Genomic DNA, 56,674 nt, shown 5'->3' with positions numbered 1-56,674 from the left:
TGGCCCTTGGTTCAAACCCCAGTGTCAGTGTCGGGACCTTGGACACATTCTAGATGCTTAAATTAGACTATAATCTGTATTGAGCAAGGGGTTATGTGTACAGCACTGCATATAATTTAATATACTATATTATTAATTCTCTTATGACAAAACCAAAAGCGGTTTTGGATAAAGCAGGACGGTGTTTATCTGTTTGGTTTTCGGGTTTGGATGTCTCCCAAAAATGCAAATATGATCAAAACTGTATTTAAGTCATAACTGAGAAAACTGCTGAAAAACTGAGATGTTTCTATTAATGTAAGAGGTGATTCTAGTTAGCGGTTGGACCTTGACGGAATGTTTACACTTTTGCACAATCATCATTTATTTATATAGTGCCAGCAAATTCCGTAGCGCTGCACACTTTCACAATGCGCCTCTTCAGATTTTTCCACCTCTCCGCACACCGAGATGCACATCTGTGACACCAGACGACGAGTTTCCAGAATCTGCCTCCAGAACCAGCTGGTGGCGGTATTGCCCTTAGCAGCCCCCCTTTGTCCCTTGCAGCAGGACATGCTCGGCAGTTGCTCCCAGGTCTTGTGCGCGCAATAGTAGAGGATTAATTAGAGAATTGGCGCTGGCACAGGAAAATATTGGGACACTATTTGCAATTGTACTGAGGAATAATATACAAGGAAGTGCAGATACTCGCACAAGCCAGAGTACGGCCCAGTGTCCAAGCGGAGGTTTAGCTGGTGGAAAACCAGAAAAGGTCAATATCCAGGCAAAAGGTCCGGGCCGGAGAGGCAGAAAACAGGACAGTAGTCAGATCCAACGAAAAGGTCAGGGCAGACGGAAATCCAGAGAGTAGTCAGAACAAAACAAAAGGTCAGGGCAGGCAGAAGACAGGACAGTAGTCAGATCCAATGAAAAGGTCAGGGCAGACGGAATCCAGAGAGTAGTCAGAACAAACCAAAAGGTCAGGGCAGGCAGAAGACAGGACAGTAGTCAGATCCAATGAAAAGGTCAGGGCAGACGGAAATCCAGAGAGTAGTCAGAACAAACCAAAAGGTCAGGGCAGGCAGAAGACAGGACAATAGTCAGATACAAGCGGTAGGTCAGGGCAGGCGGAAATCCAGAGAGTAATCTGGGACAAGCAAAGGTCAGAACCAAAAAACAGAACAAGAATCAGGCAGCACAGTCCCAGCATTAACAAGTACTTTCACAGGCTGTGAAAGAAACAGCTGTCTGCACTAAAAAGGTACAGCCAGCCAATCAAACAGCTTCCAAGGCGCCAAGCCCTCTGCATCCTGTTTGCTGCAGTGCGATCACTTCAAACTATCTGCCAAACACGTGGGATGTGTCTATGATAATCAAGCAGCCAGGAGGAAGCTGCACAAGACGATGACTCACTCTCAGGCCCATCACTCCTGACAACAGATAGGAAGCAACTTCTGAGAGTAGAAAGTAGCTGCGCACCGTGATGCAACGGCAGCTGGAGGACCAAACAGGCTCCAAAGGTGCAAAACCCAACGCATTTCGCAGTGCTCATCGAGAGCACTTTGTAAATGCCGGACTGACCACAAAACAGGCCTTTCGTACTAAGACAACCACTAGAGTCCACAGATGTTAACTCTGGCAATAACGGAAATCTTCAGATCCTGAATTAGGGTTAGGTTAGTGTGTTGAGAGAAATCAGAAGGAAGAAACTTCTCGATGGAGGAATAAACTATTCAGCACCATCTAATAAGATCTGGCTACGGGAAGATTAGAAAATCCAGTAGATGGTTATTAGGCTTTACATAACTGTTAAAATATTTTGCCCATATTAACTTAGTAAGAGGGGTATCAGGAGCCCAGGGAGCAGAAGAGATCAGCTGCCGGTTAGACAAAATTAAATATATGATAAAGATGCAACTGGTCACACTGACAACGGAGCTGGCTATGTCTATGTACAATTAAGGTGTAGTTTCTATCTGTAAATATGGATGAAATTGAATGGGCTTACTCTGGCACACCAACGTTTACCGTGCCCTGTGGGCAGAGCTGGTCCTGCCTGTAGTTGGCGCACACACCGTGAAGCCTCTTTAGCACTCTGCGTTGTATACACAGAAGTGCCCCCCTCACCCCCCTCGTACACCATCAGGAGTGTCATTATTCCACCTAAATGCAAAGTTTGGCTCACACACAGGCCCGGCGCTCCCATTAGGCAACCTTAGGCAGTTGCCTAGGGCGCCGGGTCCTGCAGGGCGCCTCTGCCGCTGACTAGATTTGAAAATCTAGTCAGCAGAGAGAAGTGGGAGAGAGGTGCAGCGGCGGCGCTGTTTTTTCAATGTCCGCCGCTGCCACTATAATTTTTTTCAGATGCGCCCGGGCTGCACACCTGATCACTGACACGTGACACGTGATCAGGTGACATGTGTTTACCCGGCGGCGCCTGCTGTGCCCCCTGTGATGCATTGTCACTGACAGACAGTGTGAGTAAATTTACCCAGCGCCCCCCTCCCTTCCCAGAATGCCCCTGGCTGCTCCACCCCTCTCCTTTGCTGTAAAGAAGCTGAGGAGCGGTGGGCAGCCATTAAGGAAGAGCCTCCCTGCATCTGACTATCCTTCATCATCAAAAACGGAAAGTATATTTAATTTTATTTTTTTTGGGATATTATTAATTTTATTTTCTAAAAACTGGAGTACCCAAAGCCCAACTGTGGAGTAAAAAAAAAATGTTGGGGGTGGTATTGGATTTTTTTTTGCACTTTATGCCTTATGTTTGATTTAAAAACTATGGTACATAAAATAATTATTTTATTGCACCTCATGCTCTATATTTGACTTGCTTCAAGTCAAATATAGAGCATGACGTGCCAATAAAATCATGGTGCTGAGGGGTGGGGGGGGGGGGGACAGTGGACATGGTGCTGCAGGGGGGGATAGAGGACATGGTGCTGCAGGGGGGGGATAGAGGACATGGTGCTGCAGGGGGGGGATAGAGGACATGGTGCTGCAGGGGGGGGGACAGAGGACATGGTGCTGCAGGGGGGGATAGAGGACATGGTGCTGCAGGGGGGGGGCAGAGGGACATGGTGCTGCAGGAGGGGGGGCAGAGGACATGGTGCTGCAGGGGGGGGGCAGAGGACATGGTGCTGCATGGGGGGGCAGAGGACATGGTGCTGCAGGAGGGGGGCAGAGGACATGGTGCTGCAGGGGGGGGGCAGAGGACATGGTGCTGCGGGGGGGGGGGGGCAGAGGACATGGTACTGCTGGGGGGGGGATAGAGGACATGGTGATGCAGGGGGGGGGGCAGAGGACATGGTGCTGCAGGGGGGGGGGCAGAGGACATGGTGCTGCAGGGGGGGGACAGAGGACATGGTGCTGCAGGGGGGGGGGGGGCAGAGGACATGGTGCTGCAGGAGGGGGGCAGAGGACATGGTGCTGCAGGGGGGGGGGCAGAGGACATGGTGCTGCAGGGGGGGGGACAGAGGACATGGTGCTGCAGGGGGGGGGGCAGAGGACATGGTGCTGCAGGAGGGGGGCAGAGGACATGGTGCTGCAGGGGGGGGGGGCAGAGGACATGGTGCTGCAGGGGGGGGGCAGAGGACATGGTGCTGCAGGGGGGGAGAGAAGACATGGTCAAGCAGTGGAGGGGCCGGATTGCTGCAGGGGGAGCAGTGTGATGGGTCATTCTCACAAGTTTTTGTTCCCATATCTAATACTTGGATACTTCCCCTCTAGAAATCCTGCGATTGCCCCTGGACAGCAGTGGAGTCTGGACAATGTTCTCTATGAAACATCACGGCAGCCAGACCGCTGTAGGAGGTAAGGCTTATCTTTTTTTTTTAACCAAAAGTGAAGTGTGTGAGGGTCTGGGAAGTGGGTATTTGGCGTGTCTTGGGTTGGGGGGGGGGGGCGGTATTTGAAATTTTGCCTAGGGCGCTGAGAACCCTAGCACCGGCCCTGCTCACACATGCTCTTATTCAATTAACATCCAAAGTCACCGTCCTACTAAGTTACTATCACCCTTTTTGATTAAATAAAACATTTACATTTTTTAAAATTACTGTTTGGCATAGCCTCATAATGGGGGGGGGGTTGGGGGATTGCCCCTAAACGGTCCCATACTGGGTCATCTGCATTTCCTTTAAAATATTCCTAATAGGCTGCTGAGCAGATTGTCACCCCCATCCCACCCCTGGCCTAATTTATGGCTTAAAATTATAATGACAGTGAGGGGAAGGCACCTGTACTCTGGCCGACTTCTCCAACTGGCTGATGGACCCCCCCACCCACCTCCACCATGTGTTTTGGAGCAGATTTGTTCGCACAGGAGCTGAAACTTGTGACACCTGTAATCTGCTCGGCCGCCAGCAGGGGGAGGCAGCGCTCTCTGTAATCATAACATAAGTTGTACGGGGAGGAAACTACAACTCCCAGAATGCTCCAGACCAGGAAGAGCTCGCCGCCGCTGATTGGCTGTGTGTGTGACAGATGGACGGTGATTGGCTGCTGGGTGTGACAGGCGGACGATGATTGGCTGCAGGTGAAGCCTGGAGAATGCGGGTACATCGGCCGCTGACAGCCCGGGACATGGCAGCGTGGAGGCTGCTGCGGAGGATCGTCCTCCGGGCCCGGCCGTTGGGGACCTCCAGCAGGGGCTGCGTGTCCGAAGCTCCGGCCGTGGTGCCAGCAGTCACTCAGGTGAGATGTCCGCTATAGTTACCTGTCCCCAATACTGCCCCCCAGCACTGCCTCTGACACACTGCTCCTGCCCCTGACACACTGCTCCTGCCCCAGTACTGCCCCCAGCACTGCCTCTGACATACTGCTACTGCCCCTGACACACTGCTCCTGCCCCAGTACTGCCCCTGACACACTGCTACTGCCCCCTGAGGGTCCTGCCCCTGCCCCCAGTACTGCCCCTGACATACTGCTACTGCCCCCTGAGGGTCCTGCCCCTGCCCCCAGCACTGCCCCTGACTTACTGCTCCTGCCCCCTGAGGGTCCTGCCCCTGCCCCCAGTACTGCCCCTGACACACTGCTCCTGCCCCAGTACTGCCCCTGACACACTGCTCCTGCCCCAGTACTGCCCCCTGACACACTGCTACTGCCCCCAGTACTGCCCCCTGACACACTGCTACTGCCCCCAGTACTGCCCCCTGACACACTGCTACTGCCCCCAGTACTGCCCCTGACACACTGCTACTGCCCCCTGAGGGTCCTGTCCCTGTCCCCAGCACTGCCCCTGACACACTGCTACTGCCCCAGCACTGCCCCCTGCCACACTGCTACTGCCCCCTGAGGCTCCTGCCCCTGCCACACTGCTCCTGCCCCCAGTACTGCCCCTGACACACTGCTCCTGCCCCCTGAGGGTCCTGCCCCTGCCCCCAGTACTGCCCCTGACACACTGCTCCTGCCCCAGTACTGTCCCCTGACACACTGCTACTGCCCCCAGTACTGCCCCTGACACACTGCTCCTGCCCCAGTACTGCCCCCTGACACACTGCTACTGCTCCCTGAGGGTCCTGTCCCTGACACACTGCTACTGCCCCAGCACTGCCCCCTGCCACACTGCTACTGCCCCCTGAGGCTCCTGCTCCTGCCACACTGCTCCTGCCCCCAGTACTGCCCCTGACACACTGCTCCTGCCCCAGTACTGCCCCCTGCCACACTGCTACTGCCCCCAGTACTGCCCCTGCCACACTGCTCCTGCCCCCAGTACTGCCCCTGACATACTGCTCCTGCCCCCAGTACTGCCCCTGACACACTGCTCCTGCCCCCAGTACTGCCCCTGCTACACTGCTCCTGCCTCCAGTACTGCCCCTGACATACTGCTACTGCCTCTGACATACTGCTACTACTGCCCCAGTACTGCCCCCTGAGGCTCCTGCCCCTGCCACACTGCTCCTGCCCCCAGTACTGCCCCTGACACACTGCTCCTGCCCCTGCCCCCTGAGGCTCCTGCCCCTGCCCCCTGAGGCTCCTGCCCCTGCCACACTGCTCCTGCCCCCAGTACTGCCCCTGCCACACTGCTCCTGCCCCCAGTACTGCCCCTGCCACACTGCTCCTGCCCCCAGTACTGCCCCTGACATACTGCTCCTGCCCCCAGTACTGCCCCTGACACACTGCTCCTGCCCCCAGTACTGCCCCTGCTACACTGCTCCTGCCTCCAGTACTGCCCCTGACATACTGCTACTGCCCCTGACAAACTGCTCCTGCCCCAGTACTGCCCCTGACACACTGCTCCTGCCCCCAGTACTGCCCCCTGAGGCTCCTGCCCCTGCCCCCTGAGGCTCCTGCCCCTGCCACACTGCTCCTGCCCCCAGTACTGCCCCTGACACACTGCTCCTGCCCCCAGTACTGCCCCTGACACACTGCTCCTGCCCCCAGTACTGCCCCTGCCACACTGCTCCTGCCCCCAGTACTGCCCCTGACAAACTGCTCCTGCCCCAGTACTGCCCCTGACACACTGCTACTGCCCCCTGAGGCTCCTGCCCCCAGTACTGCCCCTGACACACTGCTCCTGCCCCCAGTACTGCCCCTGACACACTGCTCCTGCCCCCAGTACTGCCCCTGACACACTGCTTCTGCCCCCAGTACTGCCCCCAGCACTGCCCCCTGAGGCTCCTGCCCCCAGTTCTGCCCCCTGACACACTGCCCCTGACACACTGCACCTGCCCCCAGTACTGACCCCTGAGGCTCCTGCCGCAGTACTGCCCCTGACACACTGCTACTGCCCAGCACTGCCCCCTGAGGCTCCTGCCCCTTGACACACTGTTTCTGTCCCCAGCACTGCCCCCGACACACTGCTACTGCCCCCAGCACTGCCTCCTGAGGCTCCTGCCCCTGACACACTGCTCCTGCCCCCAGTACTGCCCCCTGAGGCTCCTGCCCCCAGTACTGCCCCCTGAGGCTCCTGCCCCCAGTACTGACCCTGACACATTGCTCCTGCCCCCAGTACTGACCCTGACACACTGCTACTGCCCCCAGTACTGCTCCCTGAGGCTCCTGCCCCAGTACTGCCCCTGACACACTGCTACTGCCCCCTGAGGCTCCTTCCCCCAGTACTGCCCCTGATACTGCCCCCTGAGGCTCCTGCCCCTGACACACTGCTACTGCCCCCTGAGGCTCCTGCCCCCAGTACTGCCCCTGATACTGCCCCCTGAGGCTCCTGCCCCTGACACACTGCTACTGCCCCCAGCACTGCCTCTGACATACTGCTACTGCCCCTGACAAACTGCTCCTGCCCCAGTACTGCCCCTGACACACTGCTACTGCCCCCTGAGGCTCCTGCCCCCAGTACTGCCCCTGACACACTGCTCCTGCCCCCAGTACTGCCCCTGACACACTGCTCCTACCCCCAGTACTGCCCCTGACACACTGCTCCTGCCCCCAGTACTGCCCCTGACACACTGCTACTGCCCCCAGCACTGCCCCCTGAGGCTCCTGCCCCCAGTTCTGCCCCCTGACACACTGCCCCTGACACACTGCTCCTGCCCCCAGTACTGACCCCTGAGGCTCCTGCCGCAGTACTGCCCCTGACACACTGCTACTGCCCCAGCACTGCCCCCTGAGGCTCCTGCCCCTTGACACACTGCTACTGCCCCCAGCACTGCCCCCTGAGGCTCCTGCCCCTGACACACTGCTCCTGCCCCTGACACACTGCTCCTGCCCCCAGTACTGCCCCCTGAGGCTCCTGCCCCAGTACTGCCCCTGACACACTGCTACTGCCCCCAGTACTGCCCCCTGAGGCTCCTGCCCCCAGTACTGACCCTGACACACTGCTCCTGCCCCCAGTACTGACCCTGACACACTGCTACTGCCCCTGTACTGCTCCCTGAGGCTCCTTCCCAGTACTGCCCCTGACACACTGCTACTGCCCCCTGAGGCTCCTGCCCCCAGTACTGCCCCTGATACTGCCCTCTGAGGCTCCTGCCCCTGACACACTGCTACTGCCCCCAGTACTGCCCCCTGAGGCTCCTGCCCCAGTACTGCCCCTGACACACTGCTCCTGCCCCCACCACTGCCGCCTGAGAGTCCGCTCCTGCCCCAGCACTGCCACCTGAGGCTCTGCTACTGCCCCAGCACTGCCCCCCTGAGGCTCCGCTCCTACCCCCAGTACAGTCCCCTGAGGCTCCGCTCCTACCCCAGTACTACCCCCTGAGGCTCTGCTCCTGCCCCCAGTACTGCCTCCCTGATGCTGCGCTCCTACCCTGGAGTGTGGGAGGAAACCGGAGCACCCGGAGGAAACCCACGCAAACACAGGGATTATATGACTCTCTCTCACTTTATAGACTGTAGCTGTAACATCAGCATCTGATACTTATTATATGTCGGGTGCTGAGAGGGGAGGTAAAAAGTATTATTGACTATGGAGCCCTAGAATTGGTAGGAGGACAGGAGAAGGTGACCGCGCAGACCATTAGCTTCCTATTAGTCTGAGTAGTGACCCTCCTGGCTGTGTGCACTGCCCTGGAGGGGTCCACAAGAAGCCCTTAGCCCGGTGTTTGGGATACACACACAGACCATTGCACTTTTGCACAGCTCTCTGATTTTTCATCCTCACACCAACCAGCAGTGTCTCCCAAGGACGTAGGGTATGTGGGCACCTGAAGTGAGCTAAGCAGATATTAGAGGCACAATGGTGCACAACCAAGATGTTTTATGGTGCTCATCAAGTGCACTTTGTAAATAAAGGGACTGAGTGTTGATGAGGTTATAACAGGTACTTTGAGGCAGAAATCCCAAAATCATTTTAAGCGTCGTTACCCTTTAAAAGATTTAGCAATATCTTGGTGTTTTCTGATAATCCCTTTACTGTAGATGTAATCAGAGATCAGATCATGGTCAGTGTTGGTAAATCAAGAGGAGGATCAGTGACTGATTAATGCTTAGTTTTCTATTGAAACAAATGTTTTGTTTCCCTTAGTTTTACTCACAGACCATTAAACATTGTATTGAGGATTATTAGACTTATTCTCATGTGAATTGTAAGACATTTCTGGGTTTTCCCACACACATCACCTCCAGCACTTTGTAATTATTAATGTCTGTTACATGGTAGTGACTGGGTGAGAAAAGGGATGAAAGCAATGTGGAAATGTTACTGGGGTAAGATTCACTGAAAGAACAGAATCCATGTTCTGATTACACTGTATATGAATATGTGTTACTAAATACTAATACTGGAACTAAATAACTTATCATTACTGAGAGTGCAGCCTATCCAGTCACTAGGAGCCAGTGACATCACTGAGAATGCAGCCTATCCAGTCACTAGGAGCCAGTGACATCACTGAGAATGCAGCCTATCCAGTCACTAGGAACCAGTGACATCACTGAGAGTGCAGCCTATCCAGTCACTAGGAGCCAGTGACATCACTGAGAGTGCAGCCTATCCAGTCACTAGGAACCAGTGACATCACTGAGAGTGCAGCCTATCCAGTCACTAGGAACCAGTAACATCACTGAGAGTGCAGCCTATCCAGTCACTAGGAGCCAGTGACATCACTGAGAGTGCAGCCTATCCAGTCACTAGGAACCAGTGACATCACTGAGAATGCAGCCTATCCAGTCACTAGGAACCAGTGACATCACTGAGATTGTAACCTATCCAGTCACTAGGAACCAGTGACATCACTGAGAGTGCAGCCTATCCAGTCACTAGGAGCCAGTGACATCACTGAGAGTGCAGCCTATCCAGTCACTAGGAGCCAGTGACATCACTGAGAGTGCAGCCTATCCAGTCACTAGGAGCCAGTGACATCACTGAGAGTGCAGCCTATCCTGTCACTAGGAGCCAGTGACATCACTGAGAGTGCAGCCTATCCTGTCACTAGGAACCAGTGACATCACTGAGAGTGCAGCCTATCCCGTCACTAGGAACCAGTGACATCACTGAGAGTGCAGCCTATCCAGTCACTAGGAACCAGTGACATCACTGAGAGTGCAGCCTATCCAGTCACTAGGAACCAGTGACATCACTGAGAGTGCAGCCTATCCAGTCACTAGGAACCAGTGACATCACTGAGAGTGCAGCCTATCCAGTCACTAGGAACCAGTGACATCACTGAGAGTGCAGCCTATCCAGTCACTAGGAACCAGTGACATCACTGAGAGTGCAGCCTATCCCATCACTAGGAACCAGTGACATCACTAACAGGTTACTAATTATTGAGGACTTTTCATTTTTTGTCAATTCTTCGTGTAGGATGGAGGGGGGGAGGTATTAGACCAGCGCTGTTTGTTTTTTTAACAGACCTCACTTTCTGTACAAGCTGATAATGCAGAGATCACTCTGAACGATGTCACCACTCCCATCAGTAAATCATAGTTTCCTACTCTCCATAATTTCTGGGAGTCCTCCCGGGAGAACGAGGCAACCTCTTGGTTCCTAATTGTCAGAATAGTAAAGTGGCGCGGGGCGGGGCTCAGGATGTGAATCGTGTGCCATCGTGCCCCCGCCCCCTGCTGTAATTGGTCGGAAATCGTGATTGATATTTTGAATGTGAACCGTCGTGCCCCGCCCCCAACACGCCCACCTCCCCCTGATCTCCCGGAGGAGTCTTTGCCAATGTTGGCCAAGTATGCATTAAATGCCAGTGGTTTGTTTTTTTTTCTACTTCATTGAACTTCTCCAGCGCTAAGAATAAGTGGTAGATATCTGTAGCACTTTATAGGTCTGTGCGGGATGAGTCCCACTCGTCTTAAGCCGAGTACACAATAATGTACTCTTACTTCAGATGTGATTTCTGTAACGATTTTCACCAACGACTGAAAGTCCCGATGATCATTCAGATTCCTGTGTACACACCGACACCATTTACCTTCACATCTGTGATCTTCTTCTCTATAACCATCTGCTGATAAGATGGTGACTCTGTACACACTACATATATCTGCTTACACTGCTGGTGGTGGGTGTGTGCACACTGCCACATTTACCTGACATTGGTGATTGTGATTTTTAGGTAGTTAAGAAAACCAGATCAACAAATGCGATGTATTTTCATAGGATAAAGACGGTGGGAGCTCCTGCCATATCTGACGGCTGTTTATCGTGTGATCTGCATGATAATTGCATAGGTGTGTACCCAGCTTTACATAACGCTGATTGTGTAGTCTGCATTCTGGTGTCACTAGTTTGTGTCCTCTCAGAGCACCAAGAGATTCCTCAGCTGGACCTGAAACACTGGGAAACTATTTTCACTCTATACAGCGACGGTCCCTGTATACATCTCTGGGGTGTAGTATTCAGGGCAGTCGGATACGTCTGAGTCCATATTCCAGTATTCTGCTCTCAGGACAGGGAAGGTGGCCGCGGTCTCAGGATTATTCTGTAGGCAGCGGATGGAATGAATTACAGACCTATTCTGACCCTGTATCTGTAACACCGGTTCAGGCCACTGTTGACTTACCGCTGTTGTAGAAGCATACTGGGATTTGTAGTTCCACAAACAGCTGGCGTGCCACTGGGTTCCGAGGTTGTGATAGAGGCAGTTGGAGAGACGCCATGTCTGTCACGCATGAGCCACAGGGTGAGGATAGCCCTGTGTGTACTGGGGGCAGGATAGCCCTGTGTGTACTGGGGGCAGGATAGCCCTGTGTGTACTGGGGGCAGGATAGCCCTGTGTGTACTGGGGGCAGGATAGCCCTGTCATTATGTCATAAGACCTGATTCACTACTGTGCGCGCTGGGTCTCAATGTAAAACCTACAGAGCAGTGACCGTGTCCGGTGCACAGTGAGGAGCACCAGCTGCAGATATTGTACGGTTGCTCTGGGCTGGATGACTATAGAGGCGTGAGATAGATGTAATCCTCAGGGTGAGGTGACACAATCCAGCTCTGCTCCTGTTCTGCAGCTTTCAGTGCCAGATACATTGTGTCTGCATCGTTCTACACCGCACAGTGATGTAACCAATGTCTGTGTGTAGTTTAATCCTCACAAGTAACTCCCTGAAACCCCTGCTGGCTCCAAGCATGGGAAATGTGTGTGTGTGTATGTGTGTGTGTGTGTATGTATATATATATATATATATATATTATTATTTTTTTTATTATTATATCCACAATAGATGGAATGCAGGAAAGTGTTGATATGTCACAACATAACGTATATATACATTTGTGCTTAAATGAAGCAGACTTTGGGCACTTCTACTGACACTAACGTTTAGCCGTGTATGACATTGTATGAAAGAGGCGTGCTCCTGAGTGTGTAGGTGCCAGGATGGGGCAGATGAGACACTTTTAGTCCCCTCTCCCCATTACCTGCACTAGATTTATTTTTTTTGTATCCAGTGATGCAATGACCTAGCTCCACCTCCTTTCAGTGATGTCATCCTTCACCCTTTGATGTCATCATTCCGCCCCCCCCACCACCATCACCTCCACTAAATGCCAATGGAAGACTTTTAAGTACAATAAGTGGGACACGTCTTTAGCGCTTTATGGGCACGTGTGCTCAAGTATTACATGTAGAACAGTAGTTCTATAGAATATATTATGATATCTAAATTATTAAACCGGCATCCAGTCAGCGGAAGCGACAACCTGAGACTCCTCCTCCTCCTGGAGAAACCTCAGAAGCACTCGCTGGAGTTGGGCGCTTACAGAATGTAGGGGGCATGAGACCCCCAGGAGTTCTGATAGTTGGGGGGGAGGGGGGTGGTTATTAAATGAATAAACGTCGAGCAAAGTTCTTCTTCTTTATCTTGCAGCACTGACAATTTTACACCAACTCTGGGTGTTTTAGGGGGTGCTCGAGGAATATAAAGGTGTCTGTTTATCAAAGCCCAGGAGCCTGGTGGACAATACAATGCCGGCTGGTGCCTGTATTATGGGCATCCTGTCTATGGATGGGGGGAATGTCTTCATTATCTCCTTATACGTTCCTGCTGGCTCTATCTGACTGGCTCTTGGATTCTGTGTCTTGTCCCTCGTTGTAAGGATAGTGCCACAGATGAATGCATATAAATCCTCTTACACGTGTGTGTGTGTGTATATATATATATATATATATATTAGTGCAGCAATGCACAGAGGAGTCTCAGCATAACTGAGGATAATTAAATCTTGTATCCTTGAAATGTTCCCTCTTCATGTGTCCTTAGTTCCCCTCTTACTGAGTCCTGTGACCCCTTTGATTCCTCCTCTGCTCTCTCACATGACCGTTCTCCACGGCGGCTCCTATAACACAATGACACGGCATTAGACAGAGATCCGCATCCTGTGCAGACTGTAAACTGCTCCGAGATTTAACAGATAATAAAATAACTTGAATCCACCTAGTTTTACTTTTTCTGTTCAGGATTAATTTCATGTCATTTCTGTGTCTAATTTAGTTTCTGCCACTTTCTGAATAAATCTTCATCCTCAGAGAATCTCTGTATTCTCATGCGGTGTTATTATGTATTATTACGTACATATAAGCTGTACATACAGGTGGAGCAGAGTGTATTGCAGAGATCCGCACACTGTAGCATATTTCAGTTTAATTTCAATGGTCATATGTGTTACTGAACATTACTGGTCATATATGTTACTGAACATTACTGGTCATATGTGTTACTGAACATTACTGGTCATATGTGTTACTGAACGATAACGGACCTTATAGGGTCTAATTTCCTTTCTATCTGTTCTGTTCTGTTTTGTTGCTGATTGCAGTATAAGTAATGTCAGTGATTTCTTTGTTTAAATAAACTACTCGAGGTGTAAATCTGCCCCAACTAATGTAATTAATGCTGAAACCTCCTTATCAGCCCACAAAACCCAACGTGGCCGCTCTCGTTCACAATGCTCCGTTACTGTACAGCTAATGTGTACCCCGCTGTCTGTGTTTTCACAGAGCAGTCCTGATTTGTGGTGTGGAGATATCACTGAGGACGGGGAAACGGGTTTACGTGCTAGAGTGTAAGCTTGCGTGCAAGGCCCTCCTACCTGAACTTCTGTCTGTTAATCCCCAGTTTAGTTTTATAATTCCCATTCGTATAGCGGATGCTGTATATATAAAAGGTAATAACAGTCTGATGATGATCATTATATAGAGGTGGGACCTAGGTCAGTAATTCTCTATAAGAGGTCTATGTGGGATCAGCCATAAACCTGGAGAAAACAGATAATTTCTCCGGAGAATCGCACAGTGTATGAAGGGGTTAACGCAGGAGATATCACAGCTGCATAAATCTACTTTTCCTGGGTCACCACGGTCCCCGTAGAACTGTACAGGGATTGTGATGTTGGTAATTTACTAAGCAGCGCTTTCCGCTATAAGCTAACGCCATCCCAGGATGGTGTTATCTTGTCTCTAGGGGTTCACATGACCCCCCTCCCTCTGCCGGGTCAAAATCTACACATATGTGTGATCTTTAGTCGCCCCTGCTCAGTTCAGATTCGTTATTCGCCCTGTGCGGCCGCAGTGTAATAATCAGCAGCAATATTTCAGTATGTACGGCAGCGATTTGCAGCTGGACACCGCACTAGGGGGCATATTTAAGAAAGCACGATAGTGCTTTTAACGGGTCATTAAGGTGCCTCCTGTCCTCCGCAAATTTATTAAGGGGGCATCGCAGCAGATATCATGGATATCTGCTGCTTTGCACTCCTCTTCGTTTTTGGGAGCAGTCACCATTCAACAGAATGGTGACTGCTCCTGGCCGCAATCTAACAAGTCCCGAAAAAACATTTTTTTCGGGAACTTGTCATGTTGCTGAAGCTGGCGTACATCATCGGAATGGAAGAAATCTAATGCTGTCAGCTCTGCTCCGAAGAGCAGAGCTGGACAGCGCATGTGTGGAGGGATCACATGATCCCTCCCTGTCACTCAGCGCTCTCTCTCTGCAACTATCGTTGCAGAGACAGAGAGGGGATCTGTGTGCGCATGTCCAGTTCTTGGAACTGGACATGCGCAATTGAAGAATGAAAAGAACGAGGAGAAGACCCGGAGGCAGCGCTTCCGAAGAGGGGGGTAAGTATGATTTTTTACATCACAGAAACAGCAGTTTTTCGGAACTGCTGTTTCTGTGCAGGGCTGTACATAAATGTGAGAAATGGTTCAATCCTTATCATTGCGATAAGGATTGAAAACTACTTTTCACTTTATGTGAATATTGATATATGTGCCCCTAGGTTAACTAATAGACCCCTAAGTATTGTGTGTGTTTACTGATCCCGTCACGTGTGGTTTGTGCGTCCGAAACCCTCTTCAAACGCGACCTTTAGATCCGTCCAGCTCACTGTAATGTGCTGCTGTTAAATATTCTCTCGCTCCTGCTCGGTCACTTTGCTGTCTGTAGATAAGGGCCTCAGCGTAGAGCAGTGTGCGCTCACAGACTGCGCAGTGTGACTTATAGTGCGACTGAGGGGAGGTTACATTATATTGTGATATATATCGGTGTGAGATCCACAGACCCCGCTCCTCTGTCACCAGAATCTGCTCCGTTCTCCGCATCGTACCTTCAGTATTACTGCTGCTGTGATATAATATCTGAGGGGGAGATGGGATGTTCTACATGGGCTGTAACTAAGTGGATTAAACTGTGATTTGTAGGTAAATTAATTGCTTTAAAAGATTCCTGCACACACTAAACACTGGGATATTTATATAGAGTTATTTAAAATCATTTCTATTAGACTCATGATAAAGTCTTAGCGTTGGGGGTAAAACATTTGCCTCAGATGACCCCGCACGGCTCTGATTAAACTTTGCTCTAATACTGATATTAAGGAGGGTTTCGGTTGTTTTATTTTAGTAGAAAGAAATAAACGAGGTTCTCCCTGGATTCATCAGGCTCGAGAGAGCGTTTAGTTGCGTTTAGTCGATCCTCTACACCCGTGTTTCCCAAACCCAGTCCTTAGGGACCCCTGGCAGGGCAGGTTTTCCAGGTGACCAGGGAAATAATTATACCAGCTGTGGATTTATTATTAATTTTTATTTATAGGGCGCCACAAAGTATCCGTAGCGCCGTACAAGGACAAACAATGGCACAGTACAAGTAACAGTAAGCACTATAACTCTGGGGGCTCAGGCACAGCATGAAAGAGAGGGAGGGAGGGGAAAAGTGAGTACAGGCAGGTAACTATTGCCCAAGAGGGTGGGCACGGATGACAGGTTGAGAGTCACTGAGGGGAGCGGAGAGGAGACAGAGGGCAGAGGGACCGAGAGGAGGTGAGCAGAGTAGCTGGAGAGCGCAGTTAAAAGTGATGGAAACAGAAGGTAGGAGAGCCCTGCCCAAAGGAGCGAACAATCTAAAGGGAGGGGAAGACAGACAGACACATGGATGAGACGGAGAAACGGAGACGGAGTCGAGGAAGGGGGAGAAGGGCAGAAGGGAAGAGAGAGAGAGGTAGCCGACCGGTGGGAGTTTAGGCATGAGACTGGAAGGCTTTTAGGAAAAGGTGGGTTTTTAATGTTCGTTTGAAAGAGGACAGATTAGGGATGTGTTACATTGTATCAGGCAGTAATAAATACACCTGTGCTCCAGCAAGGAGATATGTAAAAACTGCACTGCTAGGGGGTCCTAAGGACCAGATTGAAGAAACACTGCTCTAGACTGCAAGCTCTTGAGCACCAGGTCCTTTCTTCTCCTGTCTCACATCCGCACTTTCTTTGTCTGCCTGGTTTGTTCCTGTCTTGTGTCCTGTTCTATTTCATGTATGATTTTAGTTTAATCTTTTACGCTCCTGGCCCCCAGAGCGACATAACTAGGCAGACATGAAGCTGAGTGCATTCCAACCACGTCCGCGCGCCTTTGCCACCTCCGAGGGCTCCGCCCCTTCTTACACACGGGCCCAGTCCATTCATAAGAGGCCGCCCTATTGCAAAAGAGGAGAAAATAAAAACGCAGAGGATTTTGCAACAATTGTCTACAAATATAAACCGCGATTACTGATAGAACATTGTATTAGACATTTTTTTATAAAAAAAAAATGTTAAATTGAAGCAGATACAATATAACCCAAGAATTAAACTTTTATTTTAAAACTTGTTATTAGAGCCGTCTAGTAATAGATTGGATGCTGAATTACAAGAGGTCTCCAGTCTCCGCTGTTGCTGATTGGTGGCTGATGTAATTATGCGTGTCCAAGGTGTGGAGTAAATGCTAAGAGGAGAAGTAATTCTGTTTCTCTACTAGAGTGCGAGATGTATCCTGGTAAACAGTCTTCTGTACCACACTGCCCCTAACAGGGTAATTCAGTTATAGGACCACAATGGTGATGTGCGCTGGACTTTCACAGAAATATAACAATGTGCAGTGAGCAATTTTTGAAATATTTTTTATCTTTTCAGTACAGCTTATCAAAATACTTGGGGTTGTTTCACACAGGCTGCACTTCATGTGACTGGTCATATAACTGGCCCCACACAGGCTGCGCTTCATGTGACTGGTCATGTGACAGGCCCCACACAGGCTGCGCTACATGTGACTGGCCCCACACAGGCTGCACTTCATGTGACTGGTCATGTGATAGGCCCCACACAGGCTGCGCTACATGTGACTGGTCATGTGACTGGCCCCACACAGGCTGCGCTACATGTGACTGGCCCCACACAGGCTGCGCTACATGTGACTGTCTGGTTACCACTTATGAAATGCTGAGATAAATGATCATTATCCTGTAGTTTCAGGGCAGTTTCGGTGTTTACCACGATGTACATCAGTGTTTTGCAGCGATGCTCTCGGTGAGGCTGACTGTACTTGTTCTCATTGTTTTTGTTTTAAAAAAACAAATCCCTGGCATTAAATTTTCCCCGAGGACACTTTTACTGTTGTCTCAGAGATCTGTTGTTTGTTTTCTGTGTTACACCCTGTTTTGTTCTTGCTAATTTGGCGTAACCGGTATGAGTACAAGGACTGGTCTCGGGTCTGTGAACAGGTCAATGGAGAATCACAGGGAGATGTGGTGCTCTGCGCCAGGCTCGGGTGGGGACGCGTTGCTCTGCGCCAGGCTCGGGTAGGGACGCGTCGCTCTGCGCCAGGTTCGGGTGGGGACGCGTTGCTCTGCGCCAGGCTCGGGTGGGGACGCGTTGCTCTGCGCCAGGCTAGGTGGGGACGCGTTGCTCTGCGCCAGGCTCGGGTGGGGACGCGTTGCTCTGCGCCAGGCTCGGGTGGGGACGCGTTGCTCTGCGCCAGGCTCGGGTGGGGACGCGTTGCTCTGCGCCAGGCTCGGGTGGGGACGCGTTGCTCTGCGCCAGGCTCGGGTGGGGACGCGTTGCTCTGCGCCAGGCTCGGGTGGGGACGCGTTGCTCTGCGCCAGGCTCGGGTGGGGACGCGTTGCTCTGCGCCAGGCTCGGGTGGGGACGCGTTGCTCTGCGCCAGGCTCTGGTGGGGACGCGTTGCTCTGCGCCAGGCTCGGGTGGGGACGCGTTGCTCTGCGCCAGGCTCTGGTGGGGACGCGTTGCTCTGCGCCAGGCTCTGGTGGGGACGCGTTGCTCTGCGCCAGGCTCTGGTGGGGACGCGTTGCTCTGCGCCAGGCTAGGTGGGGACGCGTTGCTCTGCGCCAGGCTCGGGTGGGGACGCGTTGCTCTGCGCCAGGCTCGGGTGGGGACGCGTTGCTCTGCGCCAGGCTCGGGTGGGGACGCGTTGCTCTGCGCCAGGCTCGGGTGGGGACGCGTTGCTCTGCGCCAGGCTCGGGTGGGGACGCGTTGCTCTGCGCCAGGCTCGGGTGGGGACGCGTTGCTCTGCGCCAGGCTCGGGTGGGGACGCGTTGCTCTGCGCCAGGCTAGGTGGGGACGCGTTGCTCTGCGCCAGGCTAGGTGGGGACGCGTTGCTCTGCGCCAGGCTCGGGTGGGGACGCGTTGCTCTGCGCCAGGCTAGGTGGGGACGCGTTGCTCTGCGCCAGGCTAGGTGGGGACGCGTTGCTCTGCGCCAGGCTCGGGTGGGGACGCGTTGCTCTGCGCCAGGCTCGGGTGGGGACGCGTTGCCAGGCCACACACATCAGCTGTCAATTTTCTATTAAAAGATCTTTTCACAAAACAATCTTGTACACAGAGCTATAATTGTAAGATGTCTGTAATGTGATCTTTGTGAGTGACATCATTATATTACACCACTCCCGGGGTACAGGGCGCAGGTAGTTTGGGGTGAATGCTCTGTGACGAGGGTGCGCTCAGGGGTCAGTGCTGGTATAATGTTACAAGGAGCGTCTGCTGCTGTTTATCAAGCAGTTGTGTAATATCACAGTGACTAATGTTACACAACTGCTTGATAAATAGATGCAGTAGAAACGCCCCCCCCTGCATTGAGCTGCTCTCTGCTTCTACATTTATTGTATACAAGAGCTGGAAGCTACAACTACCCCCAAAGCTCTGATTGGCCGCTGGGGTCATAAGACCTATTTATGTATCAACAAATTGGGATAATCAGAAAATGGTTCCCTGACCCACAGAGCTTACAATCTAACTGGAGTTGGAGGCATAGACTGACACATAGGTAGAATATGGTGATTATTATGTGGAAGCAGCCACCATGGAGGAGCTCAGAGGGCGACGCTGGTTAGTATGTGATCTCTCAGCATTGTTGTCTCTGTCTCCTCAGGGTTTGTCGCTGGCGGAGAGGAAGAGGTTTATCCAGGATTCTCCGCTGCCGTTCTCCTCCTTCCTGACGGACAGCTTCGGCCGGAAGCACAACTATCTGAGGATCTCGCTGACCGAGAAGTGTAACCTCCGATGTGAGTACAGCCCCAGTCATCCTCCTTACACAGGGGCCCCCCAGGCCGGTCCTATAGTGGGGTACATCGGGCTAGGGCACTGGGCCACCTGCAGTTCTTTCCTTTAAAATGTTGTCTTGCCCCCGGGCTAAAATTTGCCAGCCCTCCCTGACCTTACATTAGCCAAGTGCCCGTTACATCTACAGTTAGAGCAGAGTTTATTACAGCATACTTCACAGTGTATTGGGGGGACGCTGTCTACGTGATTTGTAGGTCACTATTGGGGTGACACGGTGTGTGCGTTGGGGTGACGCTGTGTATGTTTTCTAGGTCACTATTGGGGTGACACGGTGTGTGCGTTGGGGTGATGCTGGGTGTGTTTTGTAGGTCAGTATCGGGGTGACACGGTGTGTGCGTTGGGGTGATGCTGTGTATGTTTTCTAGGTCACTATTGGGGTGACACGGTGTGTGCGTTGGGGTAACGCTGTGTATGTTTCGTAGGTCAGTATTGGGGGTGACACGGTGTGTGCGTTGGGGTGACGCTGTGTATGTTTTCTAGGTCAGTATTGGGGTGACACGGTGTGTGCGTTGGGGTGATGCTGTGTATGTTTTGTAGGTCACTATTGGGGTGACACGGTGTGTGCGTTGGGGTGACGCTGTGTATGTTTTCTAGGTCAGTATTGGGGTGACACGGTGTGTGCGTTGGGGTGATGCTGGGTGTGTTTTGTAGGTCACTATTGGGGTGACACGGTGTGTGCGTTGGGGTGACGCTGTGTATGTTTCGTAGGTCAGTATTGGGGTGACACGGTGTGTGCGTTGGGGTGACGCTGTGTATGTTTTCTAGGTCAGTATTGGGGTGACACGGTGTGTGCGTTGGGGTGACGCTGTGTATGTTTCGTAGGTCAGTATTGGGGTGACACGGTGTGTGCGTTGGGGTGACGCTGTGTATGTTTTCTAGGTCAGTATTGGGGTGACACGGTGTGTCCGTTGGGGTGACGCTGTGTATGTTTTGTAGGTCGGTATTGGGGGTGACACGGTGTGTGCGTTGGGGTGACGCTGTGTATGTTTTGTAGGTCGGTATTGGGGGTGACACGGTGTGTGCGTTGGGGTGACGCTGTGTATGTTTTGTAGGTCAGTATTGGGGGTGAAACGGTGTGTGCGTTGGGGTGACGCTGTATGTTTTGTAGGTCAGTATTGGGGGTGAAACGGTGTGTGCGTTGGGGTGACGCTGTGTATGTTTTGTAGGTCAGTATCGGGGTGACACGGTGTGTGCGTTGGGATGATGCTGTGTATGTTTTCTAGGTCAGTATTGGGGGTGACACGGTGTGTCCGTTGGGGTGACGCTGTGTATGTTTTGTAGGTCGGTATTGGGGGTGACACGGTGTGTGCGTTGGGGTGACGCTGTGTATGTTTTGTAGGTCGGTATTGGGGGTGACACGGTGTGTGCGTTGGGGTGACGCTGTGTATGTTTTGTAGGTCGGTATTGGGGGTGACACGGTGTGTGCGTTGGGGTGACGCTGTATGTTTTGTAGGTCAGTATTGGGGGTGAAACGGTGTGTGCGTTGGGGTGACGCTGTATGTTTTGTAGGTCAGTATTGGGGGTGAAACGGTGTGTGCGTTGGGGTGACGCTGTGTATGTTTTGTAGGTCAGTATCGGGGTGACACGGTGTGTGCGTTGGGGTGACGCTGTGTATGTTTTGTAGGTCAGTATTGGGGTGACACGGTGTGTGCGTTGGGGTGACGCTGTGTATGTTTTCTAGGTCAGTATTGGGGGTGACACGTTGTGTGCGTTGGGATGATGCTGTGTATGTTTCGTAGGTCAGTATTGGGGGTGAAACGGTGTGTGCGTTGGGGTGACGCTGTGTATGTTTCGTAGGTCAGTATTGGGGTGACACTGTGTGTGCGTTGGGGTGATGCTGGGTGTGTTTTGTAGGTCACTATTGGGGTGACACGGTGTGTGCGTTGGGGTGACGCTGTGTATGTTTCGTAGGTCAGTATTGGGGTGACACGGTGTGTGCGTTGGGGTGACGCTGTGTATGTTTTCTAGGTCAGTATTGGGGTGACACGGTGTGTGCGTTGGGGTGACGCTGTGTATGTTTTGTAGGTCACTATTGGGGTGACACGGTGTGTCCGTTGGGGTGACGCTGTGTATGTTTTGTAGGTCGGTATTGGGGGTGACACGGTGTGTGCGTTGGGGTGACGCTGTGTATGTTTTGTAGGTCGGTATTGGGGGTGACACGGTGTGTGCGTTGGGGTGACGCTGTATGTTTTGTAGGTCAGTATTGGGGGTGAAACGGTGTGTGCGTTGGGGTGACGCTGTATGTTTTGTAGGTCAGTATTGGGGGTGAAACGGTGTGTGCGTTGGGGTGACGCTGTATGTTTTGTAGGTCAGTATTGGGGGTGAAACGGTGTGTGCGTTGGGGTGACGCTGTGTATGTTTTGTAGGTCAGTATCGGGGTGACACGGTGTGTGCGTTGGGATGATGCTGTGTATGTTTCGTAGGTCAGTATTGGGGGTGAAACGGTGTGTGCGTTGGGGTGACGCTGTGTATGTTTTGTAGGTCAGTATTGGGGTGACACGGTGTGTGCGTTGGGGTGACGCTGTGTATGTTTTGTAGGTCAGTATTGGGGTGACCCGGTGTGTGCGTTGGGGTGACGCTGTATGTTTTCTAGGTCAGTATTGGGGGTGACAAGGTGTGTGCGTTGGGATGATGCTGTGTATGTTTTCTAGGTCAGTATTGGGGTGACACGGTGTGTGCGTTGGGGTGACGCTGTGTATGTCTTGTAGGTCAGTATTGGGGTGACACGGTGTGTGCGTTGGGGTGACGCTGTGTATGTCTTGTAGGTCAGTATTGGGGTGACACGGTGTGTGCGTTGGGGTGACGCTGTGTATGTTTTGTAGGTCGGTATTGGGGGTGACACGGTGTGTGCGTTGGGGTAACGCTGTATGTTTTCTAGGTCAGTATTGGGGTGACACGGTGTGTGCGTTGGGGTGACGCTGTGTATGTTTTGTAGGTCACTATTGGGGTGACACGGTGTGTGCGTTGGGGTGACGCTGTGTATGTTTTGTAGGTCGGTATTGGGGGTGACACGGTGTGTGCGTTGGGGTGACGCTGTGTATGTTTTGTAGGTCAGTATTGGGGTGACCCGGTGTGTGCGTTGGGGTGACGCTATGTATGTTTTGTATGTCACTATTGGGGTGACACGGTGTGTGCGTTGGGGTGACGCTGTATGTTTTCTAGGTCAGTATTGGGGTGACACGGTGTGTGCGTTGGGGTGACGCTGTGTATGTTTTGTAGGTCACTATTGGGGTGACACGGTGTGTGCGTTGGGGTGACTCTGTGTATGTTTTCTAGGTCAGTATTGGGGTGACACGGTGTGTGCGTTGGGGTGACGCTGTGTATGTCTTGTAGGTCAGTATTGGGGTGACACGGTGTGTGCGTTGGGGTGACGCTGTGTATGTTTTGTAGGTCGGTATTGGGGGTGACACGGTGTGTGCGTTGGGGTGACGCTGTGTATGTCTTGTAGGTCAGTATTGGGGTGACACGGTGTGTGCGTTGGGGTGACGCTGTGTATGTTTTGTAGGTCGGTATTGGGGGTGACACGGTGTGTGCGTTGGGGTAATGCTGTATGTTTTCTAGGTCAGTATTGGGGTGACACGGTGTGTGCGTTGGGGTGACGCTGTGTATGTTTTGTAGATCGGTATTGGGGGTGACACGGTGTGTGCGTTGGGGTGACGCTGTGTATGTTTCGTAGGTCAGTATTGGGGGTGACACGGTGTGTGCGTTTGGGTAACGCTGTATGTTTTCTAGGTCAGTATTGGGGTGACACGGTGTGTGCGTTGGGGTGACGCTGTGTATGTTTTGTAGGTCGGTATTGGGGGTGACACGGTGTGTGCGTTGGGGTGACGCTGTGTATGTTTTGTAGGTCAGTATTGGGGTGACCCGGTGTGTGCGTTGGGGTGACGCTGTGTATGTTTCGTAGGTCGGTATTGGGGGTGACACGGTGTGTGCGTTGGGGTGACGCTGTGTATGTTTCGTAGGTCAGTATTGGGGGTGACACGGTGTGTGAGTGGGGGTGACGCTGTATGTTTTCTAGGTCAGTATTGGGGGTGACACGGTGTGTGCGTTGGGGTGACGCTGTATGTTTTCTAGGTCAGTATTGGGGGTGACACGGTGTGTGCGTTGGGGTGACGCTGTATGTTTTGTAGGTCAGTATTGGGGTGACAGGGTGTGTGCGTTGGGATGATGCTGTGTATGTCTTGTAGGTCAGTATTGGGGTGACACGGTGTGTGCGTTGGGGTGACGCTGTGTATGTTTTGTAGGTCAGTATTGGGGGTGACACGGTGTGTGCGTTGGGGTAACGCTGTATGTTTTCTAGGTCAGTATTCGGGTGACACGTTGTGTGCGTTGGGGTGACGCTGTGTATGTTTTGTAGGTCGGTATTGGGGGTGACACGGTGTTTGCGTTGGGGTGACGCTGTGTATGTTTTGTAGGTCAGTATTGGGGGTGACACGGTGTGTGCGTTGGGGTGACGCTGTGTATGTTTTCTAGGTCAGTATTGGGGTGACACGGTGTGTGCGTTGGGATGATGCTGTGTATGTCTTGTAGGTCAGTATTGGGGTGACACGGTGTGTGCGTTGGGGTGACGCTGTGTATGTTTTGTAGGTCAGTATTGGGGGTGACACGGTGTGTGCGTTGGGGTAACGCTGTATGTTTTCTAGGTCAGTATTCGGGTGACACGTTGTGTGCGTTGGGGTGACGCTGTGTATGTTTTGTAGGTCGGTATTGGGGGTGACACGGTGTGTGCGTTGGGATGATGCTGTGTATGTCTTGTAGGTCAGTATTGGGGTGACACGGTGTGTGCGTTGGGGTGACGCTGTGTATGTTTTGTAGGTCGGTATTGGGGGTGACACGGTGTGTGCGTTGGGGTGACGCTGTGTATGTTTCGTAGGTCAGTATTGGGGGTGACACGGTGTGTGCGTTTGGGTAACGCTGTATGTTTTCTAGGTCAGTATTGGGGTGACACGGTGTGTGCGTTGGGGTGACGCTGTGTATGTTTTGTAGGTCGGTATTGGGGGTGACACGGTGTGTGCGTTGGGGTGACGCTGTGTATGTTTTGTAGGTCAGTATTGGGGTGACCCGGTGTGTGCGTTGGGGTGACGCTGTGTATGTTTCGTAGGTCGGTATTGGGGGTGACACGGTGTGTGCGTTGGGGTGACGCTGTGTATGTTTCGTAGGTCAGTATTGGGGGTGACACGGTGTGTGAGTGGGGGTGACGCTGTGTATGTTTTGTAGGTCAGTATTCGGGTGACCCGGTGTGTGCGTTGGGGTGACGCTGTATATGTTTTCTAGGTCAGTATTCGGGTGACACGTTGTGTGCGTTGGGGTGACGCTGTGTATGTTTTGTAGGTCAGTATTGGGGTGACACGGTGTGTGCGTTGGGATGATGCTGTGTATGTCTTGTAGGTCAGTATTGGGGTGACACGGTGTGTGCGTTGGGGTGACGCTGTGTATGTTTTGTAGGTCAGTATTGGGGTGACACGGTGTGTGCGTTGGGGTGACGCTGTATGTTTTGTAGGTCAGTATTGGGGTGACACGGTGTGTGCGTTGGGGTGACGCTGTATGTTTTCTAGGTCAGTATTGGGGTGACACGTGTGTGCGTTGGGGTGACGCTGTGTATGTTTTGTAGGTCGGTATTGGGGTGACACGGTGTGTGCGTTGGGATGATGCTGTGTATGTTTTGTAGGTCAGTATTGGGGTGACACGGTGTGTGCGTTGGGGTAACGCTGTATGTTTTCTAGGTCAGTATTGGGGTGACACGGTGTGTGCGTTGGGGTGATTCTGTGTATGTTTTGTAGGTCGGTATTGGGGTGACACGGTGTGTGCGTTGGGATGATGCTGTGTATGTTTTGTAGGTCAGTATTGGGGTGACACGGTGTGTGCGTTGGGGTAACGCTGTATGTTTTGTAGGTCAGTATTGGGGTGACACGTTGTGTGCGTTGGGGTGACGCTGTATGTTTTGTAGGTCAGTATTCGGGTGACACGGTGTGTGCGTTGGGGTGACGCTGTGTATGTTTTGTAGGTCAGTATTCGGGTGACACGGTGTGTGCGTTGGGGTGACGCTGTGTATGTTTTCTAGGTCAGTATTGGGGGTGACACGGTGTGTGTGTTGGGGTGACGCTGTAAGTTTTCTAGGTCAGTATTGGGGGTGACACGGTGTGTGTGTTGGGGTGACGCTGTATGTTTTCTAGGTCAGTATTGGGGGTGACACGGTGTGTGCGTTGGGGTGACGCTGTATGTTTTCTAGGTCAGTATTGGGGGTGACACGGTGTGTGCGTTGGGGTGACGCTGTGTATGTTTTCTAGGTCAGTATTGGGGGTGACACGGTGTGTGTGTTGGGGTGACGCTGTATGTTTTCTAGGTCAGTATTGGGGGTGACACGGTGTGTGTGTTGGGGTGACGCTGTATGTTTTCTAGGTCAGTATTGGGGGTGACACGGTGTGTGTGTTGGGGTGACGCTGTATGTTTTCTAGGTCAGTATTGGGGGTGACACGTTGTGTGCGTTGGGGTGACGCTGTATGTTTTCTAGGTCAGTATTGGGGGTGACACGGTGTGTGTGTTGGGGTGACGCTGTATGTTTTCTAGGTCAGTATTCGGGTGACACGTTGTGTGCGTTGGGGTGACGCTGTGTATGTTTTGTAGGTCGGTATTGGGGGTGACACGGTGTGTGCGTTGGGATGATGCTGTGTATGTTTTGTAGGTCAGTATTGGGGTGACACGGTGTGTGCGTTGGGATGATGCTGTGTATGTTTTGTAGGTCAGTATTGGGGTGACACGGTGTGTGCGTTGGGGTAACGCTGTATGTTTTCTAGGTCAGTATTGGGGTGACACGGTGTGTGCGTTGGGGTGATTCTGTGTATGTTTTGTAGGTCGGTATTGGGGTGACACGGTGTGTGCGTTGGGGTGACGCTGTGTATGTTTTCTAGGTCAGTATTGGGGGTGACACGGTGTGTGCGTTGGGGTGACGCTGTGTATGTTTTGTAGGTCGGTATTGGGGTGACACGGTGTGTGCGTTGGGATGATGCTGTGTATGTTTTGTAGGTCAGTATTGGGGTGACACGGTGTGTGCGTTGGGGTAACGCTGTATGTTTTGTAGGTCAGTATTGGGGTGACACGTTGTGTGCGTTGGGGTGACGCTGTATGTTTTGTAGGTCAGTATTCGGGTGACACGGTGTGTGCGTTGGGGTGACGCTGTGTATGTTTTGTAGGTCAGTATTCGGGTGACACGGTGTGTGCGTTGGGGTGACGCTGTGTATGTTTTCTAGGTCAGTATTGGGGGTGACACGGTGTGTGTGTTGGGGTGACGCTGTATGTTTTCTAGGTCAGTATTGGGGGTGACACGGTGTGTGCGTTGGGGTGACGCTGTATGTTTTCTAGGTCAGTATTGGGGGTGACACGGTGTGTGCGTTGGGGTGACGCTGTGTATGTTTTCTAGGTCAGTATTGGGGGTGACACGGTGTGTGTGTTGGGGTGACGCTGTATGTTTTCTAGGTCAGTATTGGGGGTGACACGGTGTGTGTGTTGGGGTGACGCTGTATGTTTTCTAGGTCAGTATTGGGGGTGACACGGTGTGTGTGTTGGGGTGACGCTGTATGTTTTCTAGGTCAGTATTGGGGGTGACACGTTGTGTGCGTTGGGGTGACGCTGTATGTTTTCTAGGTCAGTATTGGGGGTGACACGGTGTGTGTGTTGGGGTGACGCTGTATGTTTTCTAGGTCAGTATTGGGGGTGACACGGTGTGTGTGTTGGGGTGACGCTGTATGTTTTCTAGGTCAGTATTAGGGGTGACACGGTGTGTGCGTTGGGGTGATGCTGTGTATGTTTTGTAGGTCACTATTGGGGTGACACGGTGTGTGCGTTGGGGTGACTCTGTGTATGTTTTCTAGGTCAGTATTGGGGTGACACGGTGTGTGCGTTGGGGTGACGCTGTGTATGTCTTGTAGGTCAGTATTGGGGTGACACGGTGTGTGCGTTGGGGTGACGCTGTGTATGTTTTGTAGGTCGGTATTGGGGGTGACACGGTGTGTGCGTTAAGGTGACGCTGTGTATGTCTTGTAGGTCAGTATTGGGGTGACACGGTGTGTGCGTTGGGGTGACGCTGTGTATGTTTTGTAGGTCGGTATTGGGGGTGACACGGTGTGTGCGTTGGGGTGACGCTGTGTATGTCTTGTAGGTCAGTATTGGGGTGACACGGTGTGTGCGTTGGGGTGACGCTGTGTATGTTTTGTAGGTCGGTATTGGGGGTGACACGGTGTGTGCGTTAAGGTGACGCTGTGTATGTCTTGTAGGTCAGTATTGGGGTGACACGGTGTGTGCGTTGGGGTGACGCTGTGTATGTTTTGTAGGTCGGTATTGGGGGTGACACGGTGTGTGCGTTGGGGTGACGCTGTGTATGTTTTGTAGGTCGGTATTGGGGGTGACACGGTGTGTGCGTTGGGGTAACGCTGTATGTTTTCTAGGTCAGTATTGGGGTGACACGGTGTGTGCGTTGGGGTGACGCTGTGTATGTTTTGTAGATCGGTATTGGGGGTGACACGGTGTGTGCGTTGGGGTGACGCTGTGTATGTTTCGTAGGTCAGTATTGGGGGTGACACGGTGTGTGCGTTGGGGTGACGCTGTGTATGTTTTGTAGATCGGTATTGGGGGTGACACGGTGTGTGCGTTAAGGTGACGCTGTGTATGTCTTGTAGGTCAGTATTGGGGTGACACGGTGTGTGCGTTGGGGTGACGCTGTGTATGTTTTGTAGGTCGGTATTGGGGGTGACACGGTGTGTGCGTTTGGGTAACGCTGTATGTTTTCTAGGTCAGTATTGGGGTGACACGGTGTGTGCGTTGGGGTGATTCTGTGTGTGTTTTGTAGGTCGGTATTGGGGGTGACACGGTGTGTGCGTTGGGGTGACGCTGTGTATGTTTTGTAGGTCACTATTGGGGTGACACGGTGTGTGCGTTGGGGTGACGCTGTGTATGTTTTGTAGGTCGGTATTGGGGGTGACACGGTGTGTGCGTTGGGGTGACGCTGTGTATGTTTTGTAGGTCAGTATTGGGGTGACCCGGTGTGTGCGTTGGGGTGACGCTGTGTATGTTTCGTAGGTCGGTATTGGGGGTGACACGGTGTGTGCGTTGGGGTGACGCTGTGTATGTTTCGTAGGTCAGTATTGGGGGTGACACGGTGTGTGAGTTGGGGTGACGCTGTGTATGTTTTGTAGGTCAGTATTCGGGTGACCCGGTGTGTGCGTTGGGGTGACGCTGTATATGTTTTCTAGGTCAGTATTCGGGTGACACGGTGTGTGCGTTGGGGTGACGCTGTGTATGTTTTGTAGGTCGGTATTGGGGGTGACACGGTGTGTGCGTTGGGATGATGCTGTGTATGTTTTGTAGGTCAGTATTGGGGTGACACGGTGTGTGCGTTGGGGTGACGCTGTATGTTTTCTAGGTCAGTATTGGGGTGACACGTGTGTGCGTTGGGGTGACGCTGTGTATGTTTTGTAGGTCGGTATTGGGGTGACACGGTGTGTGCGTTGGGGTGACGCTGTATGTTTTCTAGGTCAGTATTGGGGTGACACGTGTGTGCGTTGGGATGATGCTGTATGTTTTGTAGGTCAGTATTGGGGTGACACGGTGTGTGCGTTGGGGTAACGCTGTATGTTTTCTAGGTCAGTATTGGGGTGACACGGTGTGTGTGTTGGGATGATGCTGTGTATGTTTTGTAGGTCAGTATTGGGGTGACACGGTGTGTGCGTTGGGGTAACGCTGTATGTTTTCTAGGTCAGTATTGGGGTGACACGGTGTGTGCGTTGGGGTGATTCTGTGTATGTTTTGTAGGTCGGTATTGGGGTGACACGGTGTGTGCGTTGGGGTGACGCTGTGTATGTTTTGTAGGTCGGTATTGGGGTGACACGGTGTGTGCGTTGGGATGATGCTGTGTATGTTTTGTAGGTCAGTATTGGGGTGACACGGTGTGTGCGTTGGGGTAACGCTGTATGTTTTGTAGGTCAGTATTGGGGTGACACGTTGTGTGCGTTGGGGTGACGCTGTATGTTTTGTAGGTCAGTATTCGGGTGACACGGTGTGTGCGTTGGGGTGACGCTGTGTATGTTTTGTAGGTCAGTATTCGGGTGACACGGTGTGTGCGTTGGGGTGACGCTGTGTATGTTTTCTAGGTCAGTATTGGGGGTGACACGGTGTGTGTGTTGGGGTGACGCTGTATGTTTTCTAGGTCAGTATTGGGGGTGACACGGTGTGTGTGTTGGGGTGACGCTGTATGTTTTCTAGGTCAGTATTGGGGGTGACACGGTGTGTGTGTTGGGGTGACGCTGTATGTTTTCTAGGTCAGTATTGGGGGTGACACGGTGTGTGCGTTGGGGTGACGCTGTGTATGTTTTCTAGGTCAGTATTGGGGGTGACACGGTGTGTGTGTTGGGGTGACGCTGTATGTTTTCTAGGTCAGTATTGGGGGTGACACGGTGTGTGTGTTGGGGTGACGCTGTATGTTTTCTAGGTCAGTATTGGGGGTGACACGGTGTGTGTGTTGGGGTGACGCTGTATGTTTTCTAGGTCAGTATTGGGGGTGACACGGTGTGTGCGTTGGGGTGACGCTGTATGTTTTCTAGGTCAGTATTGGGGGTGACACGGTGTGTGTGTTGGGGTGACGCTGTATGTTTTCTAGGTCAGTATTGGGGGTGACACGGTGTGTGTGTTGGGGTGACGCTATATGTTTTCTAGGTCAGTATTGGGGGTGACACGGTGTGTGTGTTGGGGTGACGCTGTATGTTTTCTAGGTCAGTATTGGGGGTGACACGGTGTGTGCGTTGGGGTGACGCTGTATGTTTTCTAGGTCAGTATTGGGGGTGACACGGTGTGTGCGTTGGGGTGACGCTGTATGTTTTCTAGGTCAGTATTGGGGGTGACACGGTGTGTGTGTTGGGGTGACGCTGTATGTTTTCTAGGTCAGTATTGGGGGTGACACGGTGTGTGCGTTGGGGTGACGCTGTATGTTTTCTAGGTCAGTATTCGGGTGACACGGTGTGTGTGTTGGGGTGACGCTGTATGTTTTCTAGGTCAGTATTGGGGTGACACGGTGTGTGCGTTGGGGTGACGCTGTGTATGTTTTGTAGGTCACTATTGGGGTGACACGGTGTGTGCGTTGGGGTGACGCTGTGTATGTTTTGTAGGTCGGTATTGGGGGTGACACGGTGTGTGCGTTGGGGTGACGCTGTGTATGTTTTGTAGGTCACTATTGGGGTGACACGGTGTGTGCGTTGGGGTGACGCTGTGTATGTTTTCTAGGTCAGTATTGGGGTGACCCGGTGTGTGCGTTGGGGTGACGCTGTATGTTTTCTAGGTCAGTATTCGGGTGACACGGTGTGTGTGTTGGGGTGACGCTGTATGTTTTCTAGGTCAGTATTGGGGGTGACACGGTGTGTGCGTTGGGGTAACGCTGTGTATGTTTCGTAGGTCAGTATTGGGGGTGACACGGTGTGTGCGTTGGGGTGACGCTGTGTATGTTTTCTAGGTCAGTATTGGGGTGACACGGTGTGTGCGTTGGGGTGATGCTGTGTATGTTTTCTAGGTCAGTATTGGGGTGACACGGTGTGTGCGTTGGGGTGATGCTGTGTATGTTTTCTAGGTCAGTATTGGGGTGACACGGTGTGTGCGTTGGGGTGACGCTGTGTATGTTTTGTAGGTCGGTATTGGGGGTGACACGGTGTGTGCGTTGGGGTGACGCTGTATGTTTTGTAGGTCGGTATTGGGGGTGAAACGGTGTGTGCGTTGGGGTGACGCTGTGTATGTTTTGTAGGTCAGTATCGGGGTGACACGGTGTGTGCGTTGGGATGATGCTGTGTATGTTTCGTAGGTCAGTATTGGGGGTGAAACGGTGTGTGCGTTGGGGTGACGCTGTGTATGTTTCGTAGGTCAGTATTGGGGGTGAAACGGTGTGTGCGTTGGGGTGACGCTGTGTATGTTTTGTAGGTCAGTATTGGGGTGACCCGGTGTGTGCGTTGGGGTGACGCTGTATGTTTTCTAGGTCAGTATTGGGGGTGACAAGGTGTGTGCGTTGGGGTGACGCTGTATGTTTTCTAGGTCAGTATTGGGGTGACACGGTGTGTGCGTTGGGGTGACGCTGTGTATGTTTTGTAGGTCACTATTGGGGTGACACGGTGTGTGCGTTGGGGTGACGCTGTGTATGTTTCGTAGGTCGGTATTGGGGGTGACACGGTGTGTGCGTTGAGGTGACGCTGTGTATGTTTTCTAGGTCAGTATTGGGGTGACACGGTGTGTGCGTTGGGGTGACGCTGTGTATGTCTTGTAGGTCAGTATTGGGGTGACACGGTGTGTGCGTTGGGGTGACGCTGTGTATGTCTTGTAGGTTAGTATTGGGGTGACACGGTGTGTGCGTTGGGGTGACGCTGTGTATGTCTTGTAGGTCAGTATTGGGGTGACACGGTGTGTGCGTTGGGGTGACGCTGTGTATGTCTTGTAGGTTAGTATTGGGGTGACACGGTGTGTGCGTTGGGGTGATGCTGTGTATGTTTTGTAGGTCAGTATTGGGGTGACACGGTGTGTGCGTTGGGGTGACGCTGTATGTTTTCTAGGTCAGTATTGGGGTGACACGTGTGTGCGTTGGGGTGACGCTGTGTATGTTTTGTAGGTCGGTATTGGGGTGACACGGTGTGTGCGTTGGGATGATGCTGTGTATGTTTTGTAGGTCAGTATTGGGGTGACACGGTGTGTGCGTTGGGGTAACGCTGTATGTTTTCTAGGTCAGTATTGGGGTGACACGGTGTGTGCGTTGGGGTGATTCTGTGTATGTTTTGTAGGTCGGTATTGGGGTGACACGGTGTGTGCGTTGGGGTAACGCTGTATGTTTTCTAGGTCAGTATTGGTGTGACACGGTGTGTGCGTTGGGGTGACGCTGTGTATGTTTTGTAGGTCAGTATTCGGGTGACACGGTGTGTGCGTTGGGGTGACGCTGTGTATGTTTTGTAGGTCAGTATTGGGGTGACACGTTGTGTGCGTTGGGGTGACGCTGTATGTTTTGTAGGTCAGTATTCGGGTGACACGGTGTGTGCGTTGGGGTGACGCTGTGTATGTTTTGTAGGTCAGTATTCGGGTGACACGGTGTGTGCGTTGGGGTGACGCTGTGTATGTTTTCTAGGTCAGTATTGGGGGTGACACGGTGTGTGTGTTGGGGTGACGCTGTATGTTTTCTAGGTCAGTATTGGGGGTGACACGGTGTGTGTGTTGGGGTGACGCTGTATGTTTTCTAGGTCAGTATTGGGGGTGACACGGTGTGTGTGTTGGGGTGACGCTGTATGTTTTCTAGGTCAGTATTGGGGGTGACACGGTGTGTGCGTTGGGGTGACGCTGTATGTTTTCTAGGTCAGTATTGGGGGTGACACGGTGTGTGCGTTGGGGTGACGCTGTGTATGTTTTCTAGGTCAGTATTGGGGGTGACACGGTGTGTGTGTTGGGGTGACGCTGTATGTTTTCTAGGTCAGTATTGGGGGTGACACGGTGTGTGTGTTGGGGTGACGCTGTATGTTTTCTAGGTCAGTATTGGGGGTGACACGGTGTGTGTGTTGGGGTGACGCTGTATGTTTTCTAGGTCAGTATTGGGGGTGACACGGTGTGTGCGTTGGGGTGACGCTGTATGTTTTCTAGGTCAGTATTGGGGGTGACACGGTGTGTGCGTTGGGGTGACGCTGTATGTTTTCTAGGTCAGTATTGGGGGTGACACGGTGTGTGTGTTGGGGTGACGCTGTATGTTTTCTAGGTCAGTATTGGGGGTGACACGGTGTGTGTGTTGGGGTGACGCTGTATGTTTTCTAGGTCAGTATTGGGGGTGACACGGTGTGTGCGTTGGGGTGACGCTGTATGTTTTCTAGGTCAGTATTGGGGTGACACGGTGTGTGCGTTGGGGTGACGCTGTATGTTTTCTAGGTCAGTATTGGGGGTGACACGGTGTGTGCGTTGGGGTGACGCTGTATGTTTTCTAGGTCAGTATTGGGGTGACACGGTGTGTGCGTTGGGGTGACGCTGTATGTTTTCTAGGTCAGTATTGGGGTGACACGGTGTGTGCGTTGGGGTGACGCTGTATGTTTTCTAGGTCAGTATTGGGGGTGACACGGTGTGTGCGTTGGGGTGACGCTGTATGTTTTCTAGGTCAGTATTGGGGTGACACGGTGTGTGCGTTGGGGTGACGCTGTATGTTTTCTAGGTCAGTATTGGGGTGACACGGTGTGTGTGTTGGGGTGACGCTGTATGTTTTCTAGGTCAGTATTGGGGTGACACGGTGTGTGCGTTGGGGTGACGCTGTATATGTTTTCTAGGTCAGTATTGGGGTGACACGGTGTGTGCGTTGGGGTGACGCTGTATGTTTTCTAGGTCAGTATTGGGGTGACACGGTGTGTGCGTTGGGGTGACGCTGTATATGTTTTCTAGGTCAGTATTGGGGGTGACACGGTGTGTGCGTTGGGGTGACGCTGTGTATGTTTTGTAGGTCAGTATTGGGGGTGACACGGTGTGTGCGTTGGGGTGACGCTGTGTATGTTTTGTAGGTCAGTATTGGGGGTGACACGGTGTGTGTGTTGGGGTGACGCTGTGTATGTTTTGTAGGTCAGTATTGGGGGTGACACGGTGTGTGCGTTGGGGTGACGCTGTGTATGTTTTGTAGGTCAGTATTGGGGGTGACACGGTGTGTGGGTTGGGGTGACGCTGTGTATGTTTTGTAGGTCAGTATTGGGGTGACACGGTGTGTGCGTTGGGGTGACGCTGTGTATGTTTTGTAGGTCAGTATTGGGGTGACACGGTGTGTGCGTTGGGGTGACGCTGTGTATGTTTTGTAGGTCAGTATTGGGGTGACACGGTGTGTGCGTTGGGGTGACGCTGTGTATGTTTTCTAGGTCAGTATTGGGGGTGACACGGTGTGTGCGTTGGGGTGACGCTGTATGTTTTGTAGGTCAGTATTGGGGGTGACACGGTGTGTGCGTTGGGGTGACGCTGTGTATGTTTTCTAGGTCAGTATTGGGGTGACACGGTGTGTGTGTTGGGGTGACGCTGTATGTTTTCTAGGTCAGTATTGGGGTGACACGGTGTGTGCGTTGGGGTGACGCTGTGTATGTTTTCTAGGTCAGTATTGGGGTGACACGGTGTGTGCGTTGGGGTGACGCTGTGTATGTTTTCTAGGTCAGTATTGGGGGTGACACGGTGTGTGCGTTGGGGTGACGCTGTATGTTTTCTAGGTCAGTATTGTATGCCTGAAGAGGGGGTTAAGCTGACCCCAAGGAGCGATCTTCTCACCACGCAAGAGATCCTGACTTTGGCCAGACTGTTTGTCCAGGAGGGGGTGGACAAGATCCGTCTGACCGGTGGAGAGCCGCTCATCCGTCCCGATGTGCTGGACATCGTAGGTGAGATCCGTATGATTCCACTACACACCTATACCCTGCAGGAGTGATGTGTACATTATGGTGATACCGCACCGTATCTCCGTATAGATCCACAGGTCCATCTAGTGACCGCTTACTGCCTTATAATCACTCGTCGTCTAGTATCGTATGTTTATAACTGTATAATTCTCTAGCTCTTCAGCTTCTGCAGAGATGGTTCCATGCATCCACTACCCCCTTAGTGAAGTACAGCAGCTTTGTACCGCATCAGTTTTAGTCTGGCAGCCGTGGTCCCTGGATCCCCAGCAGCTGATCAGATGAATAACTCATCTCACTTGTCCTCTGTTGGACGGTTTGATAGTCACATGTTAGAACTCGGAGAGATCACTGATGTTTCCTGCATGAAATAGATGGGAGTAATACCCAGATCTGTGCACCAGCGCCCTCCAGTGGTAGAACCTGTTTGCACATCCTAAACAGACACAAGTCACATTCTGATTGGTCCTCCCCCTACGCCCCAACAGCCACCCCAGTTTTCAGCCTTAGTAAAATCTTTTACTAGGAGGTAGATCAACATTAACATGCGGTCGCTTCCATAGGGCAAAGTTCAAAGTAAAGTCGTAACAATAAGATTAAAACCTGTTTTAAAAAGTAAACCATTAAATAAATGAATAGAAGGAATTATACTTTATTATTGGCCAAACCTGAACTAAACTGCACAAATATCTGTCTGTCGGAAGTCACAGAATCAAGTAAGCAGAATATTTTGTATTTATATGTTTAGAATAAGAAGTAAGTCCCTTTTATAGTACTTTTAATTGTAACTATATACACAGTATATATTTACTTCACTATAGTTTGAAATATAGCTAAATTCTCTTTTGTACAGTAAAAAAAAAAAAGTGTCGAAATGAAAGCATTATAAAAATGTAACAATGTTGCAGCGTCTTGACGTGAGCTCTGAATTAGATGTATCCTAGGTGCAGTATATATTTAAATATGTTTACGGACAGCTGTCAGTACATCACGGCCCTGGTCTCTAGGTCATCCCCTTCGTTCTGCAAGTCAGCATTCCACAGAGCACGTGGGAGGAATTCTAGTTACAAAGGTGAAAGGGTTTGGTGTTTACTGTGTCATAATAGCACTATAATAACATTATATATATATATTCTATTCAGTGTGGCCACTGAGCGCCCTCTCTCTGCAACACCTCCGGCCCGGCTCCCACTCGCTGTAAGGTGGCAGCCTGCTGTAGAGAGATAGAAGATGACTTATTTAGATATAAACACCTTTCATGATTATTATTTAGCTCCGTAATACACAGCGCTTCATAATTATTCACTTCAATTTCAATTGTCCTCCAACACAATGTGGGATAACTACTGCTCCGCCTGTGTATGGTGGAAGGAGGGTTGTGATGCTGGATGTTGGGATCGATCTGATGAAAAGGGGGTGATGAGAGTGTGGGCAACCTGTTAGACCGCGCCATGTGGGTGTTTTGTCTACACTAATCCGTACTTCCCAGGAAAGCAGCTAAAATATATCTTCTCTTTCTGCATTTACTGCTGACGCTTTCCGATAGATTTCTGTATAAATAAATTTGATTCCGGTTATTTCCTGAACAACGCTCCATCAGCAGAGAATTGGCCTCTTACAGTTCATGTGCTGCCCTGTGTCGTACACCGGCACCCGTGTGTGTCGTACACCGGCACATGTCTGACATGGCTGTAATCCTCAGGTGTTTTCAATGTTCCTTTAGATCTTATGGGTCTTATTTGTTTTTCTGTGGCCTAAGCATGTTGTTTTAGTTTCTAGGCCCACCCCTGATTCTTAATCTGTCCAATTATTTACATAATGAAGGATACATATATGTGTAGAATACATATGTGATGTGAATACTTGTATACGCAGCTATTAAATATATCCTTTTGTGTCTCTCTTTAACATAACATCAAAGATAACAATATAATTCACTGAGGGCTCTCGTAGGCTGAGGATAGTATACTTTACACTTTGCTGTGTTCAAACAATACTTGTATCTTCTCTGCTTCATTCTTCTCTTCCTCCATCAAATTTATCTTCGCCAAACACGACACTGGTCACAATACACCCAGCAACACGTTGGACCATGTTACCATCTTTGCGTTGTATGAATAAGGAATCCTGGACTCCCAACAATAATATACAATATGCAATAATGTTCTTTGGAATCTTATGAATTCACAGTGTGACTCTGGATCTGTATCTACTTCTCCACTGTTACATCGTGTGGGATCGTATTGCTTGTTTTTCATTTTCTCTGCACCTTTCCATGACTGCGAGTGACAGATATCACTTGTGCTTTATAGCAGAGTGGGGAAGAGTTTCCAAGAGCATCCATCCAACTCCCCTATATTAGACCAGTCCGGTTCATCCCTGTATCCATACCCCGAGTTCTCATATTGGCCACTAGTAACAGCCCACCCATCGCCTCATCTCCCAACGCCGGTTGCAAGTCATCCCGTTGGTTGCCGATGGGGGTCGGAAATTCTCTGCTGTATTAGTGGATCCCTATTCTGAGTAAGGATAAGAACAGATTAGTAGATCGGCAGTAAATGATTATAATATTATAGGATTATAATATACCGGCTGGTTCATAAACTGATCAATAGATTGTGTTTCACGCTGTTTAGTATTTAGCACAAGAGCTTTTAAAGACTAATTTCTCATCCTCCGTCGGTACCTGTTGTTGGCAGAAACCTATTATCAGGGCACTTGTGCTGTAATATGTATATATATTATATTCACCTGTATAGCGGTGATAGGACACCTTCCTTCTGCCCTAGGCCTCCACGATGCCCTGCACAGGGAGGTTCTGATGTTCCTCTCATGTGTAATGCTGATGCACGGTCTTTGTCTTTTGGAACGGGTCCCGATCTCCTCTTCTCTGTGCTCCTAACAATCGGCCTTGGTAATCTGGGCAATGACACTTTGTTTTTTTCCCCTTACTGTAGGACAACTTCGTAAACTGGAAGGACTGAAAACCATCGCACTGACCACAAATGGGATTAACCTGGCGAGGCAGCTGCCCAAACTGAAAGAGGCCGGATTAGATGTCCTGAACGTCAGCCTGGACACCCTGGTTCCGGCCAAATTCGAGTTTATTGTACGGAGGAAAGGTGAGTGCAGATCCAGGGATATAACGCGTCATTCTGTCTCTCCAGCCGTCTGCGTACATGTGCGACAGTCTGCACCTCGATATACCAGGAGACCCCCGAAGACCAGATAGACCAGGCAGCGGCAGAGATAACATTTTATCTGTGTCCAAAACTGTACTAGAAACTTCTAATTCTTACTTATTAATATTATGAAATTGGTGTCCAGTCATTGGTCAGTTTTACCCTGATGGTAAATCTAAATTAAAAACCAAAACCATTGACTCCTCAGATGCAGTACAAGTCATGTCCACTAGATGGCGGAATAAGACTGTCCCTGACCATTTCATCTGGTATTATTAAACACGGACAGAGACTTTCCCTGAATATTTCTTACAGCATTTTTACCACTCTCTCTGAGTAAACCATTTACGTTGAACCACATTAAGCCCAATATTCCAGTTCTGGACACTCCTTTGGCTAAAACCTTCTTGCAATAACTATCGGTCAGTGAAGGACTTTGTTGGGGTCCTTTTCTCTGATACAAACCCCCTATTTGCTGTGTTTGTCAGGAGGAGGAGCTCTGAGGGGTGGAGCCACTTTGGAATCCGAACCGCTAGAACAAAGGCGTGTATAAAATATGACCTCCCATTGGAGAGCAGCTGTACAATCAGGCAGCACATAGTACTCACTACCCGCTGGGCGGCTTCTATCCTCACACCCGATGCTAACCCCGACACAGAGAGCTCTCTGCTCCTCCTATTGTCAAACATTGCAACTTAGAAGATACTGTTAGGTAACTGTGGTACCCCGAGACAATGAACACACCTCAAAGTGCTAGTTCATTGATAGGAGACGGCCTCTAGGGTAGGTGACTGCTACCAGCAGCCCTGTATAGGCCCCAGCCTAGGAGACGGGCCCCCTGCGGGCCAGCTTAGGGGACGGGCCCTCCCCCCCAGCGGCCCAGCTTAGGGGTCGGCCCCCATCAGAGATCCAAGCAAGCACTTTAAGTTCACTATTTGGTACCCTAACCCTACCACTGGTTAATGTCCACTTCTTCCACACTGAGCTCCTGATTGGCTACATGAGCCCTATGACGGAGCTATTCACATGTTAAGAATATATATTGTAAGTGATAGAACATGTAGGTCCGTCGTCTTTTCGCCGTCATATAAATGGTTGTCTCTGTACACATAAGATAAATACTGTCTGTTTTCTCATCTAGCACACACATACTTGATAGCTTTATTTTTACACTGAAAATATAAAGTTGATCTAGGACATGCCCTACCCCAACTATAAATCTGTCCGCACATTTTAAATTTATATCCCCCTCCAATGCAACATGGTTTTGCCCAGGTGCAGAGTTACTTCTTTTTTATGCTTTGCTCTCCTGAATGACTCAGACCCTGTATGTTAATTACAATCTTCTTCTGGGTTACCTTTGTCTGAATGTACTACAGAGACACTTATATATAATAACGATACTGAGGGTTCTGGTCCATTCCCCAGGGTCAGTTTCTGTTCTCCTGCCGCTAATCGGGCTCTACGAGTTCTGTCCTGAGCACATTGGTCAGACCCCCTCCCTCCGAGCGCTGAATGAATGAACAGATGAATGGAGCTGTTTATAGACTGGGGAATGAATCTGGGCTCCAGCAGTAACTGTGCTGTGAGGGATAAAACTGAGTCATGTGTCTGATAAATAAGAAGTTTTATTACCAGTTTAGAGCGTTCGTGATTTCTCTGAGTGTTTTAGAAAGAAGTTGTAAATTTGTCGGTAACAACATTTCCACCGTAAGCAGAAAACTGAGGTGTTAAAGTTCTCGTCTGGCTCTGGGGTAAACGAGAGACAACGAGGTTAAAGGAGGTCTGAGCGGTACAGGCGGATGGTGGAGCGCGGAGTACAGGGCTGAGGGCTGACCCAGCGTCGCCCAGATAACGTCGCCCGCTGTAGATCAGTGATGAATCCAGGACCGTTCTTTCCTTTTCAGAACTTTGGGAATGTTCTGTGATTTCCCCGAAAACTAACATTACACAAGATACTTATATTGAGATTTCTTCTTTCCGGACCTCTTGTTCGTAGAAGTTTAGTGACCAGAGCTCAATGCGAATTGTCTGTTATTTTATTTATTTATATATATATATATATTGGTGTACAGCCCCTTTATTTAGTGAGACATTAAAATATATTTCTGCTGTCAGAAAGTCCTGTGCAACTTCAGCCCCTCTAGTGTTATGTGGGAATAGCCTAAAAACTGACAGTGACCCGATATCAGCCTCGAGATGATCCGTAATACATGTTAGTAACCACATAATACTCCTCTATAATATAAACATAAATCCTCCTTTGCTGTTGATGTGATGGACAACACCAGTCTGCAGAGAATCTACTGATTTATACCAGTGTAAAGTATGTAGAACGTGAGACTACAGCTCCCATCATCCTGAGCTGTGGATGATGTCTGTTGTAATCCTACTGTGAGAGGCTGCACCCAGGACACCCTGCAGAGCGACAGAGATGTCTGATCACTAATTCCTTGTCCTCTTCCTCTAGGATTCCACAAAGTCTTGGAAGGGATCAGACGGGCGGTGGAGCTGGGGTACAATCCTGTGAAGGTGAGAGCCCGGGGGTCGCAGATATTTGTGGCTGATGTAACATTCATGAGGCGTCTGTTTATAAACATCCGGTATTTACATTGTATTGGTAAAATGATTTCTCCTTCCCGTTATTTCGCTGCAAGAAGGCAATAAAAAATAAGTTGTAATAACAGAATGTTGGATACAATCCTGTATATTACAGAAGTGCTGTGTTATACGCAGGTCTGGGGGCTCTTGTCTACAAACCCGTTATTCACAACATTCTAATAATTGTTGCTGATTGATGATATGTTATAGATAGAACCATGATCACCAAGTGCTACGTCCTGCGTTTCACTATGACGAGCTCTGATAAACTGTTTAATGAGGAGGGTAGTGGCAGGTGGGGAAACACTGGCGTCATCGGGCGACTTTTTACCAAATTAAGCAAAGCTAATCACCCTTTATAATATAACCCTTCCATTCCCTCCAGTTCTCCTCTGTCCTCCTTACACTGAGCTGTGTTCTTGTACAACGGTGATACAATGTTTCCATCCTTTGTTTTTCTGCCTCCCTGGATTTTATTGGCCTTTGCAGCTGCTTGCCTGGCTCTGTGCAGCCGCTCAGTCTCTATCGTCTAGTACCACAAAGTCCTCTTCCATCTCTGTATTCTCCAATCTAATTCCATTTATTGTGCATTATGGAGTGTACACCCTACTGTAAACTATAAGGGTGTTAGGAGTCACGAGAAGCTTTTATACAGGTCACAATACATTGAGGATACTTTTAAGATAAATGTTATTATTAATGTTATGAATTTATCATTATTCTAAATATTGACGGCTTTTGGAAATGTATGTGTTACAGAGTGGAGCGCATGATCTTGTCTGTGAACGGCAAAATAGCGAGTTGATTATGTGACCTCAAGGAGCCGCCATGTTGGTTAATGAATTTTACTGTTTTAGAAGCGGCTAAATATTTGGCTCAACGTTGCTGTTTTTATTGCCTGTCTCTGCAGAAAACAAAGGGTCTAACCCTGGAAAGAACATTATTTTTGGTCTTTCCTCAAATATTATGTGATAAAATGCAAAAACCGTTTCCCGCCAAGAAATCCCAGCTCGGATCCCGGCGCACCGTGCGCTCCTATAATATCCCTGCTGGCTCCTGTCCATCGCTGGGAGCAGACGGGGGCCTCTCAACAAGCACTTTCTACCTTTTACATTAATGATTTTTTACTATGTGCTAAGATAAATAATCCGGGTGCATTGCTTGTAAACCGGCCCCTTTCAGGCAGATGTTTTCACTTTTTGTGTTTTAATTTGTTTAACAAGTGTGCTGGTATGTCTACGTTATTCCCCTACGTTTCCCTGGCCCGTAGCCGTGACGCGAGGGAAGCGATGTATAAGACGCCAGTGTCCATCACAAGGTGTCATTTTCCTCTCCGAATAGTAACTGCATCTAGTGCAGAATCAGAGGACACAGTGCTGTTCATTTATATTATATTTCTGATGAGCTGTACTTTCAACTGTGTTGCACTTTCTGTATCTGACATAGAGACGCCGTTGTACAAAGCACATTGTGGCGTACTACCTGTTATTGTGCTACAGCCGGAAGTTATAGTTTTGCAACATCTGAAAGGGAAAATGTTTTATGGTACCCTCTAGAAGCTCTGGACGTTAGAAAGGAAATAAATGCTTGAAAGTCATCTGGCGCAGAGGCCGGCCGCGGGGGTGGCCCGGGGCGGGGCAAGAGGCGGGGGCGGGGCAAGAGACCGGCCGCAGGGGTGGGCTCGCGCGGAGGAAGAGATAACCGAACACTTCAACTACTGTCCTGAGTTCTGTGTTGATCATGTTACACTCTTCTCCACACCGCTGAAATTCAGCATAGGAACATAGTTTTTGGAACCAAATAATTGGTTTTTGATTAGTAGAGTTTAAACAACCCGTTGTCCTCCGTGGAGGTTTTAATGACAGCGACCCAGCAGCTGTTCTGCAAATAAGAGGAACTCTGCTCCCCCGAGCCCCAGCTCCTGCAGCGGCAGTATTGGGTGTTACTCTCCTTCCCGATCTGTAACCTGTCACCGTGCGATAACTCGGCAAATACAGAGATTCTGTGTAACAAACGCAAACTAGTAAATTGTATTTCCCATTAGACTGTATTCGTCAGTTGCACCCTCACAAGTCCTTATTGGTGAACTGATGGGTGGAGATTTATGTTCAAAAATATTTTCTATGTCCAGAAATCCGTTTTACACTGTTCCAGTTTTGCCCTTGTTCTCCTGTGTATCCGCCTCTTTCTGAACAGTGTACTGTACTTGTGTTAGTGAGTTCTGTTTGGGTCCTGTGACCTCTGACCTCTGTCTCCCTCCAGGTTAACTGTGTGGTGATGAGGGGGCTGAACGAGGACGAGCTCCTGGATTTTGTGGAGCTCACGGAGAATCAGCCTTTGGAGGTGCGGTTCATTGAGTACATGCCCTTCGACGGTAAGTCTGCGTCAGTAATTCTGTTCACGTTGGAACACGGGCTGGCGGTGTTTGTACATAAAAGTGTGCACATCGCCCACACGCAGCGGAGGCAGACATTTTGTAGGCTAACCCGATAGGCCGCCTTCTCTCATATCGACTTGCTAGGAATGAGTGACCTGATAGGCTACGTTCTCAGTGATGTCATTGCTGTATAAAATATCCACCTCCACTGTGTGAAGACAGAAAGGGGCACTTTAAATCGGCCTTTCCACTTGTTGGTGCGGTAAACGATAGAACAATGTCCACTTCATTCTAAAAACAAAGTTCTCATTTTAATAGGCAACAAATGGAATTTTAAGAAGATGGTGAGTTACCAGGAGATGCTGGACACGATCCGTCAGAGGTGGCCGGAGCTGGAGAAACTCTCTACTGAAATGTCCAGCACCTCCAAGGTACGTAACCTCCTGCTGAGAGTCCCTCGTTGGTCCTGGGCCTCCTTCCTCCTTCTTGCCTACGTTGCTCTGATCTACGAGGACATTCGCTGTGCTCATCGTCATTCTTTTCTTGCTTCAAACCTTATGTATTTGGGTTTCTTAAATATTTATTTTTTATTTGACTAAATGTATGTTGCTTGTGCTAATCGATGACTTCTGTCCAAGCAGTCCGCTCCGGGGCGTTGGGTACGGCGTGCACGGTGATTGGTGTAAGTTACGGCTGGTGACATAGAGGTTACTGATCTGTATTCTGCATTCCGTTAGCGATTCTTGTGCCGTCTGTTGGGAATGTCCAGGAGCTGATTGTTATTCCGTGTGAGTGAGCACTTGCACTCCATCATCACTCCACTCCTCTATTCCTGACAGGCCTACCGGGTGCCGCATTTCCAGGGCCAGATCGGGTTCATCACATCTATGTCCGAGCACTTCTGCGGCTCCTGTAACCGGCTCCGGATCACGGCCGATGGGAACTTGAAGGTACCTTGTTGTTGTTGTGGGATATTGTGACTCTTGTTTTACTAATTTGCCTGCCAAAAATAAATGAAATGATTTAGTCTTTTATTGTTTTTGACCTAATGAAGTTTAAGCTGACTTTTTACACATATTTGCTATCGCCGTACTCACGAAGGACTTGTTGGGTAAATTCTGGGGTACATTTCTCGTATTGCAATAATTATCTAGACCTTCGTGGAAAAGTGGTTATTATTATTCCCAATTTTTCACATATAAGTTCTATAAATGTATTCTTTTGAATAGCCTACAAATAAAACCAAAACATCTCTAAGACCCTCCGGTCATTAAGTACTTCATAAAAATATTTTATAGAAAAAGAATCTTATAATAAAACTATAATTTATACAATGTAAATATATATTTACATTTAAAACTAACTATGACGTTGCCGCAAATATGTATTAAGTCGCTCCCTTAAATGTTGTACACACAAAAACAATTGTTTTCTTTTTTTGAAGTCCATAAAGTTTCACTCTAATTAAGAAATAATAAGGTGTTAACTGTCCTCCAGCATAAATTTCTTGTTGTTCCAGGTAAAAAAAAGTAAATCTTTAAGTGGAACGGAGTAAATTGCACCAACTGGTGAAGTACAAAACTATAAAAATTTGAACCACCAATTTTTTTGTGAATGGCTTCATACAAAATAGTGCAAAACTTTGAAGCCCCCGGTGTTATTCAGAGAACTCTCAAACGTCTGCCGTGCAGAATAACACTTTTCAGGAAGAATCCCCACAGCTTAGACTGCAGATCTCACATCCGGATATCACAGATCAAAGAAGTAGAGTGAAAAAAAAATAACTCTCTGACGCTGCAGTGATTTCATTCCTTTGTTGCCGTATTGTTGTCTAAACCAGTGTGTGAATCTCAGTGATGTCACTGGTTCCTAGTGACTGGATAGGCTGCACTCTCAGTGATGTCACTGGTTCCTAGTGACTGGATAGGCTGCACTCTCAGTGATGTCACTGTTTCCTAGTGACTGGATAGGCTGCATTCTCAGTGATGTCACTGGTTCCTACTGACTGGATGGATAGGCTGCATTCTCAGTGATGTCACTGGTTCCTAGTGACTGGATAGGCTGCACTCTCGGGGATGTCACTGTTTCCTAGTGACTGGATAGGCTGCACTCTCAGTGATGTCACTGGTTCCTACTGACTGGATAGGCTGCACTCTCGGGGATGTCACTGTTTCCTAGTGACTGGATAGGCTGCGCTCTCAGTGATGTCACTGGTTCCTACTGACTGGATGGATAGGCTGCATTCTCAGTGATGTCACTGGCTCCTAGTGACTGGATAGGCTGCATTCTCAGTGATGTCACTGGTTCCTAGTGACTGGATAGGCTGCACTCTCAGTGATGTCACTGGTTCCTACTGACTGGATGGATAGGCTGCATTCTCAGTGATGTCACTGGCTCCTAGTGACTGGATAGGCTGCACTCTCAGGGATGTCACTGGCTCCTAGTGACTGGATAGGCTGCATTCTCAGTGATGTCACTGGTTCCTAGTGACTGGATAGGCTGCACTCTCAGGGATGTCACTGGTTCCTAGTGACTGGATAGGCTGCACTCTCAGTGATGTCCCTGGTTCCTAGTGACTGGATAGGCTGCACTCTCAGTGATGTCACTGGTTCCTAGTGACTGGATAGGCTGCACTCTCAGTGATGTCACTGGTTCCTAGTGACTGGATAGGCTGCACTCTCAGTGATGTCACTGGTTCCTTGTGACTGGATAGGCTGCACTCTCAGTGATGTCACTGGTTCCTTGTGACTGGATAGGCTGCATTCTCAGTGATGTCACTGGTTCCTTGTGACTGGATAGGCTGCACTCTCAGTGATGTCACTGGTTCCTTGTGACTGGATAGGCTGCACTTTCAGTGATGTCACTGGTTCCTTGTGACTGGATAGGCTGCATTCTCAGGGATGTCACTGGTTCCTAGTGACTGGATAGGCTGCACTCTCAGTGATGTCACTGGTTCATCCCACAAATGGCTGCTCCCATTAAAGTCAGTACAGTTTAAATCTAATGTATTAATATTCCTCTCCTGTATCCTCTCTTTCCAGGTTTGTCTCTTTGGGAACGCTGAGGTGTCTCTCAGAGACCTGCTGCGTACGGAGGCGACCGAGAAGGAACTGGTACAGATTATCGGGGCGGCTGTAGGGCGTAAGAAGAAGCAGCATGCGGGTGAGTGTCTGAGTGACCCGCTCACAGCAGCGCGTTTTTTGTGTGTTCTCTGCACTAAATGTTTGTGTCCATCGCAAACACGTTATCACCACCCTCTACAGGGCGCTAATAGAATAAGAGATAAACTGCTGAATTTTCTTACATATGCAGTGACACAAACTTTTTTTATTGATTGATGTGTGACCTGTGTGCTGGGGCGCCTGCGTCCCTTGACCTGTGTGCTGGGGCGCCTGCGTCCCTTGACCTGTGTGCTGGGGCGCCTGCCTCCCTTGACCTGTGTGCTGGGGCGCCTGCCTCCCTTGACCTGTGTGCTGGGGCGCCTGCCTCCCTTGACCTGTGTGCTGGGGCGCCTGCCTCCCTTGACCTGTGTGCTGGGGCGCCTGCCTCCCTTGACCTGTGTGCTGGGGCGCCTGCCTCCCTTGACCTGTGTGCTGGGGCGCCTGCCTCCCTTGACCTGTGTGCTGATTCATGTTTATTATTTCTTATGCTCAGGTATGTTTAGCATCTCCCAGATGAAGAACCGTCCAATGATCCTGATTGGTGGGTGACAAAAACCTGTACGTATAGGGGGGGCACTGATTGTTATATGGCTATTTTAGTAGTTCACTTAGTAGCGGGGGGGGGGGTTAAATGTTGGGGGGGGTTAATTTTTTTCTCAAAGGTTTTGTTCTTTCTTGATTGTCTTCCTGGGTCGTCTTGTGAAATTTGACACTCTCTACAGAATAATCTGAAATGGAGATATACCCATAGATTTCATGGAGTAGCGACTAATTTAACACTATAAGCACTGCTCCACACAGGGTGACGTTCATTACTCTGTTACTAATCCCTTTCCCTGTTCAGCAAGTGTAATATTCCCCCAAAATCTCTGAGACAGAAATTCCCACCTATGGTTACTCAGGCTCCTAAACTCCTAATAATACTTTCTGATGACTTTTCTTTGTCTCCATCATGTAATTTTAGCTATATACACAGTACATACATACAAATATGTTGCTTCTCGTGTATATATGAAATAGGAAAAATCTAGTATAATATATGGAATCGCTTCTCTCCTTTTACTGTTTTATTCTGATAGGTAGAACTTTCTAAACCAGGTTATAGGTAAGATAACCTGTGATTCTCCTGATATTACCCATACTCTAGTAGATTGTTTATCCTGAGAATCCAATTGTATTTGTAATGCAGCTAACATGAAAATACAACAAGCTTGTACCTTTTACTTAGAGATTCAGTGAAACATACAATGTAACCAGGGGAACCCAGACTATTGCATACAACCTCATATAGACTGGCATCCTCTTACCAATCTCTGCTTTTGCTGGGTGGCGGCTGTGGCCCTGATATCTCTGCAATTCATCCTTCAATAGTGTTTTGGGGGTTTTTTGATGGAGGCTGCTGCAAAATATTAGATTCTTATCCGTGCGACAAAACTCCTGGTACACGTCTGTCCATCATATCGGTGGATTCTGTTCATGGGCACAAACGTTAGATGGAGATTAGAGGTAGAGGTCGCGCTGAGGGAGAGAATGAAACATCTTGTTATAAATAAAGACCAGATCTTGGCTTAACAAAGAGACATTAGAGACCGTATCCAAGCCCAGTATGGCTGCAGCAGCGTATAACTTCCATAGACGGCCGACCGAGGCCTCGTCTCGTGATAACACTTTGGCTGTACTGTCTGTTTCCTGCCTCATTAGCGTCTCATTCCGCGTTCAGTGATATGAATAAGTAATAGACGTACGTACTGTACATTTCAGTAGTAATCCGCGCTTGTTAGATGGTTTTAATAAAGGCTCAGAATATTTCACTTAATAAAAGTTTTCTTCCAACAATAGTCTTTGAGCCAGTTGGATTCTGTTTTGCGGTGGAGATTTTTTTTTTTTTGTTTCTTTGTTATTTAAATGATGCAGAATGTTTCGGAAAGGGCAGTGAACCCCCGACCACAAATTAGTTTAATGACATTTCAGTTCTAAAACTAAAAATAACATGGTCTTTTGGAATGTTCACATATCCCGGAATCTTGTCTCCCTGGTGCAGATTATAATCGTTGGCTAAAGATTGATGTTCGGGACAAAGAGAGGTGTAAATCAGGCAGGGAAAACAAGGACACATAAAGACAGACAGAAAACCTCTACGTTTGTGCTCTTATTATTATTATTATTATTATTATTATTTATTATTATTAGATCAGCCTCTCTCTGTGCTGACAACTATCTGATAACTGTGATTTTTATTCATGAATTGTGTCTATATAACATATTACTTTCTGATGGAGCAATTTGGTAACTGCAGCTAATTAGCTAAAAATTCTTTGCAATACCAATCTAAATTATCTAAAGCTTTTGCGTAATTACAATTACTGCAAAGACAATAACTGATTCAAGTAATCCGTTAGCTGACTATTTCTGATTTATTAATCATTGAAGTATTCACTCCTTTTGCAAAGATTCGCCTAAATAAACCCAGGTGCAATCCATGGTCCTTGTAAGTCACGTAATTAACTGATTGCCGGCCACGTATGTACAATTCAAATGTTCCAGTCAACTGCAAAGTAAATGCACCGATCTGTAATTGGTCCTAGAGCTTCATCAGGAAGCTCAAAGAAAAGTCAACAAAAACTACAATTTGGTAGGAAGATTTCAGACACTTCGTCAGAACCTATGGGGTTCAGTACTAATTAATCTGGCACGGCCCTCCTCCCTCTTCACCGTACATGCTCCCTCTCCTCCATCTTACATGCCCCGATCCCACTGCACAGTACAAGCTCCCCACTCACCCCCCTCCCCCGCCATCACAGTACAAGTCTCAAGAAGCTGTACCCTCCTGGGGACGGCCCTGCCCACGGGGCACTGTCCAGTCCACAGAGATGGAATGGAGAGAATTTGGCCCAGCTGTGATCTTGTCTAAAATAGGCTGCTCACAGGTGTAAAACTTAATTACAAATAAAAACCAGAGTTGTTTACTTTTAAATGAGATGATTTTGTATTAAGAAATTGTGACTAAATCCGCTGTGATTCCTTGACTGTGGCGTCTCTAACGTTTGCCCTCCTCACACCGATTCTCCATCTATTTATTATTGACTTGACGGTGCTCTGTGGGTCAGTAAAACTCTTTGAATTCGGATTGTAACCAATGATTTTTTTTATCTATTTTTTTTTTTATACAATTTAATTCCTTCTATTCACTTTATGGGGTTTCCCCCTCTGAACTCCAGTTCTACTTTGTCTTTCTTACAGCTTGGTGCCCACATCTGCGCCCATATTCTGGATGTGGTCTAGTGATTTGTACAATAGTAATATTATGTTTCCATCTTTGCAGCGGATTAGTCATTCTGTCCTCCTACAGATCATTATCTCTTTTATAATATCCCTCTGGAGCCCAGACAGATCTGCCATGCACAGACCCTCAGATTGTCATGTGATGGCGGAGAGAGGAGAAGGACTATATCACAGTGCAGACAGAGTTCAGAGGTAGTTTCCAAAGCTTCTCTGCTCATTACATCATCTGCTATGTGACTGTGGTTGCCATGGTAGACTAGCATCCTAAATCATTAATATAAACCTGAAGAAGGGGGGGGGAGGCAAGAGAAAATTGTAACTGTCAACATTCTTCTTATGGCCTGCCACAGTGATTGATGTAAAAAAGTGTAATTCGGATTTCTAGACCAGATAACTACCCTTTGTATTTTGTCCTTCCTTTGCAGGTCTATAATTCCCTGTTTCTGATTGTGCTCCCTTTTATAAAGATTGGTGGAAAGGAGATGTGATACCAGTCTTGTGGCACGATATATACTATAGACAATCTAAATATAAGACTACATTACAGAACTTAGCTCCCTTAGTACACATGGGTGAATACCAGGAATTTTATCTGTCCTAATGTTGTTTAGGTGTCACTGCACCTCCTGTTGTGTTAGACTAGTAACATATAATGGTGTGTGCTGGCTATGGCTGCCAATCCGTTTCCTGGTATCTGGTCCCTCTTTATGAATACAGTCAGCAACATATTAAAATATCAGCTTTCTCTTTATCTTATAAGATGATGATTATTCCTAGTTTATCATCCAGTGTACCAATTTTATCAGGTTTGTGCTATTTTTGAATGTTCTGGTATTAGACTGTATTTGTTGCACTCTTTTTTTTTTTTTTTTTTTTTTTTTTTTAGCTTCAATCTTTGCCAATCTGATTTCCTTTTTTAAGTGTTTTTACTACATTCTGTTTATTTTCATAATTCATTTTCAGTCCCTTCTTACAATTGAAATATTCTTTGTTTCCATTATTACATCTAATACTTTATTATTTAACCTCTTTGGTGGCCTTTTATTTCTAGACATTTGTTTTTTAGCACACGGTATGTAATTGCAACCGTATTTATTTCAAATATTTGCAAAAATGTCCCAATTGGTCTCTGTGCTTTTATGTAAGAGTCGACTTTCCCAGTATTCACGTTCCAAAGGTCCTCTGAGCAAATGAGACTATGCCTTTCTAAAATTCAGTGTTTTATTGAAAGGTAATTGAAAGATTTAGTGAGCAATTGCGTGGGAATCGCATGGCGCGACCTTTGTGCTTACTTTCGACCCACTACTATGGAAATGGAGAGTAAGGCATCAACTCTTCTGGGGGATTGATCGGTTCTGGTCATTTGATTCATTAAATCATGCCCCATCTGTTTAATGGTCCTTGCTCTAAATTAGCCCTGTACCCGCTACACCTTCAAGAGTTCGCTGTCAGACGGAATCATTTCTTCTTTTGAGTAATAAAAATCAGCGACTGTTTCGGAAAAGTAGGGAAGCTGAAAACCATAAATTAAAATGATTCTAAATGTTAAATATCTGCTGTTCACCTTTTCATATTGTTGGTTGTATTTGGCTTTAAGGGGCCCCTCCAACCAGAAGTCGGAAAACAAAGCAGCGGTTGCTGGAGTCCAGGCTCCAGCTGTAGTTGCAGTCTGTGTGACCTGGTTCCGTCATACTGGACAGTAAATTCTCCACTATTTGCCACGTTACATGCGTGTGCACATTCCTGTAAGGCCAGTGGCCGCTGTTAAACTTGTTTTCATTGGACGTGTGTCCTGCGCTCAGGTCACTAGAGGATGCTCGTAAATCTGCTGCCTCCAGATCAGGTCAAATTCAGGAATCTAATTCTTAGAAACCTCCAGGTTCATTCCTGCAGCCAGTGATTAGATCAGTGCCTCACACTCCGTATATCACCGCAGATGTTTCTTCATCTGTTTGTTTATTCGCTGTGTAGCGAAAACTACTTTCTCATCTAAGCATCTCACTCATTCAGGATAAGCGCAGACATTTACGTAGAGGGCCTTTTGGGTGATGATGTGTCCACTGCATATTCAGCAAATAACAAGGGCTCAGTGCTCTGGCATAAAAAGCCCACTTATAGGCAGTGTAGGATAATAATTATTGCTCAGCATTTGATGAAACAATGAGAAAAAGGTAGTGAAAGGGGTATTAAATAACCACAAGGGGCAAATAAACACTTCCGTTTTCAGAGAACAAATTTCTGGGAAACACCATTTACATCGCAGGGTCCTGGGTACTTATAACATGACCATAAATCCTGATCTGGGATAGCATCCGGCAACCCCAAATAAATAGTGACAAAATAATAATGTTAAATGTAAGAATACTGGTTGCTCCTCACCGAGCAATGAGATTTGAACTATACATAATTCAGACGTTTGGAGTACTCGCGTTTTTATTGATGAAAAATCCCCTTACTAGTACTACTATATAACGCAGGCCCTCTAGGAACTAAGCTTTGGAACTACAAATCTCAGCATGTATTTCCAGGGTCTGATGGGTCATGTAGTGTTTTGGAACATGTAAAATCTAAATTAATACTATTTGACTATTTTAATTTTCAGTGGATAAAATTTTCCCCAAAAATATTACTAAAAGAAAAACTTTGTTTGCAATAACTTATTCTTGTAACTTTTTTACTTTTTTTTTTTTTGTATAAATAAAAAGGATCATTTTAAGAAAGGGGGGAGGTATACGGTGATATTACATGGTATATCTACTCCCTGACCTGTAATATTTTATATGGAAGATCTGCTGTACTAATTAATAGTTTCTGCTGTTACAGGACTTCTAAAGATACCGAATGTATTGTCTTCTCTTCTGAGACCCCTGTAACTGGCTGACTACAGTCTGTCCTCCGCGCACTCTGCGCTCTCCCCCAGAGCGCTGCACTCACCGGAGAATTCTTGTATCTCTTTTTTCTCCATATGTGCCCGATAGGATTGTCCCGTCTCTCTACCACTCTCTACCACTGCCAGCTTACGCCATAAGGCTTCGTCGTCGGCTGTTTCCTGCCCTTAGAGATTTAGGATAAGGAGAGAGAGGGACTGAACGCCAACTAAACCCAAATCTTACCACTTAAATCACTGGTGCAGCCTCTGCTTATGGCTGCATCATGTCCACGGTTTAAACCATTGTGACCGTATATATATTCTGAAATTCACCCTTTTATAGCTATACGTGTTCATTTAGATTGTAAGCTTTTCAGTCTAATGTTTTGGGTTTTTTTATTTTATGCTGTTGAACGTTACTTCCATTTCGTGTACGTTTCTCGTAATCTTGTAAGGTGCTGCATTACCTGTGTGGTATAGGAATATAAAATACTATACATTCATAGATACATAAATTTAGTTACTGAATAAAGTGGAGATATCACAATTTAACCAGAAATAATAATAAGAATCTTCATGTGATGAACAGGATGTTTTTGCACCGAAGCCTTTTACATCTCATTCATGTTGTGTTTTGTAGGTTGCGTTTCGTGGCCCCCCCATCCACATCAGAGAAACGTGCAGGGGTTTCGTTATTTAAAGGAACAGCTACAAAATCTGGGTGCTGCTGGATCATATCTTCACACTACCCACGCATTACGGAGTAGGGGAAGTGGACAGATTTACTGTTCACTACGTTATTTTAGCAAGAAAATACCTAATACTATGGTGCTTCCACTGCGACTTTTCTGCTGTTACCGGGACATCCCTGTACCGGCGTGCCTTACTACACAACAGTCTTCCGCTGAAACGCACAATCCCTGCTTACAGGGAGCCTCTGAACACTTGACCCACGTTGACGGAGCGGGGAAGGTCCTCATGGTGGATGTCGGAAAGAAATCAAGCACTGGTCGCACTGCGGTCGCTACAGCAGTCGTCCGCCTGGGTCCAAAGGTCTTCGGCTTGGTCCAGTCCAACCAACTCAAGAAAGGAGATGTCCTCACCGTAGCACAGATTGCCGGCATCCAAGGAGCCAAACTGACCAGCCAGCTGATCCCTCTGTGCCACAACATCTCCTTGAATCAGGTCAACGTCTCCCTCAAACTGGATGATACTCGGTTTGCGGTGGTAGTTACAGCCGAGTGCCACACACATGGTAAAACCGGGGTAGAGATGGAAGCGTTGACTGCGGCCTCTGTGGCGGCCTTAACCGTCTATGACATGTGCAAGTCGGTGACTCATGACATGGTGATCGAAGAGGTGAAACTTCTAAGCAAAACTGGAGGACAGAGAGGGGACTTCCATAATGAGCCAAAACCCTCCAACTAGATCCACATATAAGCTGGTTCCTGGATCCTTCGATACCGAATGAAGACTTCTTATGGAGATATTTGACTTTCCCTAGATACCGAAACAGATAATGGTTTTATGACAGCACAACAACTCCTTTCTGTTGTCTGGTTAACGCCGTTTAAATCAGCAGTTTTGTTACACGTTATCGGTCAACCACTTTGTTGAACGCATGAGACAAGTTAAAGTGATGTCATGAATGTATTTTCCCGTTCACACTGAGAATGGTAACACGATAATTAACACTACACTTTCCCATCTACTTCGTTAAATTAATTGTCCCCGTTTGCTAGAGGTGGATCCTATGCCAAACCCATGTATACATATTACATACTATACATACGAGAATGCTCTGTTCTGCCAAATTACGCAGAGTATATTTTTCTTACGTACAGCAAAAATAATAGTTTTATATATTTACCTCAATCTGTGTAACATTTTTCTGTGTTTATTTTTGTGGGTTTAATATTCTTTCTTTCTGTACTTGCTATAAAAACCTAAATACAACTTGGGCACAGCTACCAACGCAGGGAATGACCGGGACAAGGGCACTGGTAACTTGGGAGCATCGATCCCTTCCTCTGACGCCAACTCTGCAGCAAATGTTTAAAGATTTGGGTTGAATTATTTTTTTTTCTTTAAAGTTTAGTTTTGCGGGGCGCTCACTAAGATATAATAGATGACACCGTATTAATTCTCTTTGGTAGAGCAATACTCCGTTGTGATGGGCTCTAATGATCCAGCGCTGCCTTCCTCTCTCCTGTTACCACTGGCCCGATTCAAACAGGCGCCAGTTCACAAGGGAGGGCTATCGGTACCGGCTGAGCCTGCCTTAGTAGGAGAGGTAACGGCGCTGGACCGTTAGAGCGTTCATGAGGATCCGCCACAACAGAAGATCGCTGCGCCAAAGTACACCTCTGTCTTGTATCTCATCTCACGTAGCTACTAAATGTTGCGAGCGGAGTTATCCTTTAATGATTAAAAAAAAGTTGTCGTCCCAGACATCACGCTGGAGAAACCGCAGAGGAAGGAGATTGATGTTGTGATACTGCTACATTTTTCTATATAGCATCCGTCTTTTTTTTTTTTTCTATGGCCTTTTAAAATGTATTTTAAATACATATTTTAGCATAGACTCTGCCATGAGGATGCGTCATATAACTGACAGTCTTTAGGCCAATACTTCGGAACTGGAAACCGTGTCATAGGCAGAAATAGTGGCTTCAGAAATATAGTTTTGATTATTCAGCATTTATAAAGCATCTTTGTACAGTTTTGGAAATTATAATAAAAGCAACTTGAAGACAATAAACACTACTGAAATGTGAGGTGTAGAAGTCTCTGTCCGTATGAGCTTACACTTGATTAAGCATTAATACTACAGCAAAACAAAGTATATTTTGAAATGCAATTAAAAAAGGCACCAACTCAATCTATATTGCAAAGAAATGTCGGCTGTTTGTATTTGAGGCGTCATGAGTACTAGTTGTGTAATAGCCACTAACATTCATCTATTGCTGCACAGATGAGGGGTACATAGATCAGCTCTGTCTTACTGGGGGGGGACTCAGAAAGAGCCGGTCTAGAGCCCCCGGCATCTCTGCACCAATAGATCCTATTCACCTGTTGCCAGCCCGTGTGTCAGCGAGCATTAGATGACCATCAGGTCCCCTCTGTACATATCTGCTCCCTATGAACCAGAATCTTTTCATTTTTCCTACATCGCTGCCGTAAAACAATTTTTTTTCATTATATATTTTTTTTAAATAGTTGTCAGCACATTTATTAAAAAATAATTTTGCAGAGGCAGCTGCCTGTTAGTTAACTTGGTGTCACTGGCCCACAAAGGTAATTAGTTAAGTTTCCGCTTAGCTCAGCCAGTCTCCGTAGTTGAGCGCACGCTGGATCTGACTTGCAGGCTCGCACGTGCACAATGGAACTGAAAATCAGATTTTGGCTTTTCATTCTATTAGGGCAGTGTTGGCTAACCTGTGACACTCCAGGTGTTGTGAAACTACAAGTCCCAGCATACCCTTCCAGCAATAAGCTGCTATTTATTGGCAAAGCATGCTGGGACTTGTAGTTTCACAACACCTGGAGTGTCACAGGTTAGCCAACACTGTATTAGGGGGAGAAAAATCACACACACATAGACAACACTATATAGAACTTATACCATACTTGCCAACTCTCCGGGAATGTCCGGGAGACTCCTGAAATTCGGGTCAGTCTCACGGACTCCCGAGAGAGCTGGCAAATCTCCCGCACCTGGCACCCCAAAATGACACGATTTGCAGTGAATAGTGTCATTTTGGCCCCGCCCCAAAACGGCATTTCCATCATGGGGGCGGGGCCAAAATGATGCAATTTGCCTCGCCCTGCCCTCCAGGCAAGTCCCTCTCCCGGACAAAGCAAGGAGAAAGTAGGTAGGTATGTAATATACATTGTACTAAGCTCACGTGTTTGGCATCTCGGTACTTGCAAGAAATACCCAGTTCTATGTGGGGTAAGTTTCTGCAGTCGCATGACTTGCTTACAAGTGACTATGGGAACAATGATGTATTTATTTTTATTTTACCCTACATAAAAAAAAAAAAGTTCTATTTATTTCAATATGAACCAATCTGTCCTGTGTTTTCTCAA

General features: G+C 48.7%; 1 protein-coding gene across 4 annotated transcripts; it reads left to right on the top strand.

The window, feature by feature from the left end:
• Window positions 1–4,513: 4,513 nt before the first annotated feature.
• MOCS1 (molybdenum cofactor synthesis 1) lies at window positions 4,514–54,644 on the top strand. 4 transcript variants are annotated; one of them, XM_075204427.1, is made up of 11 exons: window positions 4,514–4,674; window positions 19,513–19,645; window positions 34,928–35,095; window positions 38,068–38,232; window positions 40,763–40,824; window positions 43,156–43,267; window positions 43,589–43,701; window positions 44,110–44,220; window positions 46,312–46,432; window positions 46,925–46,972; window positions 53,223–54,644. In XM_075204427.1, the coding sequence occupies exons 1-11, from the start codon at window positions 4,531–4,533 to the stop codon at window positions 54,008–54,010; spliced, it is 1,965 nt and encodes a 654-aa protein (XP_075060528.1). In that variant the 5' UTR covers window positions 4,514–4,530; the 3' UTR covers window positions 54,011–54,644. The 4 variants fall into 4 exon arrangements, with proteins under 4 accessions (XP_075060528.1, XP_075060529.1, XP_075060531.1 ...); XM_075204430.1 differs by having other exon boundaries at window positions 4,515–4,674; window positions 46,925–46,989; window positions 53,223–53,347; XM_075204429.1 differs by lacking the exon at window positions 4,514–4,674 and adding an exon at window positions 19,245–19,407.
• The last annotated feature ends 2,030 nt before the right edge of the window (window positions 54,645–56,674 follow it).

Source organism: Mixophyes fleayi, chromosome 3, assembly GCF_038048845.1.
Source record: "Mixophyes fleayi isolate aMixFle1 chromosome 3, aMixFle1.hap1, whole genome shotgun sequence".
NCBI lineage: Eukaryota > Metazoa > Chordata > Amphibia > Anura > Limnodynastidae > Mixophyes > Mixophyes fleayi.
Note: the sequence above shows the minus strand (reverse complement) of the source record. Positions and strands in the feature narration are given on the sequence as shown.

Bases quoted from the DNA above. Each gene is read 5' to 3' on its own strand.
- MOCS1 (XM_075204427.1), top strand. From the start codon at position 4,531: ATGCGGGTACATCGGCCGCTGACAGCCCGGGACATGGCAGCGTGGAGG. The intron at 40,825-43,155 runs GTGAGAGCCCGG...GTCTCCCTCCAG, and splicing joins TGGGGTACAATCCTGTGAAG to GTTAACTGTGTGGTGATGAG. The intron at 44,221-46,311 runs GTACCTTGTTGT...CTCTCTTTCCAG, and splicing joins CGGCCGATGGGAACTTGAAG to GTTTGTCTCTTTGGGAACGC.